The sequence below is a fragment of the Triticum aestivum genome, chromosome 5D (assembly GCF_018294505.1).
Source record: "Triticum aestivum cultivar Chinese Spring chromosome 5D, IWGSC CS RefSeq v2.1, whole genome shotgun sequence".
Lineage (NCBI taxonomy): Eukaryota > Viridiplantae > Streptophyta > Magnoliopsida > Poales > Poaceae > Triticum > Triticum aestivum.
The window spans coordinates 458,890,956-458,962,793 of record NC_057808.1 but is presented as its reverse complement, the minus strand read 5'-3'; the positions used below and the strand labels follow the sequence as shown (position 1 = coordinate 458,962,793).

General features: G+C 49.3%; 1 protein-coding gene and 1 long non-coding RNA gene across 5 annotated transcripts; both read left to right on the top strand.

The window, feature by feature from the left end:
* The first annotated feature begins 20,390 nt into the window (after positions 1-20,390).
* On the top strand, positions 20,391-25,429 carry LOC123122740 (protein Iojap-related, mitochondrial). Its single transcript, XM_044543072.1, has 5 exons — positions 20,391-20,754; positions 21,472-21,559; positions 22,740-22,837; positions 24,915-25,021; positions 25,130-25,429. The coding sequence occupies exons 1-4, from the start codon at positions 20,470-20,472 to the stop codon at positions 24,981-24,983; spliced, it is 540 nt and encodes a 179-aa protein (XP_044399007.1). The 5' UTR covers positions 20,391-20,469; the 3' UTR covers positions 24,984-25,021; positions 25,130-25,429.
* Positions 25,430-51,110: 25,681 nt separating this feature from the next.
* Positions 51,111-55,417, top strand: LOC123122739 (uncharacterized). Of its 4 annotated transcripts, none has more exons than XR_006460355.1 (4): positions 51,116-51,729; positions 51,846-52,159; positions 55,035-55,108; positions 55,189-55,417. It is a non-coding gene; the product is annotated as an uncharacterized lncRNA (long non-coding RNA). The 4 variants fall into 4 exon arrangements; XR_006460353.1 differs by having other exon boundaries at positions 51,117-51,729; positions 55,198-55,417; XR_006460354.1 differs by having other exon boundaries at positions 51,111-51,729; positions 51,846-55,108; positions 55,198-55,417.
* Positions 55,418-71,838: the final 16,421 nt, after the last annotated feature.

Below are 71,838 nucleotides of genomic sequence, written 5' to 3'. Positions count from 1 at the left end.
CATGATAAACATCACATGCAATCAAATAGTGACATGATATGGCCAATATCATTTTGCTCCTTTGATCTCCATCTTCGGGGCGCCATGATCATCCTTGTCACCGGCATGACACCATGATCTCCATCATCAGGATCTCCATCATCGTGTCTTCATGAAGTTGTCACGCCAACGATTACTTCTACTTCTATGGCTAACGTGTTTAGCAATAAAGTAAAGTAATTTACATGGCGTTATTCAATGACACGCAGGTCATACAAAAATAAAGACAACTCCTATGGCTCCTGCCGGTTGTCATACTCATCGACATGCAAGTCGTGATTCCTATTACAAGAACATGATCAATCTCATACATCACATATATCATTCATCACATCTTCTGGTCATATCACATCACAAGGCACATGCTGCAAAAACAAGTTAGACGTCCTCTAATTGTTGTTGCAAGTTTTTACGTGGCTTCTATAGGTTTCTAGCAAGAACGTTTCTTACCTACGTAAAACCACAACGTGATATGCCAATTTCTATTTACCCTTCATAAGGACCCTTTTCATCGAATCCGTTCTGACTAAAGTGGGAGAGACAGACACCCGCTAGCCACCTTATGCAACTAGTGCATGTCAGTCGGTGGAACCTGTCTCACGTAAGCGTACGTGTAAGGTCGGTCCGGGCCGCTTCATCCCACAATACCGCCGAAACAAGATAAGACTAGTAGTGGCAAGAAAAATTGACAACATCTACGCCCACAACTGCTTTGTGTTCTACTCGTGCATAGTAACTATGCATAGGCCTCATGATGCCACTGTTGGGGATCGTAGCAGAAATTTAAAATTTTATACGCATCACCAAGATCCATCTATGGAGTTTACTAGCAACAAGAGGGAAGGAGTGCATCTACATACCCTTGTAGATCGCGAGCGGAAGCGTTCAAGTGAACGGGGTTGATGGAGTCGTACTCGTCGTGATCCAAATCACCGATGACCGAGCGCCGAACGGACGGCACCTCCGCGTTCAACACACGTACGGAGCAGCGACGTCTCCTCCTTCTTGATCCAGCAAGGGGGAAGGAGAGGTTGATGGAGATCCAGCAGAACGACGGCGTGGTGGTGGAAGTAGCGGGGATCCGGCAGGGCTACGCCAAGCGCAAGCGGGAGGGAGAGGTGTTGCAGGGGGAGAGGGAGGCGCCAGGAGCTGTGGTACTGCTTCCCTCCCTCCCCCCACTATATATAGGGGTCCTGGGGGGGCTCTGGCCCCCTGGAGATCCCATCTGAGGGGGGGGCGGCCAAGGGGGTGGCTTGCCCCCCAAGGCAAGTGGGGCGCCCCCACCCCCAGGGTTTCCAACCCTAGGCGCAGGGGGAGGCCCAAGGGGGGCGCCCCAGCCCACTAGGGGATGGTTACCTTCCCACTTCAGCCCACGGGGCCCTCCGGGATAGGTGGCCCCACCCGGTGGACCCCCGGGACCCTTCCGGTGGTCCCGGTACAATACCGATAACCCCCGAAACTTTCCCGGTGGCCGAAACTGGACTTCCTATATATAATTCTTCACCTCCGGACCATTCCGGAACTCCTCGTGACATCCGGGATCTCATCTGGGACTCCGAACAACTTTCGGGTTTCCGCATACTAATATCTCTACAACCCTAGCGTCACTGAACCTTAAGTGTGTAGACCCTACGGGTTCGGGAGACATGCAGACATGACCGAGACGACTCTCCGGTCAATAACCAACAGCGGGATCTGGATAGCCATGTTGGCTCCCACATGTTCCATGATGATTTCATCGGATGAACCACGATGTCGAGGATTCAATCAATCCCGTATACAATTCCCTTTGTCAATCGGTAAGTTACTTGCCCGAGATTCGATCGTCGGTATCCCAATACCTTGTTCAATCTCGTTACCGGCAAGTCTCTTTACTCGTACCGTAATGCATGATCCCGTGGCTAACTCCTTAGTCACATTGAGCTCATTATGATGATGCATTACCGAGTGGGCCCAGAGATACCTCTCCGTCATACGGAGTGACAAATCCCAGTCACGATCCGTGCCAACCCAGCAGACACTTTCGGAGATACCCGTAGTGCACCTTTATAGTCACCCAGTTACGTTGTGACGTTTGGTACACCCAAAGCACTCCTACGGCATCCGGGAGTTGCACGATCTCATGGTCTAAGGAAAAGATACTTGACATTGGAAAAGCTCTAGCAAACGAACTACACGATCTTTGCGCTATGCTTAGGTTTGGGTCTTGTCCATCACATCATTCTCCTAATGATGTGATCCCGTTATCAATGACATCCAATGTCCATAGTCAGGAAACCATGACTATCTGTTGATCAACGAGCTAGTCAACTAGAGGCTCACTAGGGACATGTTGTGGTCTATGTATTCACACATGTATTACGATTTCCGGATAACACAATTATAGCATGAACAATAGACAATTATCATGAACAAGGAAATATAATAATAACCATTTTATTATTGCCTCTAGGGCATATTTCCAAGACGAGGACCCCTTAGTCCAGGACTCCCTCTGTAGCCCCCGAACCAGGCTTCAATGATGAGGTATCCGGCGCGCAGATTGTCTTCGGCATTGCCAGGCGGGTTCTTCCTCCGATGACTTCAACGAGATGTATTCGGCGTTCCATTTAATGTTGCACTCCTCGTCTTATGTGCATCCAAGACTTTGGCTTCCACGTGTCAGGTAAATACAAGAGGTCAGGGCATTTTTGCACATAACACCCCATCCATGAAAAAGAGAATCTATTTAAAGAGATTGGATCTCAGATCCATTCGGCACCACGCGAAAAAATCCTCAGAGATTGCTAGGAGAGACCATTCCAACATGGCCAGCGCTCCTAGCTCCTCCTCCCGTCCCTGCGGCCCAAGAAAAGGCGAGTGGGAGAGATGCTCTGTATCCCATGGTCAGCTGGAGAAGCTGCAAACACAGGCATTTCTTCTTCCTGCGGATTTGGTCCCTGTTTAAGCAGGATTGACCGTCTTCAATGGCGGGGCTGAGGCTGAAGATTTCCCCAACCCATTCGGGGGGAACGAGTGTGCTTCGTCCCCTATCTGCTAGGAGGTGTCGGATTTCCAATTCATCCATTCCTTCGCGGGCTTCTGGAGTATTATGGCCTCCAACTTCATAACTTTACGCCGGCCTCCATCCTGCACATTGTGGGTTATGTCACTTTATGCGAGCTATTTCTGGGTTGTGAGGCCCATTTTGAACTGTGGAGAAATTTATTCTGCCTCGTCTCGTGCAACCATGAGGGATCAATATTTGAAGTGGGCGGAGCCGAAATATGGTGCATCGCCGAGACCGGATACCTATCCGGCACACCAAGGAAGGCATCCGAAGAGTGGCCGTCCGAATGGTTCTATATTGAGCACGTCGCACTTCCAGACCCAGTTCGGAGGGGCCTTCCCGATTTCACAAGCGTTCCGTTAAAGAAACGCCACAGCTGGCGCCCTCGGAGTCTGGAGGAAGACGATAGTGCGGAAGTTCGCCAGCTCATGAGCAAGATAATGACGCTCACGCAGTCTGGATTATCAATAGCCAAGGTAATGGTGACCTCAATAGTGCGGGGAGTTCAGCCACTCCAATATCGAGGGCTTCCCATGTGGCACTATAATGGGGAAGACGACGCCTCCCGCTGCGACAGGAAGGGTCCGGACACCCCCGCCGCTCTGGCCAAAATATTGGCCGAACTGTACAAAGGGGAGGAGGAGGAATTCCTTCATATCAAGCGCAGAGATGGATATTCCATGTACAATCCACCTAGCTGGGTAAGTTTCAACCCCTCTGCTCTACTTACTCCCCTCCTCAAGCCGTCTTTGATGAATTTGTAATCCGCCTGCTTATTATAGCACTGGCGAAAGGTCTCCTAGGGGCTTTACAGCCCCGCCCCGCAGCCCGAGGGCCATAATCGGAACCTTGACCCGGGATTCGAGGAGGATCCGGACATATTCGTGGTGCTCGAGGGTGGGGTGTTTTACCAGGCGAGTTACGACGGCACAGAAGTGGCCATCATCGCCGATTACCCCGGTCTCCTGCCTGCTTCACACGTAAGTAATCAAGAGACATTTCGTCCGAAAGAGTTTTATCATTCCGCCTCACCCACCGCACCATCCTGTGTTCTAAAGGGGAGGCGTACGGCGCGCCATGCCGCGCCAGGGGCGTCTCCAAAGAGAGCGGTCCCCATGCCGGGCGAGCCTTCGAAGAGAAAGGCAGACAAAGATACGGCCGAGCCTTCATCCAAGAGGTATGGATTTGCAAATATGTGCTCCAGCAGTTGCATCCAATTGTGATTTATATGTTTGTCCTATATTAGGAAAAAAGTGAGCCGGACTATATCCGGGGGTTCGGCCGGTCATACTCCCCACAGCCGGGATCTAAATCCTGCCGTAAAGACGGGGGCTGGTACGGGGGTGACACCGGATTGTCCTTCGGCCGAGGATTCGGACAATATGTCTGTCACCAACTCGGAAGTGGAGAGCGCCGTGAATCATCCGCGCCGGAGGGCCGTTCTTCGTGACCCCGACTTTTCAACCGAGGCATTCAATGCCTTCAACTCGACTGATGCATACATCCGGACTGCCCGAGACGGGCTTTCCAGAGCCACAGACCAATATTTGAAAGATGTGCAGGTTAGTTTACTTTGTCCAAATGCAATAGTTGTATACTAGTAGCCCCCGAGACTTGAAGCAGTTGGCACAACTGATTTAAGGATCGCTGTGTACCCAGGTGTTGACAGAGAAAAACAACATGTTGTCTCAAGAGCTGGAAAAATGCCAGACACAGCTAAACGTTGTTACCGCCGAACTGGAGAAATCCAAGAAGGCGTCACCTGGTAATGTTCCCCTCTAGAGAGAAAATATAAGTATATGCCAGTAATGCTAACAATGTTGCATATATCATGGCATGATCGTCAGATGAACTGACGGAGGCACTGGAAGTCGCGCAAGCGAATGAAAAAGAGGCCAAAAGGCTATGTGCTGCGGGCGAATGTGCTGAAACAGGCCATTGATGAGAAAAACCAACTCCAGGATTCCAAGACCCAGCTAGGCGAGGAGCTGAAGGATGTGCGGGCCCAGCTAGCCGACTCCGTGAAGGAAAATAAGTGGCTGCAAGGCGGCATATTTAGTATGTGTTTGAACTTACCACCGTGTAATTCGGCAAGGAAAGGAACTAACGGAGTTATGTCTGTAGGTATGCTGACTGGCCGTCCTGAGGAGGAGGTATCCAGATCGTCAAGCGATCTGCTGCAGGGGCTGTCCCAGATGCACGAGCAAGCTCGGCAGGCAATACGGAGTGTTGCCAAGGCTTTATGGCCGTCCGCCTCCCCTCCAGGAAGTATGGAGGAGCTTGTAGAGCTATACAAGGGAGCACGGCGGCGTATCCGATTATGGAAGATATCGGCCTGCCGAGAGGGTGTGCGAGAAGCCTGGGCCATGGTGAAAACACGGTATACCAAGCTTGATCCAAACCATATGGCCCGGGTCGGGCCTCTAGGGTCAGATGGGAAGGAAATTCCCGTTAGTTTGGTATATAACCAAGTAGAAGTAGCCGCCAACTATACCCAACAGGATTGCAAATTAGATAGCCTGCTGGACGGCATAGAACAGGAAGTTTTTTAGTCTTAAATGACTATGTACTTTCCTTTTCATATGTAACTCTAGCTGAATTGTAAAACGCTTGTCATGGCAGACCTTTTCACTTCGACCTCTGGGCCCAAAGGCGCAGAGTGTTTCCGAATACCCGAGCGGCCGAGTAGACCGGGGTATGCTTGGAAACCAGGCGTAGGGGTCATAGTTGCTTGAACAGACAAGTATCCGGCTAATTATGTTATATTACATTGAAATTGTAAGAAACATCTTCCAGAGAGAATAGTTCCGTTAAGGGTTCCTTTCCCTGGGTGTGCATGCGTAAGAATGCATGTCCAAACTGTGATTGGGACAATCGCAGCATAAGTAACATCTGGTGGTTCATAATGGGATGAATGTAAAAAACATCTTCAATCCACCGACCGAATATTCCCTTAAGAACGCTAGCTTTGGGCTTCACCCAGTCTGAGGTACACATCCGGATGACCCGGCAGTAACAATCGCAGAGGTGCTCCCTTTATGCCCTAGCCGAACTAACGGGAATGTAGGGCATAAGCACAGGAGCCAGGCAACCCAGCTTGGCCAAAACTTAAGTCATATCGATGCATATAATGGTGAAGAAAAGGTTCATATGGGAAAAACGCGCATATGTGGTGAGCTTGACGCTCGAAAAATAACATTAATAAGCTTCTGTTAAAGAAGCCCCCAGGTATGGTGGATGTACATATTTGAGAATGTATACGTCACAAGTGTGCGGTTGTGCCGCACGAAAGCTTTAAAAAGAAGAAAAAAGCAAAAAAGAGAGGAAAATAATGGAAACAAGAGGGAGAAGGAGACGAACAAAGAGTTCGGCGCTAGGCATAGTGTTGGGGAACGTAGTAATTTCAAAAATTTCCTACGCACACGCAAGATCATGGTGATGCATAGCAACGAGAGGGGAGAATGGTGTCCACGTACCCTCGTAGACCGACAGCGGAAGCGTTATCACAACGCGGTTGATGTAGTCGTACGTCTTCACGATCCGACCGATCAAGTACCGAACGTACGGCACCTCCGAGTTCTACACACGTTCAGCTCGATGACGTCCCTCGAACTCCGATCCAGCCGAGTGTTGAGGGAGAGTTTCGTCAGCACGACGGCGTGGTGACGATGATGATGTTCCACCGACGCAGGGCTTCGCCTAAGCTCCGCAACGGTATTATCGAGGTGTAATATGGTGGAGGGGGGCACCGCACACGGTTAAGAGATCTCAAGGATCAATTGTTGTGTCTCTGGGGTGCCCCCCTGCCCCCGTATATAAAGGAGCAAGGGGGAGGCAGCCGGCCAAGGGGAGAGGCGCGCCATAGGGGGGAGTCCTACTCCCACCGGGAGTAGGACTCCTCCTTTCCTTGTGGGAGTAGGAGAAGGGAAGGGGGAAGGAGAAAGAAGGAAGGGTGCGCCCCCCTTCCCTAGTCCAATTCGGACCAGACCATGGGGAGGGGTGCGGCCACCTTTTGAGGCCTTTTTCTCCTTTCCCGTATGGCCTATTAAGGCCCAATACGAATTCCCGTAACTCTTCGGTACTCCGAAAAATACCCGAATCACCCGGAACCTTTCCGAAGTCCGAATATAGTCGTCCAATATATCGATCTTTACGTCTCGACCATTTCGAGACTCCTCGTCATATCCCCGATCTCATCCGGGACTCCGAACTCCTTCAGTACATCAAAACTCCATAAAACTGTCATCGTAACGTTAAGCGTGCGGACCCTACGGGTTCGAGAACTATGTAGACATGACCAAGACACGTCTCCGGTCAATAACCAATAGCGGGACCAGGATGCCCATATTGGCTCCCACATATTCTACGAAGATCTTTATCGGTCAGACCGCATAACAACATACGTTGTTCCCTTTGTCATCGGTATGTTACTTGCCCGAGATTCGATCGTTGGTATCTCGATACCTAGTTCAATCTCGTTACCGGCAAGTCTCTTTACTCGTTCCGTAATACATCATCCCGCAACTAACTCAGTAGTCACAATGCTTGCAAGGCTTATAGTGATGTGCATTACCGAGTGGGCCCAGAGATACCTCTCCGACAATTGGAGTGACAAATCCTAATCTCGAAATACGCCAACCCAACAAGTACCTTTGGAGACACCTGTAGAGCACCTTTATAATCACCCATTTACATTGTGACGTTTGGTAGCACACAAAGTGTTCCTCCGGTAAACGGGAGTTGCATAATCTCATAGTCATAGGAACATGTATAAGTCATGAAGAAAGCAATAGCAACATACTAAACGATCGGGTGCTAAGCTAACGGAATGGGTCAAGTCAATCACGTCATTCTCCTAATGAGGTGATCCCGTTAATCAAATGACAACTCATGTCTATGGCTAGGAAACATAACCATCTTTGATTAACGAGCTAGTCAAGTAGAGGCATACTAGTGACACTCTGTTTGTCTATGTATTCACACATGTATTATGTTTCCGGTTAATACAATTCTAGCATGAATAATAAACATTTATCATGATATAAGGAAATATATAATACTTTATTATTGCCTCTAGGGCATATTTCCTTCACATAGAATCTTCGGAGTCTGGCCGCGTTCCATGGGTTCGGCTCTAAGCGGTTGTCTGAGGCATCGCGCAGGCGGTATGCTCCTCCGGTGAGAACTTCATCAATGATGAAGAGACCCTCCCACTTGGGCTTGAGTTTGTCCTTTTCTTCTCCGGCAAGCGTAGAACTAGTTCGCCAATATTATAAGTCTTGGCCCGTACTTCTCTGCTTTGATATCTTCGGGCCTGCTGTTGATAAAATGTGGCACGGGCCTTTGCGACGTCACGCTCCTCCTCCAGGGCATCTAAGTTGTCCTGCCGATCAAGCTCGGCCTCTCTCTCTTCATACACGCGCACTCGAGGTGAGTCATGAATAATGTCACAGGGTAGCACAGCCTCTGCGCCGTACACCATGAAAAAAGGTGTGTATCCGGTAGTGCGATTAGGCGTGGTCCGCAGCCCCCAGAGCACGGAGTCGAGCTCCTCCACCGAGTGCTTGTCTGACTCTTTCAAAGACCGCACTAGTCTGGGTTTAATGCCGCTCATAATAAGACCATTGGCTCGTTCGACTTGACCATTTGTTTGTGGGTGATAGACGGAGGCGTAATCGAGCTTAATGCCTAGATTGGCGCACCAATTTTTCACCTCGTCGGCTGTAAAGTTGGAGCCGTTACCGGTGATGATGCTGTGTGGAACACCATAACGGTGTACAACGCCAGATATGAAGTCTATCACTGGTCCGGCTTCGGCCGTTTTGACCGGTTTGGCCTCTATCCACTTAGTGAATTTATCTACCATGACGAGCAGATATTTCTTCTTATGGCTTCCACCTTTAAGGGGTCCAACCATATCCAATCCCCAGACCGCAAAAGGCCAGGTGATGGGGATTGTTTGGAGGGCAGTGGGGGCATATGGCTTTGGTTGGCGAAGAGTTGGCATCTGACGCAACGTTGGACAAGGTCCTGTGTGTCTGCTCGGGCCGTGGGCCAATAGAAGCCTGTACGAAAAGCCTTGCTTACAAGGGCCCGAGCCGCGGTGTGGTGGCCACCGAGGCCGGCGTGAATTTCGGCCAAGAGCTGCCGCCCTTCGTGAACCTTTCTTGTAGAGTTCTCCTTCGTGAACCTTGTAGGCTTTAGAGCGCCGGACATTGCGGCGAGCCTTATTCTGGTCCTCAGGGAGCTCCCACCTATTAAGGTAGGCTAATAAGGGTTCAGTCCATGCGGCAATGACTGCCATTATAAGATGGGTCGACGGTGTTATTTCGGTGGATGAGCCTCCGATGATGTCAGTGTGTTCGGGATAGGGATGTGGTCGGATCCGGACTGGTGTTGCCGCTCTCCCCTTGCCACACCACGGAAGGCTTAAAAAGCCTTTCCAGAAAGATATTAGGTGGGACGGGGTCGCGCTTGGCGCCGATGCGAGCGAGGACATCCGCCGCTTGATTGCCTTCTCGAGCCACATGATGGAACTCGAGCCCCTCGAATCGAGCTGACATTTTGAGAACGGCATTACGATAAGCTGCCATCTTTGGATCTTTGGCGTCAAAGTCTCCATTTATTTGAGATATTGCGAGGTTTGAGTCCCCGCGCCCTTCCAGGCGTTGTATGCCCATGGAGACGGCCATTCGAAGTCCATGTAATAAGGCCTCATATTCGGCTGCGTTGTTGGAGTCTGTATATAATATTTGGAGCACGTACTAAATTACGTCTCCGGTGGGGGACGTTAACACGACACCCGCTCCTAACCCTGCTAGCATTTTGGAACCAACAAAATACATGACCCAGTTGGAATACGTGTCGTACTCTTTAGGGAGTTCGGCCTCTGCCCATTCGGCGACGAAGTCAACCAGTACTTGGGATTTAATGGCTCGACGCGGTTTGTATGTTATGTCAAATGGAAGGAGCTCAATGGCCCATTTGGTAATCCGGCCCGTAGCATCGCGGTTGTTTATTATGTCGTTGAGTGGTACTTCGGAAGCCACCGTAATCGAACACTCCTGAAAGTAGTGTCGTAGCTTTCGGGACGCCATGAAGACCGTGTATGCTATCTTTTGGTAATGAGGGTACCGGGATTTGCATGGTGTGAGGACAGTGGACACGTAGTATACTGGCTTCTGAAGCGGGTATTTGTGTCCGTCCTGTTCTCGCTCAACGACGAGCACGGCGCTCACCACCTGGTGTGTTGCTGATATGTATAATAACATGGGTTCGCTGGTGTTCGGCGCGGCCAGGATTGGGTTACTTGCCAAAAGGGCCTTTATTTCCTCCAGTCCGGCCATTGCCGCGTCCGTCCACTCGAAGTGGTCGGTGCGTCGGAGAAGGCGGTAGAGTGGCAAGGCTTTTTCTCCCAATCTGGAGATAAAGCGGCTTAAAGCTGCCACACATCCCGCAAGCTTTTGGACCTGTTTAAGGTCTGTTGGCGTAGCCAATTGTGACAAAGCTCGGATTTTGGCTCGATCTGCCTCAATTCCTCTATTGGAAACAATGAAGCCCAGAAAGTTTTCCGGCAGGAACGCCGAAAACACATTTTTCCGGATTGAGCTTAATGTCGTATGTACGGAGGTTGTCGAATGTAAGACGTAAATCGTCTATCAACGACTCGACGTGCTTGGTTTTGATGACGACGTCATCCACATATGTTTCAACTGTTTTGCCGATCTGTTTCTCCAAGCATGTTTGAATCATGCGTTGGTAAGTGGCGCCGGCGTTTTTGAGCCAGAAGGGCATGGTGTTGAAGTAGAATGGCCCATATGGGGTAATGAATGCCGTTGCGGCTTGGTCAGACTCCTTCATTTTGATTTGATGGTATCCGGAATACGCGTCGAGGAAGCACAATGAGTCGTGTCCTGCGGTAGCATCAATGATCTGGTCGATGCGGGGGAGGGGGAAGGGATCCTTAGGGCAGACCTTATTGAGGTCTTTTAAATCGACGCACAGGCGCCAGGATTTGTCCTTCTTTGGCACCATCACCAGGTTTGCCAGCCAGTCCGGGTGTTTTATTTCTCTAATGAATCTGGCTTCAATTAGCTTGGCTAACTCTTCCCCCATAGCTTGACGTTTGGGTTCGGAAAAACGCCGCAGTGTCTGCTTGACCGGCTTGTATCCCTTCAATATATTGAGGCCGTGTTCGGCCAACTCGCGCGGGATTCCTGGCATATCAGAGGGGTGCCAGGCGAATATATCCCAGTTCTCACGCAGGAACTCTCGTAGCGCGGCGTCGACCGTTGGGTCTAGTTGTGCACCAATGGATGCTGTCTTCTTGGGGTCCCTTGGATGGACTTGGAATTTGACTATTTCTTCTGCCGGTTTGAAGTAGGTGGATTTGGGCGTTTGTCTAGAATCACGTCGTCCCTGTCCATCGTGGAGCGCAGTGCGGTTAATTCTTCGGCCGCGAGGGCCTCAGATAATGCCTCAAGGGCTAGGGATGCGGTTTTGTTTTCGACGCGGAGTGCTATGTCCGGATCACTGGCGAGAGTAATTATGCCGTTGGGCCCGGGCATCTTAAGCCTCATGTACCCGTAATGAGGTATAGCTTGGAAGCGTGTAAATGCATCTCGCCCCAAAAGAGCGTGATATCCGCTGTTAAAAGGGCCACTTGGAAGGTTATTTCTTCGGACCGATAATTCTCCGGCGTGCCGAATACCACGTCAAGTGTGATTTTTCCCGCACACCGCGCCTCCCGACTGGGAATGATTCCTCGAAAGGTCGTGCTGCTTTGCTCGATGCGGCTCCTGTCTATTTCCATTTTGTGGAGTGTATCCTCATAGATGAGGTTTAGTCCGCTGCCGCCGTCCATGAGGACCTTGGTGAGCCGAAAGCCGTCCACGATTGGACTAAGGACCAAGGCAGCTGGTGCTCGGACTGTCTTGTATTTTGGTTCGTCACCGGCGTTAAAAGTTATAGCCGTGTCGTTCCAAGGGTTTATTGCTGCGATTTGGCAGACTTCGGTGAGCTCGCGGAGTGCCCTTTTGCGCCTATTGTTAGAGGCGAATGTCTCGAAGACCGTCAATACTTTGAGGTTGTTGTCTTCTAGGGGTGTTGTTCTGGGGTATTCTTGGTGAGGATATCCTCGCCGCTCTTGGCCACTTGCCGGAGTATCCAACATGCTCTAAGGTTGTGGGTTGGCGTGTTATCCGGTGTTGTGTGTATTTTGCATGGCCCATCGAGCCATCCTTCCAGAACGGTTCCGCGCCCCATAATGGGCTTATATTTCTTTACTATTGGACTGGGCGTGCCACGAGGGTGCGCCCTTTTCGCCTGAACGAGGTGTGGAGTGGGGACCGATGAGTCCCAGTGAGCCGCCTGAGTTTGCCAGGCGCTTTCCATTGCGCTGTACTTTTGTACGATAGTTGCCAAGTCAGCGAAGTGTGATATGCGACGTCGATTGATGGCGTTAAGGACTCCTTCGTCCATGCAGTTGTTGCGGAACGCTGAGATCGCATCTTCGTCGCGGCAATCTTTAATCTTTTTTTTTGACAAGGAGGAATCTGGCCCAGAAGTGATGGACCGTTTCCTGAGACTATTGTTGTATGCTCATGAGAGCGCTTATGTTTGGGTGGGTGGGTGGCTTTAAATCCGAACCCTGGCCCAACTTTGGATCCGGAGTCTGAAGATCTTTCGGACTTAACAGTTCGGGCTCCGCGATATCAACTGATTTTTTGGGCTTGCCATCCGATTCTATGTCCGCAGAACAAGACGTGTCTTTCTGCCGGTGGGTGTCCGGCTCTTTGAGATCGGAGATCCGAACATAGTTCGTCCTCAACATAGAGGAAGAGTTGTCTTGCTCCTCGACTACCGCTATCTGGTGGGTTATCGGCGGAGTTTTAATCTCTCTCTGGTCGGGTTTAAGCCCAATCCGATCATAGTCTATGGCGACTCCCAAGGAGACGATGCGATCTAGGAGCTCGTTTAGAGACGATAAGTCCGTCGAATCCATCCTTTCGGAGCATTTGGGATCAACGCGGAGGCGATTTTCAATGACTCGAGAGGTCATCGTCGGCTTAAGGGCTGAGCAGGCAGTCATGACGAAGCCGCCCAACCAGAGGGTTTGGCCTAGGGCCAGGGCTCCTCCGGAGGTGATATTTTCCTTGACAAGGCGAGCCATCAACCTTTTTGACGACGGCACAGTGGAACTCTCAATGAAAGCACCAATGTCGGTGTCAAAACCGGCGGATCTCGGGTAGGGGGCCCGAATTGTGCGTCTAGGATTGATGGTAACAGGAGACGGGGGACACAATGTTTACCCAGGTTCGGGCCCTCTCTATGGAGGTAATACCCTACTTCCTGCTTGATTGATCTTGATGAATATGAGTATTACAAGAGTTTGATGGTAACAGGAGACGGGGGACACAATGTTTACCCAGGTTCGGGCCCTCTCTATGGAGGTAATACCCTACTTCCTGCTTGATTGATCTTGATGAATATGAGTATTACAAGAGTTGATCTACCACGAGATCGTAATGGCTAAACCCTAGTAGTCTAGCCTGTATGACTATGGTAATGAGTATTTGGTCCTATAGACCTAACCCTCCGGTTTATATAGACACCGGAGGGATCTAGGGTAACATAAAGTCGGTTACAGAGAAAGGAATCCACATATTTGATCGCCAAGCTTGCCTTCCAAGCCAAGGAGAGTCCCATCCGGACACAGGTCGAGTCTTCGGTCTTCGTATCTTCACAGCCCATCAGTCTGGCCCATGGCTAACAGGTCGGACGCCCGAGGACCCCTAGTCCAGGACTCCCTCAATACGGACGATCGAATCTCGGGCAAGTAACACACCGATGACAAAGGGAATAACGTATGTTGTCATTACGGTAGGACCGATAAAGATCTTCGTAGAATATGTGGGAACCAATATGAGCATCCAGGTTCCGCTGTTGGTTATTGACCAGAGAGGTGTCTCGGTCATGTCTACGTAGTTCTCGAACTGTGACACCCAAGTTTTTATTTGGATTTTTCAAAAGATTTTATTTGACTTGAGGGAGGTGATTTAAATTTTCCTTCAAGAGAACTCTCCCTCTCAAACATTTTTTTTCTTTATGGAAAAAGTTTATGTGGATTCACCCAAGATCTGTCTTTGATCTTGGAGGTTCTTGCTTTTCATTTGGACTCAAGGCAAAATACTTTTCACTTGGGAAATTAACTTTTGAAAACCTCCTTGAAATTTTGCACTATGGCTTTTGGAAAGTCCTTTGCCACTTTCAACAATTCCTTCTTGCCATGACCTTAGTGCAAATCCTCTCTCCTAACCCTTCCCTCACCTTTGGATCATGATCTGCATCAAATCCAGCAAGCTGAACCTCCCCATGTGGTTTTTTTTCCATTTAAATTCTATTCAAATAAATTTCTGTCTTCTCTTCTAGCTCTTGGAGATTTTCAAAGGAACTCCATTTTCTGTTTTGATTTTTGCCCCCAAACCAACTCTCCTCCCTGGTCCTTTGTACCCTCAACCTAGAACCATGAAGATCCACTGGTCTTTAGTTCAAAATTTTCAAACTACACTTGCTGCAAGTTTGGACCAGGTTTGCCAAATTTGGTGAAATTCATTCCAAACCTTCTCCAAAAATTCCAAGTAAAATCAGGCAGCCTCTGGGTGCATTGAGTGGTCATCTCACCAAGTTACAGCCCCAGAAAAATTTATCTCATAGCCAAAACCTTCTGTCGAACACCTGCAGTGCACTGTCTTTGTCAAAGTTCAGAAGGTTCAGAGATTCAGTCAGTGGCTGCTGTCGTTTTCTTCAGAGGAGGACGTCGATCTCGCCAGTGCCACCGCGTCGCCTTGCTCCTCGTCCCCGCCCCCTTGTTCCTGCACCGCACGAACGCCTGGCGCCTTGCGGGCGTCGGCGACGAGCAGCAGAAGGTGCGCCGCCCCGTGACCGATGCCGGCGGCGGCTTTGCGGACGCCAGCAGGAGACACGGCGCCGACGACGCCACCCAGCGCCGCCCAAACCACCGGAGCTCGCCGCGTGGCCTTCCACTCCCCCGAACGCGCTGCCGCTCTCGTCGTGAACCGCAGGGCGCGGAGCGCGCTCTCTGCCGCCGTTGAGCCCGTGCGGTCACCTCACCGTGGACCGACGCCATTACGCCAAGACCGACCCCGTTTAGCTGCAAAACGAGTCCAGTAACCTCCACTGATGCTGCCCGGCCGCTCAAACCCCCTACCAATCCACTGCTCCGCCGTAATCGCTCGCCGGAGATTCTCCGTTCGCGGCCACCCCGTCGATCTGCCTATAAATAGAGGCCCCGAGCTTCAACTCGAGCACCCACCAACACTGCACTCCCCCTAGAGCACGCCGAGCCACTGGAAGAGCCCCGAGGAGGTCTCCTTCCTCGACTCCGGCCGCCGCGACCCGCCACGGGATCCAGCCCGATTCGCCCCCGTGTGTGCTCCTCCGCCTCCATTCTCCTGCCAGTAGCTTCACCATGCATCCCTCTTTCTGACCCGCACTCCATTTTGAAGCTTGCAGCCCTCCACCGGAGTTCCCCATCCTCACCCGAGCCGCCGTCCGCCGGAGAAAGTGTCGCCGTCGACGTAGTGCTCCCCGTTGGACGAGTCCACCACCCACCGACGCGGAAGAGGACGCTGAAGCTCTTGGTACCCTCCGTTCCTCCTAACTCGCCGTGGTTCGACGCCGGCGTCCACCGCAGTCTTCGGGCGCCGGCGAGCTTTTCAAACCTGACATGTGGACCCCGCATGTCAGCCTCTGTTCTTTTATTCGCGAACCGTTTTTTGTTGGCGCCTTCGAGCAGAATACATTTTCTCCTTTGCGCTTGCGCATTCCCATCCGAAGCGTTTTCTGTTTTCTCAGTTAAAACCCTGGAACTTTTCTGTTTCATTACAGATAAGTCCCTGGACAGAAACCTTTATAACTTTTTAATAAAAAAGGTATTTTTGAGTGATTCTTTTTCTGACAATCTTCAAATTTTGTCTAGTTTTTTATGGGATTTAATTGAAAAATATTTGGAAAGGTTTCTGTGCATGTGTTGGTTTTCACGTTAGTACCCGTTTCGTGATTGCCGTAGGTTCCGGGGGAGGTGACGGAGCCGCGAACTTCGCCGAGCTAGACTCCGACTTCTCCAAACCAGGCAAGCATGTTTTGAACATTTGATATGACAGATGTTTTACATGTTCACGTGAGAGTTTGTGCGTGGCATATGAGTGTCGGTAAATACCCCGTTGCTTGTAAGGCAACGACCCGGTTGTTCCAAAGTTGCGATGACCTCTGATGAGAGGTGGCCTAATCATGTGGTGACATGAAGGGCAGCAAGGTGGTACTGTCGTAGCATGCCAGCCTTGCGTCATCCGACTCTCTTCGATGTTAACGTGGTTGGAGCCACGTTATCGATCTTTTTCCGCATGTTCCAAAGTTGTGATGATCTCTGATGAGAGATGGCCAAATCATGTGGTGACATGAATGGCAGCAAGGTGGTACTGTTGTAGCATGCCAGCCTTGCGACATCCGACTTTCTCCGACGTTAACGTGGTTGGAGCCGCGTTACCGTTCTTTCCCCTTTCCGTGCTACCACGTGTCTCATTGCCAGGATGCGGTTTAGTAAGTTGGTAACCTCTTTCCGTGTACACACCAAACAGAGAGGCCGGGATGATGGTACCTTGGCCCAGGATTAAAGCCAGTCATTCGGTCAGGGGGCATGGGTGTTTCCGGTTGGGACCGAGAGGGGGGGCACCCCCTTAAAGCGCGCGTATAGAAATTTGATCCCATGCTACGCGAGGTTGTAGCCTCCCCGTCTCAAGGTTTTTCTTGAAAGTTGCCGAGGGTGATCCCTGGCTTCGGATGGTTGAATTGGGTGTGTACTGGTTAGACGTGTTTCTTCCAAAACACCGTAGACGGAACTAGTCCCCGTGACTACTGAAATCCGTTGGCTGTGGTTAAGTACAAACTCTGCAGAGTCAATTCTTTCCAAATCACCGTACCCATGATCAAGCAGTGTAAGAATTATATCCATATCTATCTGTGTGACAAAACTTGCCCCGGTGAACAAGCTCAAGTGGTAAATCCAGATTTATTGTTATTCCTGTGGATGGACTAACTTTATATTTGTCTCATGCCTGTGATAATTTATGTTCCCAAACTATTGTATTAATGAGTTGCGATATAAGCCCTTTATGTGACGTCGCGCAGACGTCCGACTGTGGCGTGTACTTGTCTCTTACTTTAAATATAAGCCCTTTATGTGATGTCGCTCAGACGTCCGACTGTGGCATGCACTGTCTATTATTTTCTGTTATAAGCCCTTTATGTGGTGTCGCCCCGACGCCCGACTGTGGCATTATTGTTCCGCATTTTCCGCTCGAGGAGTCTTTCAGACACTCGTTTGGCACCCGCATTAATATTCCGCATTTTCCGCTCGAGGAGTCTTTCAGACACTCGTTTGGCACCAGTATTACTATTCTGCAGTTTCCGCTCGAGGCGTCATTCAGACCCTCGCTTGGCACCCAGTATTTATTACCGTTATGTCTAATCGCACCAGTTAACTTGTTCATATGCTTCATGTTTACATTTGTTATATCTTATGTCCGAACTGTCTTGCGAGTACTTTCATAGTACTCACCTGGCTTGTTGATTTGGCCAGATGTTGACGAAGGCGATCTCTTGGATGAAGAGTTTGATAGCTCGTCCGATGCCTAGAGGAGTCCCAGTCAGTCCTGCGCGATCCCGGATATTGGTCACTTGTATTGTATACGCTTCCGCCACCCGTAATAAGTCTTCTCGAGCCTCACTCCGACGCTCGAAGAGCTGTAGTCTTCTGGAATCATATCACTCGCTTCGCGGTGATATTTCCACCACCGTTTTTATCGTGAGTTAGTAGTTGCCACCCTATCCGCCGTTTTGTTTTAACGGCGCGCATGTAATAAATTGTTGGGCAATCTCTGCTCAACCTTGTATTATATTTAGTACTCCTGGTATTTTTTCTTCTGTGACCAAGATATTGTCTACCAGTGAGAAGGAATTCTTCCTCGCTGGTCCGTAAAAGGGATTGGTCTTTCAATAATTATTTTATTGAAAAACCGGTCGTGACACGAACCCGTAGGGTCCGCACGCTTAACGTTTGATGACAATTTTGTATTATATGAGTTATGTGATTTGGTGACCGAATGTTGTCCGGAGTCCCGGATGAGATCACCTACATGACGAGGAGTCTCGAAATGGTCGAGAGGCAAAGATTCATATATAGGACGATAGTATTCGGACACCGGAAGTGTTCTAGGGGTACCGGGTACGTATCGGGTCACCAGAAGGGGTTCTGGGCAACCCCCGGCAAACTATATGGGCCTAATGGGCCAAGAGATGGAAAGACCAGCCCCTAAGGGGCTAGTGCGCCCCCTATAGGCCAAAATAAGGGGGAAAGGAAAGGAGGGAAGGGAGAAGGAAAGGGGAGGATTCGGCCTCCCCCTTTCCTTCCCCTCCCCCCTCTCTTTCCTTCCCCCTCCGACACTTATGGAAGGGGGGAGGCCGACTTGTAGGAGGCGCCCAAGTAGGATTACTCCTACTTGGGGAGCCCCTTGCCGCCCCTCTCCCTCTCCCACCTATATATATGTGGGGGGGCACCGCTAGAACACACAACATTGATTCCTAGCCTTGTGCGGCGCCCCCTCCACAGTTTACGCCTCCGGTCATATTGTCGTAGTGCTTAGGCGAAGCCCTGCGCGGATCACTTCACCATCACCGTCACCACGCTGTCGTGCTGACAAAACTCTCCCTCGACAGTTTGCTGGATCAAGAGTTCGAGGGATGTCATCGAGCTGAAAGTGTGCAGAACTCGGAGGTGCCGTACGTTCGGTGCCTGATCGGTCGGAACGAGAAGAAGTTCGACTACATCAACCGCGTTGTCAAACGCTTCCGCTTTCGGTCTACGAGGGTACGTGGACACACTCTCCCCCTCTCGTTGCTATGCATCTCCTAGATAGATCTTGCGTGAGCGTAGGATTTTTTTTGAAATTGCATGCTACGTTCCCCAACACAAGTTCTGCAGGGCAGTGGTGGCAGTGTTTGGACCACAATACTTGCGATCACCCAATGTTGAAGACACTGCTCGGATCCTAGCATAGAATGCAGCAAGAGGATTTCCTGGGATGCTTGGAAGCATCGACTGCATGTATTGGGCAGGGAAAAACTGTCCATTTGCTTGGCAGGGAATGTACAAAGGCGCCAAAGGAGCTTGCAGTGTGGTACTTGAGTCAGTGGCCACACATGACCTTTAGATTTGGCACTCCTTCTTTGGTATGCCAGGAACTCACAATGACATCAACATACTGCAGTGCTCGCAATGTCTTTGCCAAGCTTGTTGAAGGTCATGCTCCTCTGGTGAACTTCGAGGTCAATGGGCGCCACTACAACAAGGGTTACTACCTAGCAGATGGCATCTATCTGAGATGCTCCACATTTGTGAAGACAATCTCAAACCCTGTGCCAGGAGGCAAGAACTCTTACTTTGCCAAGTGTTAGGAGGCTTGCAGGAAGGATGTCGAGCGGGCATTTGGTGTGCTCTAATCTCGATTTGCTGTTGTCCGGTACCCCGCTCTGACCTGGTCGAAAGATCAAATATGGGAAGTCATAACTTGTTGTGTCATCTTGTACAACATGATCATTGAGAGCGAGCAGGAAGAGACAGTGTTTGACACTGAACCATATTATAGGCAAGGTCCTCTTGCCCAAGTTGATCACCAGCTACCGGCAACCTGGGCTGCCTTCCTCAATATGCGTCAGGAGATCCGAGACCCACAGGTGCATCAAGGACTGCAGCACGATCTGGTGGAGCACCTATGGAGGCTTAAGGGCAACGCCTAGCTCGACGTGTGATGAAATATGAGTTTTTATTTGTGTTTGAATTATGAGTTTGATTCATTGCACTATTTGATTTGTATTGATTTATGTGATGAACTATGTGATAAAAAATAGTTTTGTTGAATTTGTGTTGAAACACGCCGAATGTGGGCCGCATTTGGGCCAATTTGCGCCGAAATTGGGCTGAAATCGGCGGCTGGGGGCGAACTTGGGGGGTCGGCTGGGAACCCGAGCCCCCCACATCGATTTTACCGCCGATTGGCCCCCATGCGACGCTATTTCAAGCCCCTGGGGGGCGAACGGCCGGGATGCTCTAAGCCTTCTGAATTTCTTTGAGATCATGGGAGATCAAATTAAATAGGGCCACGTCATCGCATAAACCGATTTACTGTACTGTAGGGGAAAAAAACCTAGGTCTAAGCAAAGCTCTTCTTTTTGGTCGCTCCTCGACCCCGGGTTGGAAATCGTAAAAGCTCTGGCCGTAGAGAACCCCCCTTTCCTCCGCGCCGATGTTCTCCGCTGTTCGATCCCGAGCCCTGGGCCGATGGCGCCCGCCGCCGCAGCTTCTTCCGCGCCTCCTCTCCTCCGCCGGCGCCTCGTCGGCTCGGCCGGCGGAGCTTATCGAGCTCTCGGAGGTGGAGAAGGTGCTGCACGACGTCCGGGCGGGGGACGTGCGTGTGTTCCCCGTCGGTGAGGGCGGGCTCCACGGCGGCGCTTGTGCGGACTACATGGTCGTCGCCACCGGCCGCTCCGACTGGCACGTCCGCAACATCGCACAGGCCATACTCTACAAGGCACCCCCCCCCCCCCCACCCCATCCCTCCACCCTGTTTTTTTTTTAATGTATGATTTGGGCGAATGTTTGCTACTTTGGTGATGTTGTGACTGGAATTCGCGTGGACGCAATATGACTGCTTTGCATTCCATGAATGATCTTGAAGTAGTATTATATAGCTAACTAACGGATTTTAGCTCTAGGAATCCCTAAGGGTCCAATGATTTGTTTCCATAGAACTAACCAATTTTGATTTTAGTGCTTTGGTGGACTCGTCTGCTCATGATTCTTGAGATAATGTGACTAATATGGATGTAACAATATATGGGTGCGCTGCAAAGATGGTTTGGTTCCGAGAGTGCACCGGTTTCATGATGGGTGATTCGGATTGGACTGAAGCAGGTAGTTAACCCCTGAGGCAATTGTATGAACCGTGCTGCCACAGTGTGTAAGGAGATTGTAGAAATTTAATTATCAATGCCCCCCCCCCCCCCCCCCCCCCTCCATCACAAGCTTGGGGGCTGTTAAAGAGGTGGCTTAGTTCTGAGGTTCTCTGCCTTCTCAGTTATTTGTATGGTTTTTAGAATTAATGTGGTTTAATGTATTTTAGGATATATTCTCCTGTGCCATGTGGAGTTTACAAGCCTGCTTCAGTGGCCGTGCCATGTGATTTGAAGTTTGTGATCATGCAGACGGGCTATCCTAATATGGTACTGAAATTGTCCTTTTTCATCAGATAAAGCAGAAACAGAAGGGTTCTAATCGAATATTGATGCCTAGTGTGGAAGGCCAGCAAGCTGGAAAGTGGGTTGTCATTGATTCTGGTAACATCTAAACTTCATATGTATCCCTGCAATTTTCTTTGTAAAATTTGTTTTAGCAATGGATAGACATAGACTACTGTCACGATGAAATTTAATTTGAGCAATTGAAAGAACCTTAACTGTCAAATCTAACATACTAAAGGATCCTGTCTAAAGGATCTTATATAAACTTTAAAGAAAAAGGAAACTTAAGTAGAGGCTTATCTCTAGAGTCTAGAGCAGATTTACTCATTACGGTGTGTGGCTCCCATGCTACTGTCCTTCTTTTGCATGGTTTTGGGCCAGCTCTAGGAAATATTCAGTAACTTCCTCGTACAAGGCTTTATGCCGGGCTTCCACCATGGAAATTTGCTGGAAGTAATTTTGAATTAGCGGCACCTATAAAAGCCAAGTACTTAGCTGGTTAGCTTCCTTGAACTGTTGTTGGACAGATGATCCATTAGAGAGAGGAAGCTCTGTAATGGCTCTTAGAGTGTCCCTTTCCCAACCAAGAGCGAGGGTTTATCTGTCATCCGCTGTGCTCTTGCATGTTCGCGAGAGGAATTTCATGGGTGATTTTGTCTTGGATAAGAGAGCAGCAGCTAATGACACAATTGGATTCCATCTTAAATGATTGATGTTTCTGGGTCATGTTTCAAGCAAACATGTGAAAAGGCTTAGTAACTTTGTTCCCGCAAACTACGTGGTCCATCTGGGAACACTGAAATTACTGCGCTCAACGGTGCTCGACCTTCGGACATCGGTTCAAGGTCTAGCAATCAAAATTAAGGGAAGGGGTAGACTGTGGAGATTGTAGGCTCTAGACAGTCATATTTGTTGCGGGGAATAGCAGCTGGCTTTTTTGTACTTCTTTCTTTTCTGTTTTGATGCTGATGTCAGTTGTGTGTTGAGCCGATTGGCTTCTGTTGTAGAGCTGTTCTCTATGTATGCATGAAAAGATACTCAAGGCCGAGGCACAGTTCTGGCCAAAGAAAATAAAATAAAGAAATGGGGTATCTCTAGTTTGAGGTTTGAAATGGTAGTACCTTATTTCTGACTAAGTTTGTTGAAGCCAGTATCTCATGGTCTGAAGTCTAGTTTCCTGTGTTTTAGAATTTTGTAATCGTGGTGCACCTGTCTTTGAAGTGGTTCCTGTGTTAATCATTTATATTTTGCACTTGTTCTGAACAATTGACCTCAGGAAGTATCATCATCCATGCGCTTGAAGAAAGAGCAAGAGAGTATTATGATTTGGAAAGTATTTGGACAAAGGCGGTGTCCCCTAACATTTCTGTTCAGGTCAGCCAAACATATTACTTCTCTTTGTTGTTCTTTCCCATAAAAGTTGGTATCGGGTGTGTGTAATTACTGATAAGTGCAAACGCATCGTTGATATTTATGATTTGATAAATACCATATTACTGAAGTTACTGCACAACTGCATGTGCCTTTGTGTTGTGAAATTGACGTCTTAATATGGAAAATTTGTTGACTTTGTAATCCTCTATGCTCTTAGCAAATTAATGATGCATTATCTGAAGTGAGTACTTTATCCCAGTATAAGGGAATTGGTATTACCGATTTACCATTATGCTGGGATTGAGTCAAAAATTATATGTCAGAAGAAAACATATGTGAAGAAATTTACCATGGACTTTAGTGACGACGATTCCAAAAGGTAGCCAGAGAATTGATACCCTTTGTGAACGTTTTTTGAAGTAGTGAACTAAGCTCTCTTACGTGTGTATTAGATCTTCCAAAGTAGATTTATCTGTTCAATTAATTCAGTAATTGAACAGTCTAGAATGTAACAGATACTTGAGATAAGCTTTAGGTATTTAAATTAACAGTCAACCTGAAGGGAATTACAATGCTGTGCCATGTGAAATTGCAAATTGCGTGTCTTTTACTCTGTAAGTGTTCAACTCCTAGGAGGCCTTGATCTACCAATCATTTAGGGAGGTTGGTTCTATCTGGTAATTATATGGCTTATAAACCAGCAGCAACTGGACATAAATTCTGATTTTCACTGGGTTTTGGATATATGATGAATTTAGAATCCCATATTGTTTCAAGATCAAAGAAAATTATATTTTATTAAATGAAATACAAAGTGAAAATAAGGCCCCAGCGTTGCTCCCGGTAGGCGACAGTGGTGGCAAAACCCTAGCGCTGTCGCTGCTGGACTTTGCCTGGGCGACGGATGGCGGCAGCAGGTCTTGTCCATGCGGTGACGCTATTCTTGAGCCCTAGCAGGCCCAGGCAGCGCTCCTGGCTAGCCGGCAGGCTCGGCAGATGGGCGGTGGCTGTGCTGCCTGAGCCGCCTGGATCTTGAGCATGGGCATGGTCTTCACTGTTTCTCTTATGCTCGATCCGGCGGCAGCTTGGTGGCGTGCCAGCTGACGGTTCCCTCCTCCAACCTGCGTTCAACCTTTGGTCAGCAATGAGATAGTAAGGTACACAAATATTATCTCATTCCTGACCAGGTGAACCATTGGCTTTACTTTTGACCATTAGGTAAGGGCTCCCAGCCACGGGTTGGTGAATGTGCATCAGTAACTGCAAATTAAAGATGCTTTAAATAATTAGAGGGACCAGGCAATACCTTATGTCGGTGGAAACTAATAGATTGAATAGTTGGGGCATCTCCAACGGCGTACATCAAAACGGACTCACAAAATGTCTCTGAACGCGGACACGTCCGGACATTTTCGCGGACAGTGGATAGGGGGGACTGCCATCCAACCCGGTGCACCAAATGACCACCCCTTGTCCAATGGAGAGAGAAGGGAGGGAGAGAAAAGTGGGTTTGTGGTGGGGTCCAAGGCTTCTCCGTAGTGTGTCCGGACTCCAAACCACTTCTACGTTTGCAACCGATTTGTGGGACTTAGGGCATATGTCCATGTCCGTGGATGTTTGTGTACCCCATTGGATGGCAAAAAGTGCCCTCCGGTCCGGACATTTAGAAGCGATCTGGTGCCCTGTTGGAGATGCCCTTAGAGGTGAGACTATTCACAACGCATCATTTGCTTGTCAACCTCTGCTGTTAGTGAAACAGTCTAATCTTTATTTTTCCAAGGTTATAGTACATATGCAAATAAAAAATATTAAACTATACAGATGGATGTGCTGTGCACATTATGCATTTTTTAGAATTCCCCATTGAAGAACTTGTTTGCAGAGGCCCGGAATAGTTCATGTTGTTTTAATTGGATATAATGAGGGATGAAGACCAATGGTTTCCTTTTTTCTCATGCCTGGTCTGAATTTCGAGATGTGCTAAAATGGTCCTTTTTAAAGCCGCAAGCAGGCGCACATTGTATTTTGTTTTGGTTGTACTTCAACAGTTACTCATCTTACATTCTTTTTCCTGCAGGAGTTGGAGACCTCACTTGTGAAGACACGCCGCAGGGACCTGTCGCAGAAACCCATGAAGAGCATTTGAGTTAAATGTGCTGCGGCCATGATCCATCATCTGTAGTGGTCAGTTTTCCAACCCTGAAATCCTATTTGGATGCATCATCCAACGAACCACAGGGTCACACCACGGACCTCCACTAAGACAAGATGTATTTACGATTTTGTATGCAGGGTTTGTTAGGTTGGCAGCGTCAAGCTTGTTTGTGTCAAGAACCTTGAAGGATGATAGGTTTGCAAGGCTGCTTGTGAATGAGACCGTCTGGATTCGTGACACCATGACGTCTCTGTCAAGTTTGCTCCTGTTATCTTTTATCATTTCGTCGTTTGCAAGTTCAAGCCAAGATTGTGGGCATTTTTTGTTTCTTTCATTTTGTTATTCACCCCTTTCTTGGATAGTAATCATAATACTATACTATGTGGAAGCCAAGGTAACACATTGGCCAATTTAGGGTGTGTTTATTTGGGCTGCAACTTCTAAGTTGCAACGGCTCCGGCTGAAAGGAGCAGCTGTAGTTGTTAGCTGTGGCTGGAAGGCTGGAGCTGAGGTGCAGCTGTTTGGTAGTTTTGTTGTAGTAGCTGTGGCTGGTGCTGAAATGTGCCATCATATTAGCAAATAAATCTACTCCTAAGCTTGATGCACTAAAAATAGTACTCCCTCCGTCCGGGAAAAGTTGTCCCCAGCTCAGTTCATTTCTAATTTTGCAAAAAAAAAACCTTCTGGTTTTAAATCTCGTGCTAATCCCCCCTCACCTCTGCTTCTTCCTCCTTCGACCACGGCTGGACCAAGCGGCCGTCGGCAGCCGCCGTACAAACAGCGGGCGCCCACCTGTGCCGCCACCCACCTGCGCCCCTGCGCCGCCGCCCACCAGCGTCGCTGCCCCGCTGCCCACCTGCGGCTGCTCCTCCAAGGCGACCACTTCGACGGGCGCCTCCTCTCGTCTCCCTGCTCGCATCCCTGACTAGTTCCTCGCACTCGCGGCAACCCCAGCCGCCGCTGCCAACCCCGGCCGTGCTGCTCCTTCTCCTCTGCTCGTGCGCTCGTGCGGCTGCTTCTCCCCTGCCGCTGGTGGAGCTCTGCCCGTGCTGCTGCTGCTCCTCTGCCCGTGCTGCTGATGCTCCTCTTCCGCTGATCCAAGTGACTGTGCTGTGCTGCTGCTGATCAGAACAATTTTGCTCCTCTGCACTCTGAAGAAGGTACTCCGTCAGAGTACTGTACCTGAAAATTAGTGAAGTTGATTTAGTGTTAACTGAATCATGACAATGCCAATCATGGAGTAAATTCAGTTGTTAACTTAAAATTCATGGAGTACATTCATTTTAATACAAAAACTGCTGCTGATCATTGTGAAAATAAACATGGATTGCTGTTAACTGAAAATTAGTGAAAGAAACTGCTGCTGATCATGGATTACTGTTAATTAAAAATAGAGCATCTGGCTTGTCTTATCATGGTGATGAGAACTGCTGCAGATCAGTGATTGTTTATTTTCAATAGATAAAGTTTATTTTCAGTAAACAATGGCAAAGTTTCTTCTCAGTACATCAAGTTTATTTTCAGTAAATGTAGAGCTATTGCTAAAGGAACAACCATTAGAAAGAAGAAATGTAGAGCTATTTTCAGTAAATGATCTGTTTTGTTACTAGGAGTAGTCCTTACCTGAATAATTGTGAGCAAAAATGGGAGCAGAGCAAAAATGGGAGTAGTGCTCTAGATGGACCAGCACCACTATCCTACAGCTTAGTCTATTCAGTCAATATCCAGTGGAGTAGCAACCAACAGAAGATCATGTCACACAAATTCAAGTTTGTACAGTGGAGTAAACAGTAGATGCACAAAATTTAAGTTGCTGTACAGTGAAGTTTAAGTGAACAATCTTGCATGGCATCCTTTGTGGCCATGGCAGCCTTTTTTCAAAATGTACAAACTGGACATTTCTGAACATTTGCATAACTAGATCAACTAGGATTGTCAAGATCAATTATGTCATAACTGCACTAACTGAATTTTCAGTAAGTGCACAACAAAAGAATCTTGGAGTATGTACTGTTGTGCATATCCAAGATAGTCCTTTAAATGATTCAGTAAACAATGGTTTATTTTCAAATTATATGCATGAGGAAATAATGGTTTATTTTCAGTCTTGACAGTTTGGGGATAGATGGAAGTGACATGTTCATGTATTCCTAGTTAATTTACCAAGCAGTTTCCAAACAAAGCAATGGAACTTGAGCTGAAATAGAACTTGACACCTACTGTACATCACAAAATGAAGCAGCTCTTATCATCCTCCTCTGAACATTTCTGAATAGGAGTACTATTTGCAGTAGATTATTTGCAGTAGATCAAATTGTTAAGTTAACTTGTGAGAGATACTATAAAGTTAATTGTTAAGTTAACTTGTCAAATTCAGTTGACAGCAACTGGATTTTCAGTAGTCCCAAATGATCTTGTAGCTGAATTCTTGGGTTGAATCTAAAGGTCCTCATCAATCTATAGTAAACTAGAAGCACTTAATTTATTTGAGTTAAGCAACTATAGCAAACAATCTGTAAGCAACTCATTTTTCAAAATTTGAGTACTCCACTTAAGCATTTACAGCTACTCCTATGCGACAAATCACTGTATTCAGTGATCTTGCTAAAGAAGCTCCCAAGCTCAAGCTCAAGATAGACTAAATTTTACAACTATTGTACTCAAAAGAAGCATTTTGGATTATCACAACAAAAGAAGCATATTCATTTTAAACTTGTGTTTAACAATGAGAAACTAATCCTAAGTGGGTCTTTGATCAAGAATCCTGACATGATGGGTTTATTTGGATTTATTTGAATTTATTCTCATTGAATTTAATCTCCACAGTAGTTGTTCTCATTGAACATGTCTGAACTTCAGCAACCACATCACTCACTCAATCACCTGATCTTGAACTCACCCTTATTCTTCTTACAAGTTGATGTCAGACTTGACACATAAATAAAATTTGACATCAGTGAAATTTAGACAGTGAATACAGTTTGGACAGTACTCCACTGTCGAATTTTCAGTGAGCGAAATTCAGTTGACAATTTGGAGAGAGATGGAGTAAAATTCAGGCTTGACAGTTTGGGAACAAGGAGAATTTAGCCTTCCTTCAACAAAAACAGAAAACACAGAACACATTTTCTAGCCTCAGCATCAGCAGTAGCTACACACTGAAAGAAACCTCCAAGATCAAAATGCACTAAGGTAGCTAGACACTGAAACTACCAAATTGAAGGGAAATCATGCTACCAAACTGAAGGCAGTTTTTTGCTTTCTGTCAGATGGAGACGAGCAAGCGCTGCTGGACATATCTGGAATGTGGGTGTGGCAAAAAGTAACCACTGAACATACTAACAGAACAGAGTATGCATGGTTCCAAAAAAAAAACATTTGATAGTAAGAATAAGAATTTGTTAACTGACATTTAGAGAGCAAAATCTGAAGATTTGTGAACATTTGTTAATTTTGAAAATTTAGAGAGAGCAAAAAACTGAACACTTGTTCTCAACATTTGTTAACTGACATTTGCTTCAATTGAATTCTCTGACTGAAACCCAGCGGAAGGAGAAGGAAAGTCTATACCTCGACGGCCCCGCACGGCTGAAGGAGCAAATGCAACAGAGGGAAGCCTTGCCGACGAACGGGATTCCCCTCCTCATCCTCTACGGACGGGGGCACGACCGAGGCGGCGACCGGCCCGTCGGCCCGCCACTGCCGCTGCCTCCTCCGGCGGCGGGGGCGAGGCACTGCTGCCTGCCCAGCAGCCTCACCCGATGTCGCGTAGGCACAACGCGAGCCACTGATGCCTGCCTTGCGCCTCCTCCGGCGGCGGGGGCGAGGAGGAGGACGTGTCGACGCCGCGCGCGAGTAGGAGACGCGGCGGGAGGAAGAAGAATTGATTTTTGGGGTGAAAGAGGGGAGATTCGGGAGGCAGGCAAGGGAGGCAGGGGAGCTGCGCGAGGCAGAAGGGAGCGGCGGAGGAGGCAGCTGCGGCGGCGGAGGAGGACGGGCGGGAGAGCAGGGGAGCAGCGCGGCGCAGAGGAGCTCCGGCGTCCATGCGCCTGTGCCAGAGCAAGGATACGACGAGGAGACAAGTTTGGAGAGGACGAGGAGTGCGGGTTGTGTCGGGAGTTTTGGGAGGGGTTTTGTGCAAAAACGCCATGGGGACAACTTTTCCCGGACGGAGGGAGTAAGAGATTAGCTTAAGTAGTACTCCCTCCGTCCGGAAATACTTGTCGGAGAAATGTCTAAAAATGGATGTATCTAGAACTAAAACATATCTAGATACATCCATTCCTTCGACGAGTATTTCCGGACGGAGGGAGTACTAAGAAAGGTTCTAAAGACAGTGGGACTCCTGCAGGTAATAAGGGCCTGTTCGGCAGCTCTCCGCTCCTGGAGCAGCCGGAGCGGGAGCGGCCCGCAGCCTATTTTCACGGAGTGGCCAAAGTGGCGCTCCGTATACTCCTGTATTTTGCGGAGCTAGATGAGTGTCGAACAGGCCCTAAGAAGCTAAAAAGATGAAGCCCGTTTCTTTGAAATCAAGAAAGGTGCTACTAGTGGGACTCCTACAGGAAAATGAAGCCCATGTCTTTCAAATCCAACAATTGTAATACCTATATAAAATGAAGTCCATGTCTTTCAAATCCAACAATTGTAATACCTATAAAAAATGGAAAACGAAAGAGCCAAAAGTAATGAGAAAATGACTTTTAACCCGTGCACTTGCACGGCTAGCTATCTCTCTAAACGCATAATATACCACAATAATGGACTGAGTATAAACAACTCAACCTATCAATATACCCAAATGATAAACGCAACACGTGTGATCTCTCAGCTCATCATGTAATAAACAAACAAAAATCCATGAGTTTCGTGACGTTTCAGCTCATATTTTCTATAAGAGTGATTCCAGTGCGACATACATTTTCTCACAACTCAAGATGAAGCTAAAATGTCCCTCCCTATCAGGCAATATTCTACACACCCTCTGTTCCATTATTTACGAACAGAGGTAGTATATAATAATGCTTTCGGCTATATGTCTATGGATACTTTCTCATCCTTCTAACGCTCGCTCCCCTAAGAAAATACATACACATTGCTAAAGACCATGTGAAACGAAGTACAGCAAAATTCCTTTTCATTTAATGTGGAAGTAAGATTATTTCCTTCACTCACAAGAACAAAAAAAAAGATTTTTGTCAACAATATTGTGCATAAAAAGACTTGCAAGATGCAAATGCCATGATGTTCACAAGGGGTATTTCGAGCAATAAGGGCATGTTTGGTTGCCATCCATATTTTGCCACACTTGTTGCCACAAGTGTGACATGCCACATTTTTGGTGGTGGCCAAATTGATTGCCACACTTGTGGTAAAAGTTGGCTACCAATTGAGTCAAAGACAAGTGAGGTATGTGACTAAAAAAGTGTGGCTGTCGGATATGGGGTTCCGGCAAACCCTTAAGGTTCGAACTCTAGGGTGCGCGCGAAGTCTTTTCCTCCTACCGATCCACGCCCTAGCTCACTAAGATCTCGCGGACGAACTCGACGAACTCGCAACACAAAAAGACACGAGATTTATACTGGTTCGGGCCACCGTTGTGGTGTAATACCCTACTCCAGTGTGGTGGTGGTGGATTGCCTCTTGGGCTGATGATGAACAGTACAAGGGGAAGAACAGCCTCCTGAGGTTGAGGTGTTCTTGTGGCTAGGGTAGGCTCTCGATCAGATCAGATCAAGCTGAGATGCCACTATTGTGGTGGCTAGTTCTACTTATATAGGCCCTGGTCTTCTCCCCGAATATTGAGCGGGAAGGGAGCCAACAACGGCGGGCAAATTTAAAGGGGGACAGCTAGTACAAGCTATCCTGACAAAAGTGGTCTTCGCCTGCGAAAGGCTCTAGTGGTGACGCCGTCTTGGGCTCCACGATGACCTCCGTCCTGCCGTCCTTCTGGTCTTGGTCTCGTTGCACCGATATGGCAACCTTTGCCCGATGCCTCGGTACTCCTCGCATGCGCTTGCCTCCTTAGCACCAAAGAGGAAACACGGACGTTGCGCGCGCTGGCGCCCGCCTGGTGCCGATCGTCATGGCTCACGTCACGAGAGCCTCGTGAGGTTTGCCCCGCCTTGATATCTCCGCTCCTCGTGAGCCTGCCTGGCTAGGCCACTCCTGAGGAGGTCTTGCGTCGTCCGCCTCGCGAGGCTTGGCCCCTCGCGAGGGTCTTGGATGCCTTGTTGACGAAGATGGGCCGTACGACCCGCTGACTTAGCCACGCCGTGGGCCGCAGGCAGGCAAGTCTGAGGACCCCCGTTCCCAGAACGCCGACAGTAGCCCCCGGGCCCAAGGTGCGCTCGGGCTTGGCTTTGTGGCGAAGCCAAGGGTCAAGTACGGAGCGCCGCGGGCCCCAAAAGCCTGCGGCCTCGGTTGACGCGTGGCGGTTGATTGGACGTGGGCGTCTCCGCTTCCCAGCCTTTGAATCCGCCTGGCTATGTGGCCCCCACAGCTCACATAGTTATTCCTCCGTCGTCTGCGCCTCGCTTCCCCAATCTCCCTGCTTCCTCGAGACTCTGTTTCTCTTCTCCAATCTGACCTGCCCTCTGCCCGCTTCGCTGCCATGGCGCCGAAACAAGCAGATAAGGGAAAGAAGCCCTTGTCTCCGCTAAGTGCTCCTCCGGCCATCGAGCCGGCGCTAGGTCGATCCCGAGTGCTCAACAACGAGGCCATGGACAAGGTGCGTCCGATGCTTGCTTCTAGCTTCAACGAGTGGGGAGAGACGGTGGCTTGGCTTGCGTCTCGCACTCGCATGGCTCGGACAGCCACTGAAGTCCCAATCTTCATAGATGCCCTCTGGGCTGGCCTGATTCCTCCCTTCTCCGCCTTCTTCAACGCGGTGCTCGAGCATTATCAGATCCACATGCTGCATCTTGACCCTCAATCGGTGACTCTTCTTGCTGTCTCCGCCTTCGTGTGCGAAGCCATGGTGGGTATCGCTCCTTCGGTGGTCCTCCTTCGTCATTTCTTCTCACTACATCTGATCGGCCCCCAGCAATGCTCGGGGTGCGTGAGCTTCCAGGCCGTGGCCGCGACGGCGGGCGCGGGGATCGACTTCGAGCTTCCTCCGTCCGCGAGCGAGTTTCGGACACGGTGGGTGTTCGTCGATGCCGGCGTGCTCAGCCCTCTGCTCCATGCTCCGCCAGGGCCCGCTGTTCCCAACTCTAGTTGGGGCCACGAGAAGCTCGCGAGCCCCCGTCTTGCTCCCGTATGGTTCAGGTTGAGGAGGCTGAAGGACCGCGGCATGACCGCGCCCATGGTGGTGAAGGAATTCATCAAGCGCCGGGTAGCCCCGCTTCAGCGCCATTCTCGCCCGATGTGGACCTTGCTCAGCAGTCAGGACCATATGAGGTTTCAGGAGTCCGGGCTCCCTCTCGAGATGCGGCAAACAGTGCTCAAGGTCCTGACGGGTGTCCCTTTGCCGGATGAGTTGCCTGGGAAGAACTGCCTGCTGTACCGTTGCAAGAACAAGGATGAATTTGCCGAGAGCATGCCCTCCTTTGATGAGTGGGGGCTGCGGCCGATCGGCCTGGTGGGGCCCCGCGAGAACCCCGTCGGCGTGGTTTCCTTCCTTGCTGCCGGTGCCGAGCTCGCCCCAAGTGAGGGTGCAGGAGGGCGAGCCCCGGCGGAGGCTGGTGGCTCAAGTGCTGAGGAGCACATGTCGTGTAGTGATCCTGGGGCGTCGTCCTCGGGAGCTTGCGTCCCCTCTCCCGAGACGTTGGACGTTGTGGAGGCGCGGCCCGCGGTTCCTGAGGCCAAGGCTCCGGAAGCCTCGGGAGGTTGTGGTGAGGCGGCGCCCGACTGTTCGCCGCAGCCGGGCACCCCTGAAGTAGGCCCTCCGAGCTCCTCCTCGGCCTCGCCCTGCGCAGGCCGCCACGTCCAGCGCTTCGGTCGGCTCTGCGTGGACTTCGAGGAGCTCCGCAAGAGGAAAGGATCCTCGAGCGGCAACAACATCTTCGGGCCGCTGAAGCGGAGGAAGTACATCGCCGTCGACGTGTAAGTACCGTATCGCTGTGACTCCTTGTGTGCTGCTTCCATTTCCTGACGTTAGTTCTTCAGGACTCCTTCCGTCGAGGCAGCTGCGCCTTCTGAGAAACGACCTCCTCCTTCCTCGACTCCCCCGTCGGCCTTGAGCGCTCCTAGTCCGCTTGCTGCCCCTGGAGCAGGGTCGGTTGAAGGAGCACTCTTGCCTTCATGGCACGCTGAACCCGCGGCTTTGTCGCCCCTCCCCCACGGTCTGGCGTGGAGCTTGGCGGGCGTGCCCAAGACCCCTCCTTTGGTCATGGACGGTAGCTGGTTGGCTTCGATATTCGGTTCCTCTTCAAGCAGCGAGCCCCGATTGGCTTGGGCTCCTCGCGAGGACTGGTTGACGTCAGGTGCAGCGCCAGCCCCCAGCCCCCTGCCGAGAGGTGATGCGCCGCTCGATACCCCATCCGCAGCCCCCGAGGCGATGGACGAGGTGGGCCGTACGTTCGAGTTCGAGCGCGGGTGGAGCGTCGTTCGTCATGAGCTTTTCCAGGAGGCGATGGGCGCGATGAGCCGGCTTGGTGAAGGGCTCGCAGGTGTCGACTCGCGCCTTGAGGCTGAAGGTCTCCGGTTGGCGGAGGAACGGCGCAAGCTGACGGTGGCTATCAACCTTGGCCGCTACCAGCGTGATCTTGACAATGCGAAGGCTGAGGCGTCCCTCAAGGTTTCCCGCGAGGCTTGCTCCCGAGCCTTGGAGGAGGCTCGTGAGGCCGACCGCCTTCGCGAGGCTGCGGATAAGCGCGCGTGGGAGCTCCACGCCTGGAGCGCGTTGATGTCTACTACACAACCTTCTTCTTGTAGACGTTGTTGGGCCTCCAAGTGCAGAGGTTTGTAGGACAGTAGCAAATTTCCCTCAAGTGGATGACCTAAGGTTTATCAATCCGTGGGAGGCGTAGGATGAAGATGGTCTCTCTCAAACAACCCTACAACCAAATAACAAAGAGTCTCTTGTGTCCCCAACACACCCAATACAATGGTAAATTGTATAGGTGCACTAGTTCGGCGAAGAGATGGTGATACAAGTGCAATATGGATGGTAGATATAGGTTTTTGTAATCTGAAAATATAAAAACAGCAAGGTAACTAATAATAAAATGAGCACAAACGGTATTGCAATGCTAGGAAACAAGTCCTAGGGTTCATACTTTCACTAGTGCAAGTTCTCTCAACAATAATAACATAATTGGATCATATAACTATCCCTCAACATGCAACAAAGAGTCACTCCAAAGTCACTAATAGCGGAGAACAAACGAAGAGATTATGGTAGGGTACGAAACCACCTCAAAGTTATTCTTTCAGATCGATCTATTCAAGAGTTCGTACTAGAATAACACCTTAAGACACAAATCAACCAAAACCCTAATGTCACCTAGATACTCCAATGTCACCTCAAGTATCCGTGGGCATGATTATACGATATGCATCACACAATCTCAGATTCATCTATTCAACCAACACAAAGTACTTCAAAAAGTGCCCCAAAGTTTCTACCGGAGAGTCAAGACGAAAACGTGTGCCAACCCCTATGCATAGGTTCATGGACGGAACCCGCAAGTTGATCACCAAAACATACATCAAGTGGATCAATAGAATACCCCATTGTCACCACGAGTATCCCACGCAAGACATACATCAAGTGTTCTCAAATCATTAAAGACTCAATCCGATAAGATAACTTCAAAGGGAAAACTCAATCCATTACAAGAGAGTAGAGGGGGAGAAACATCATAAGATCCAACTATAATAGCAAAGCTCGCGATACATCAAGATCGTATCATCTCAAGAACACAAGAGAGAGAGAGAGAGAGAGATGAAACACATAGCTACTGGTACATACCCTCAGCCCCGAGGGTGAACTACTCCCTCCTCGTCATGGAGAGCGCCGGGATGATGAAGATGGCCACCGGTGAGGGTTCCCCCCTCCGACAGGGTGCCGGAACAGGGTCCCGATTGGTTTTTGGTGGCTACAGAGGCTTGCGGTGGCGGAACTCCCGATCTATCATGTTCCCCGAAGGTTTTAGGGTATATGGGAATATATAGGCGAAAGAAGTCGGTAAGGGGAGCCACGAGGGGCCCACGCGGGTGGAGGGCGCGCCCAGGGGGGTGGGCGCGCCCCCCTGCCTCGTGCCTTCCTCGTTGATCTCCCGACGTGCACTCCAAGTCTCCTGTATTGCTTTCTTTCCAAAAATAACTTTTCCGAAGGTTTCATTCCGTTTGGACTCCGTTTGATATTCCTTCTCCGCAAAACACTGAAACAAGGGAAAAAACAGAAACTGGCACTGGGCTCTGGGTCAATAGGTTAGTCCCAAAAGTAATATAAAAGTGCATAGTAAAGCCCATAAAACATCCAAGATGGATAATATAATAGCATGAATACTTCATAAATTATAGATACGTTGGAGACGTATCAGCATCCCCAAGCTTAATTCCTGCTCGTCCTCGAGTAGGTAAATGATAAAAGAAAGAATTTATGAAGTGTGAATGCTACTTGGCATAATTTCAATGTAATTCTTCTTAATTGTCGTATGAATATTCAGATCCGAAAGATTCAAGATAAAAGTTCATATTGACAAAAAAGTAATAATACTTCAAGCATACTAACTAAGCAAGTATGTCCTCTCAAAATAACATGGCCAAAGAAAGTTCATCCCTACAAAATCATATAGTTTAGTCATGCTCCATTTTCGTCACACAAGAATGCTCTCATCATGCACAACCCCGATGACAAGCCAAGCAATTGTTTCATACTTTAGTAATCTCAAACTTTTTCAACCTTCACGCAATACATGAGCGTGAGCCATGGCTATAGCACTATGGGTGGAATAGAATATAATGATGGGGGTTATGTGGAGAAGACAAAAAAGGAGAAAGTCTCACATCAACGAGGCTAATCAATGAGCTATGGAGATGCCCATCGATTGATGTTAATGCAAGGAGTAGGGATTGCCATGCAACGGATGCACTAGAGCTATAAATATATGAAAGCTCAACAAAAGAAACTAAGTGGGTGTGCATCCAACTTGCTTGCTCACGAAGACCTAGGGCACTTGAGGAGGCCCATTGTTGGAATATACAAGCCAAGTTCTATAATGAAAAATTCCCACTAGTATATAAAAGTGACAAAACAAGAGACTCTCTATCATGAAGATTATGGTGCTACTTTGAAGCACAAGTGTGGTAAAAGGATAGTAACATTGTCCCTTCTCTCTTTTTCTCTCTCTCTCTCTCTCTTTTTTGGGCCTTCTCCTTTTTATGGCCTTTCTCTTTTTTTATTCCTCACTTGGGACAATGCTCTAGAAAATGATGATCATCACACTTCTATTTATTTACAACTCAATGATTACAACTCGATACTAGAAAAGAGTATGACTCTATATGAATGCCTCCGGCGGTGTACCGGGATAGGCAATGAACCAAGAGTGACATGTATGAAAGAATTATGAACGGTGGCTTTGCCACAAATACTATGTCAACTACATGATCATGCAAAGCAATATGACAATGATGAACGTGTCATGATAAACGGAATGGTGGAAAGTTGCATGGCAATATATCTCGGAATGGCTATGGAAATGCCATAATAGGTAGGTATGGTGGCTGTTTTGAGGAAGATATAAGGAGGTTTATGTGTGAAAGAGAGTATCATATCACGGGGTTTGGATGCACCGGCGAAGTTTGCACCAACTCTCAATGTGAGAAAGGGCAATGCACGGTACCGAAGAGGCTAGCAATGATGGGAAGGTGAGAGTGCGTATAATCCATGGACTCAACATTAATCATAAAGAACTCACATACTTATTGCAAAAATCTACAAGTCATCAAAAACCAAGCACTACGCGCATGCTCCTAGGGGGATAGATTGGTAGGAAAATACCATCGCTCGTCCCCGACCGCCACTCATAAAGAGGACAATCAAAAAACACCTCATGTTTCAAATTTGTTACATAACATTTACCATACGTGCATGCTACGGGACTTGCAAACTTCAACACAAGTATTTCTCAAATTCACAACTACTCAACTAGCACAACTTTAATATCACTACCTCCATGTCTCAAAACAATCATCAAGCATCAAACTTCTCTTAGTATTCAACACACTCATAAGAAGTTTTTACTAGTCTTGAATACCTAGCATATTAGGATTAAGAAAATTACCATGCTATTTAAGACTCTCAAAATAATATAAGTGAAGCATGAGAGTTCATCTGTTTCTTCAAAATAAAACCACCATTGTGCTCTAAAAGATATAAGTGAAGCACTAGAGCAAAAGACAGACTACCCCGAAAGATATAATTGAAGATCAATGAGTAGTTGAATAATTATGCAATTATGTGAAGAATCTCTAACATTTAAGGATTTCAGATCTTGGTACTTTATTCAAACAACAAGCAAAGCTAAAGAAAATAAAATGACGCTCCAAGCAAAACACATATCATGTGGTGAATAAAAATATAGCTCCAAGTAAAGTTACCGATGAATGAAGACGAAAGAGGGGATGCCTTCCGGGGCATCCCCAAGCTTAGGCTCTTGGTTATCCTTGAATATTACCTTGGGGTGCCTTGGGCATCCCCAAGCTTAGGCTCTTGCCACTCCTTATTCCATAGTCCATCGAATCTTTACCCAAAACTTGAAAACTTCACAACACAAAACTTAACAGAAAACTCGTAAGCTCCGTTAGCGAAAGAAAACAAAACACCACTTCAAGGTACTATAATGAACTCATTCTTTATTTATATTGGTGTTAAACCTACTGTATTCCAACTTCTCTATGGTTTATAAATTATTTTACTAGCCATATATTCATCAAAATAAGCAAACAACACACGAAAAACAGAATCTGTCAAAAACAGAACAGTCTGTAGTAATCTGTAACTAACGCAAACTTCTGGAACTCAGAAAAATCTACCAAAATAGGAAGACCTAGATAATTTGTTTATTGATCTGCTGCAATTGGAATCAGTATTTTATCACGTTCTGGTGATTTTAAACAATTATTTTCGTGAACAGAAAGTTTCTGGAATTTTCAGCAAGATCAAATAACTATCATCCAAGAAGATCCTATAGGTCTTAATTGGCACAAACACTAATTAAAAAACACAAAACCACATCTAAATAGAAGCTAGATGGATTATTTATTCCTAAACAGAACCAAAAAGCAAGAAACTAAAATAAAATTGGGTCGCCTCCCAACAAGCGCTAACGTTTAACGCCCCTAGCTAGGCATGATGATTTCAATGATGCTCGCATAAAAGATAAGAATTGAAACATAAAGAGAGCATCATGAAGAATATGACTAGCACATTTAAGTCTAACCCAATTCCTATGCATAGGGATTTTATGAGCAAACAACTTATTGGAGCAATAATCAACTAGCATAGGAAGGCAAAACAAGCATAACTTCAAAACTTTAAGCAGATAGAGAGGAAACGTGATATTATTGCAATTCTTACAAGCATATATTCCTCCCTCATAATAATTTTCAGTAGCATCATGAATGAATTCAACAATATAACCAGCACCTAAAACATCCTTTTCATGATCTACAAGCAAAGAAATTTCCCTACTCTCCACGTAAGCAAATTTATTCTCATCAATAGTAGTGGGAGCAAACTCAACAAAATAACTATCATGTGATTGAAAATTAAGATCAAGATGACAAGTTTCATGGTTATCATTATTCTTTAAAGAATACGTGTCATCACAATAATCATCATAAATAGGAGGCATGCTTTCATCATAATAAATTTGCTCATCAAAACTTGCGGGACAAAAAATATCATCTTCATGAAACATAGCTTCCCCAAGCTTGTGGCTTTGCATATCATTAGCATCATGGGTATTCAAGGAATTCATACTAACAACATTGAAATCATGCTCATCATTCAAAAATTTAGTGCCAAACATTTTAATGCATTCTTCCTTTAGCAATTGAGCACAATTATCGGAATCCTTATTTTCACGGAAGACATTAAAAAGATGAAGCATATGAGGCACCCTCAATTCCATTTTTTGTAGTTTCATTTTATAAACTAACTAGTGATAAAACAAGAAACTAAAAGATTCGATTGCAAGATCTAAAGATATACCTTCAAGCACTCACCTCCCCGGCAACGGCGCCAGAAAAGAGCTTAGTTGACGGGGTGTGAGTGCCGCTTACCTAGCCTCCCCGGCAACGGTGCCAGAAAAGAGCTTGATGTCTACTAGATAACCTTCTTCTTGTAGACGTTGTTGGGCCTCCAAGTGCAGAGGTTTGTAGGACAGTAGCAAATTTCCCTCAAGTGGATGACCTAAGGTTTATCAATCCATGGGAGGCATAGGATGAAGATGGTCTCTCTCAAACAACCCTACAACCAAATAACAAAGAGTCTCTTGTGTCCCCAACACACCCAATACAATGGTAAATTGTATAGGTGCACTAGTTCGGCGAAGAGATGGTGATACAAGTGCAATATGGATGGTAGATATAGGTTTTTGTAATCTGAAAATATAAAAACAGCAAGGTAACTAATAATAAAAGTGAGCACAAACGGTATTGCAATGCTAGGAAACAAGTCCTAGGGTTCATACTTTCACTAGTGCAAGTTCTCTCAACAATAATAACATAATTGGATCATATAACTATCCCTCAACATGCAACAAAGAGTCACTCCAAAGTCACTAATAGCGGAGAACAAACGAAGAGATTATGGTAGGGTACGAAACCACCTCAAAGTTATTCTTTCGGATCGATCTACTCAAGAGTTCGTACTAGAATAACACCTTAAGACACAAATCAACCAAAACCCTAATGTCACCTAGATACTCCAATGTCACCTCAAGTATCCATGGGCATGATTATACGATATGCATCACACAATCTCAGATTCATCTATTCAACCAACAAAGTACTTCAAAAAGTGCCCCAAAGTTTCTACCGGAGAGTCAAGACGAAAACGTTTGCCAACCCCTATGCATAGGTTCATGGGCGGAACCCGCAAGTTGATCACCAAAACATACATCAAGTGGATCAATAGAATACCCCATTGTCACCACGAGTATCCCACGCAAGACATACATCAAGTGTTCTCAAATCATTAAAGACTCAATCCGATAAGATAACTTCAAAGGGAAAACTCAATCCATTACAAGAGAGTAGAGGGGGAGAAACATCATAAGATCCAACTATAATAGCAAAGCTCGCGATACATCAAGATCGTATCATCTCAAGAACACGAGAGAGAGAGATCAAACACATAGCTACTGGTACATACCCTCAGCCCCGAGGGTGAACTACTCCCTCCTCGTCATGGAGAGCGCCGGGATGATGAAGATGGCCACCGGTGAGGGTTCCCCCCCTCCGGCAGGGTGCCGGAACAGGGTCCCGATTGGTTTTTGGTGGCTACAGAGGCTTGCGGCGGCGGAACTCCCGATCTATCCTGTTCCCCGAAGGTTTTAGGGTATATGGGAATATATAGGCGAAAGAAGTCGGTAAGGGGAGCCACGAGGGGCCCACGAGGGTGGAGGGCGCGCCCAGGGGGGCGCGCCCCCTGCCTCGTGCCTTCCTCGTTGATCTCCTGACATGCACTCCAAGTCTCCTGTATTGCTTTCTTTCCAAAAATAACTTTTCCGAAGGTTTCATTCTGTTTGGACTCCGTTTGATATTCCTTTTCCGCGAAACACTGAAACAAGGAAAAAAACAGAAACTGGCACTGGGCTCTGGGTCAATAGGTTAGTCCCAAAAGTAATATAAAAATGCATAGTAAAGCCCATAAAACATCCAAGATGGATAATGTAATAGCATGAATACTTCATAAATTATAGATACGTTGGAGACGTATCACGCGTCCCTAGAGCAGCAGGCGGAGGCGCGCAGAGCTGCCCTTGCGTCGCTGAGGGGGACGCCCGCCGAGGAGGAAGAGGTCCAGAAGCGCAAGGAGGCGTTGGCGCTGGAGGCCGTGGAACGCAGCCTCGAGCTTGAGCAATTGGAGACAAGGGAGCGTCAAGTTACCCAAGCAGAAGATGCCGTCGGGATTCGCGAGGCCAGGCTCCAGGAGGAGGTGGATCGCTAGGTGGCCGAGGTTCACGCAGACCTGGAGGGAAGGTATGACTTGAAGTTGAAGCTCGCAGGTACGGAGGGTGCGGGTAGGGCTGCTGCCCTCAGGCCCAGGTTGGACGAGGCTGAGAGGCGTGCGGAGGCCACGGCTGCCGCCCTGGTCATGGCGCAGGCGGACTTGGCCTCCGCCCGTGCCGAGCTGCTTTCTCTTCGGGAGCGGGTCGATGATGCCGAGGCCGTCGCACGACAAAACAGGGAGGAAGTGCTCCAACGTCGGACGCTGAAGCGCGAGCATGCCCCTATGCTTCAGGATCTCCGGAAGAGGGCCAATACCGCCCTGGGCTACATCTGCGACGAGAATGCACCTGCCCCCCACTCGAATGACTATGCCAGCCACCTGACCTTCTTCACCGACGTGGTGACGCGCCTGGAAACCCGGCCTGACAGGGCTCGCCGGCTCGTGGAGGAGAGAAGTCGGGGCCTGCTCGGGCGCGCGTTCTCCCGTGTCTTCAGCCACCTCAGGAACACCTTCCCCGACTTCGACTTCGACGCCGCCATTGCCCCCGTACCGCAGGCCGTCCGGGGCGATCTGGCGCGGTGGGTGGAGGACAACGTGGACGCGCTGGTCAGAGCCTTTGCCTCTGACGACGACGCGGTGGTGGTCGCCACAGACGAAGGCGACGTGGTTGACGACGGCGACGGAGGCGTCGCCGAAGGCGGCGACGGTGCCGGCGAAGATGACGACGACGCGAGTGATGCGTCCGAGGGCGATGTAGCGAGTGACATATCTGATTGATCCCATGTTCTCCTGTCGTTTTATCCTGTATGCAAAAACTCGGGCGTGGCCCTTGGAAAACTTGTAAGAGCATTTTGAGAGGGGGAGCCCCTCATGTAAGCAAGCCGCAGCCTTTACCTTCCTATGCGGTATTGAATTTGTGCCCTCGTGGACTCATGAGTTCAGGGGCGAGTTTCCCGTTGTGGTTTACCTTAGTCAGCGCCAGCCTCGAGCTGGGTCACGAGGCTATGAGTTTCTGAGAATCCTGCGGAGCTTGTCGACCTGTCAGACGGGGCCCCGCAAGAGGCAAGCGCCAGTTGCAGCGTTAGTGCGCGCTCGGCGCGCGTGTGCTTCGCGCAGTCCTGCTCGCGAGGGGCTCGTGAGGGGAAGGCGTCGGACATGAGTCCCAGACAAAACAAAATCCAGAAAGCAAGAAACTGCTCGAACGAGAAGAGGCACCCCCCACGCGCATCGACAAAAACTTGGCTTCAACTTAAATACAGATCCAGAAAGCAAAGCTACAGAAAGAGAGATCCAAAGCAAATGGCCGCGTCCGGCACCTAGTCTAGTCTTCTGGTCTTCAAGTCTTCTCACCAGCGCGGAGCTAAGTGCTGCCACTAGGCGTGAGAGGGAGCCCCAGGGCCTGAGGCCGGCACCCCTGAGACTCAGGGGCGTGTACAGCCCCAACTCATTATTACGTGAAAGTGTCACGGGCGGCGAGCTTCACAGGCACTGGGCCTTCTTCACAGGTACCGGCCTTGCTTCATATCGCCAGACGAGGGCCCCGCCTTGCGCCACCCTCGACCACCTTTGAGCCGACCGGCTACCAGGACAACACAAAGGGGGAAAAGGGGACGCCAGCGGTGCCCTCAGCGACCACGGGTCCTCTGCCGGGGGAAGGCTCGCCGGCACCTCCCCAGCAGAGGGCCTACCTCCGGGTGTCCTCTGGCTTCGCACGCCGTGGGGAGGGGCCTGGGTCCCGACCCCTCTCCTACAGCCCCCAACGCGATCCCCCTGCTGGCAGGGAGGCCGCCGAGCTGGGGCCGTCAGCCGTCATGGTGATCTGTTCCTCCTGCGACTCATGGTTAGCGTAAGCTTGCTCCTGTGGGATTAGGGGTACCCTGTAGTTGTCGTTGCACACGCGGTCGTGGTGGTTCCCCGGCGGCTCCTGGAAGGCCTCAACTCCCAGCGCCTCTTCTTCCCAACCTTCTCCGATGAACGAGCCAGGATCGTCCTCCTGTGCGTAATCCTGGTCCATCATGCGGGGCACGTAGGCTTCCGGGGCCGTCACCCCGAACACCTCGCCGTAGTGCCCCACACTCCATGTCGCCCGACCCAGTGTGGCGTCTTGAGGATGATAGCGCGGCATCCCACTTGGGCCATGGGAGGCGACGCTTGTGCTCATGCTTGTCGCGGGCGGCATGGGGGCGGCAGAGCCCCCGGCGCCGCCGGCCGTGCTGGTGTTGACGAAGCCCCCTGGCACACCTGATGGCGCGTGGTCGCGGCGGGGCCCGCCGTGAGACCCTGTAGTGGCCTGAGGAGGAAGCTGATGACAGAAGGGCGGTGCTCCCGACGCTGCTGCATCCAGCAGCTCGGCAACGCGCTCCAGCAGTGCATCCCGGCCGCTCTCCATCAGCCGGCACCGCACCAGCTCTCGCGCCACCGTGAGCTCTGCTCGCATGTTTGCCTGCTCCCGCCGTGAATGCGGCGCCGTCGCTGCGGCGTGGCTTGCCGCCCTTGCAGCGGCTCGCACTTGCCGCGGGGTGAGGGTGGACGATGCTTGGCCGTGCCGCCCGCGCCCCGCAACATTGGACGGCGCTCGCGCCGCCTGGAGCGCGGGGTCGAGGGCTTCGTGGGCAGGTGGCGCCGCCCGGGCCGGCCAGGCTGCCCAGCGGTCGGAGTCAGCCCTTGGGTCGCCGAACATCGTGGCCGCGGAGCGTCGGCAGGTCGATTGGCGGAGAAGAAGCTCCGGCGCACCCCTACCTGGCGCGCCAAATGTCGGATATGGGGTTCCGGCAAACCCTTAAGGTTCGAACTCTGGGGTGCGCGCGAAGTCTTTTCCTCCTACCGATCCATGCCCTAGCTCACTAAGATCTCGCGGACGAACTCGACGAACTCGCAACACAGAAAGACACGAGATTTATACTGGTTCGGGCCATCGTTGTGGTGTAATACCCTACTCCAGTGTGGTGGTGGTGGATTGCCTCTTGGGCTGATGATGAACAATACAAGGGGAAGAACAGCCTCCTGAGGTTGAGGTGTTCTTGTGGCTAGGGTAGGCTCTCGATCAGATCAGGTCAAGCTGAGATGCCCCTACTGTGGTGGCTAGTTCTACTTATATAGGCCCTGGTCCTCTCCCCGAATATTGAGCGGGAAGGGAGCCAACAACGGTGGGCAAATTTAAAGGGGGACAACTAGTACAAGCTATCCTGACAAAAGTGGTCTTCGCCTGCGAAAGGCTCTGGTGGTGACGCCGTCTTGGGCTCCACGATGACCTCCGTCCTGCCGTCCTTCTGGTCTTGGTCTCGTTGCACCGATATGGCAACCTTTGCCCGATGCCTCGGTACTCCTCGCCTGCGCTTGCCTCCTTAGCACCAAAGAGGAAACAAGGACATTGCGCGCGCTGGCGCCCGCCTGGTGCCGATCGTCATGGCTCACGTCACGAGAGCCTCGTGAGGTTTGCCCCGCCTTGATATCTCCGCTCCTCGTGAGCCTGCCTGGCTAGGCCACTCCTGAGGAGGTCTTGCGTCGTCCGCCTCGCGAGGCTTGGCCCCTCGCGAGGGTCTTGGATGCCTTGTTGATGAAGATGGGCCGTACGGCCCGCTGACTTAGCCACGCCGTGGGCCACAGGCAGGCAAGTCTGGGGACCCCCGTTCCCAGAACGCCGAAAATGGCATATGCCATAACTGTGGCTGCAACCAGATATTTGCCTCAATTTTCTACACTTGTGACACAAAAATATAACAGTGTGGATGGATATCAAACATACCCTAACATAGGTAAAAACACTAGGCAGGAGAGGTAGCCCATAGCTTCTGATAATGGCTAGTGTGATGTGAAGATACGGGGAAAAGAAAATAAAGGCTTTGAAGAAAAGCTGCGCTGACAAATTCAGTACCAGCATACACCGGCAACTGGCTTGCCTTTTGCCTTCTGTTTTTCGAAACTGCTGCTGATGTTGGTGAGGGCAACTCCAACACGGCATCCATTTCGTCGGCGCGGGTTTGTTTGAATCGAAACGGACCAAAGCACCGGCCCAACGCGCGGACTCAAACCCAAATTGTATCTGTTTGGTGTTCGTCTAGATGCATTTCAGGTTTAAATTTATGTCTGGTCCTTTGTGGCCCATCTGTCAGCCGCCCAACCATCGCCCGCGGTCATCTTAAATGTGACCACCTAACTCGGGCCCGCTTGGCGGTGGGTGGCAGCATCACGTGGACGCCCTTTTATTGCAAGCGTGTGTGTGTGGGTGGGGGTGGGGGGGGGGGGGCTGTCCACTTTCACCTCTCATCCACATCTGGCTACGTTTGCTCCCTCGTTGGCGACCAAAAAACCCCAGCACGCCATGCCATGGGCTTCTTCAGTGGGAAGGGCAAGGGCAAGTTCTGCCCCGATGCGAGCTCATCCCGTGTGCCTCCTCTTCCGCCACCGCCGGCTCGACGCGACGGGTCGCAACGGGAGCGCGAGAGGCTGTACATCCCAGTCTACCAGGCGCGGTGGCATTGGCAGTACCGCTAGCCTATGCAATGTCCAGATGTCAGCTTGCCTCACGGCTGGCATCTCGACCCGCAACGCATCCCCATTCCGGTGGTGCCACGCTCGTCGCAGGCGCACGCCGAGGAGGTTCGCCGGCACGGCGAGCTCCTCATGCCGGAGCAGCGTGCGTACGCCCCGGACTCTCCCAACAGGGAGCGCTGGTTCACATTGGAGCATGAGGAGGAGCGCCGCCGCGGCTTCAGGTCAACCACGACGTGCCCCCACTGCCCGCTCGAGGAGGACACGCAGTGGGACGGCCTAGAGCAAGCCCTCACATTGCCGGCAGTGGGGGACTCCGTCCACGCTCCCCTCCCCCCGCTGCCTACCCTCGAGACCAAGGTTGAGGCCGGGCCCGAGCCCACGCCCATGTGTAAGCGCTCACCGCCGCCCCCCGCTTGGCCCGAGGAGTTCTACTCGTGGACTGGTGGGCTCCGCGAGTGGGTGAGCGTGCCTCCCGTCCACTAAGCCGCAACGTCGGAGGAGGAGGTGACCCACCAAGAGCACTGGAAGGCGCACTGGCTCGCGGAGGAGCAGGCCGACCTCCTCCTCGGTGAAGGCGCCACGACGAGGTAGTTGAGCTACCTCATCGGCGAAGCCCTGCCTTGTGCGGCAGCGTGGTCCAGTTGCCAGCGTTGGCGAACCCTACGACGGAGGTGGCGAGGATGGCGTCCTCCACCCACGACCATGCCCCCCGCTTCACCCTCGCCTTGTCGCAGCACGCCGACTTCCCCATCCATCCAAATCCAATCCTCCACCGCCGGAGCAGCGAATGTATGCTGTATGTGTTGATCTCCTGTCTCCATGCTAGGAAGGGAAATTGTATACATGAAAACCATTATATCAGAGAACATTGTACTCCCTTCGTCTTTTAATATAAGATTATTTTTGACACTAGTACCAGGTAACTATTGCTCCTAGCGAAAGAAACGGCCTACTAGGATACTACGAATTACTAGTATTTCAGTAGGGGCAGCGGCACGCTGCATGCGCGCGGCCCAGTTGTTTTTCTCTTCTCTTTTCACTCACTTGGATTAATTTACGTGACAATGAACTTGGTTTTTTCTTGGTTATAAATTTGTTGTACGCGGCATCATCCACAAGTTAAGTGACGCGGCATCATCCACAAGTCCTGGTACAAGGACGTCTTGGTAATTGTTGTTCTGCGTCGCCTCGTTGACGTGTCTACAAGGATGACGGCGGCGTCAAGACCGTGGGGCACGGTATGTTGCCCCACGTTCGTGCTCTGCATGACCAAAGTTTGGCATCGAGTACGGCGAGAAGGAGGCGGCACCGCGGATCCGGTCATTGCACCAATCTCACTGCCGCGGATCAAGACAAATTCATGGATCTCACCGTGACCAGAAGACGTCGCTGGGTCGCGTGCCAAAGCTACACATGGTGAGTCAAGCTACTCAATGTACTCATGGTAGACCGACGTTCACCGGCGTCTCGCGCCTTGGGCACCCATGGTCGTACGAAAAGTGGCATTCAAAACACATACCCTCCTGGTCCTCTGAATCACCAAGCCCGAGAGAGCTCAAGGTGGGGTTCCCTAGCAGTGTGTTGGACTCTTCTCTTCTCATTTCTACGCGCCCTCTGAGCTCTTTCTAAATTGAAATGTGTTTAGCCTAGTTTTGAAAAAAAAAACATGGAGCCCAAGACGCTGCAGGCGGCGCCCAGCCACAGTGTCAAGGGGGCAATATCGAGCGCAAGGCCATGCCGGTCTGCAGTGCGTTGATCCAGAGCCCTTGTCATTGTTGCTCCCAACACTTATGTCGTTACGGAAAAAAAAATGATTTGCGTCTCTTTTGCCATGAGAAAAATGAGGATGCGAACAGGCTCTATTGATATATCTCAATACTCAATTTTAACACAAAGCTTTTGCTGGGACCAAGAAAAAAACATCTACTATACGATTTATAGCTCCCATATCCAACCACAAATAGGAAAACAAATTTTGCGGGAAAAATGAAAACCATTTAATTTCATACGACTATTTTTTGCGGGAAAAACCATGTTGGTTTACCCACCCATGGAAGATACCGTTGAGATTTCAGGTCGACGGCCATGTCGTGCTCATCTACAAAGTGACACTTAAATCCTTTCCTTGCCTCTTCGGACGCAGAAACATGTTTTGAGCAACGACTGCTCACGAAGAACATGCCTGATACATCCGCACTTATCGGAGTCCACACCCCCGCGCCCATGTCCGCCTCTAGGACCTCAACCTGACGAGTATAGTCAGGGGAGTGGCCGGGGTGGCATTGTTGCCGTTTTACTAGAAGCAGTTTGCCATTAGACTTAAAGAGATGCCTGCTGGTCTCAGTGCCATCCCCAGGTTTCCCTTGGTCGTCGCAATGGAAACCGACCAGCTCCATACCATCAGGTACCTTCTCATCACCATCGTGACGCTTGCCCTTAAGCTCCAATCTGCTTAGTATTCTCTTGTCATCTTCAGACTTGTCTATAATACCCATCGTGACATCATCTACCTCTCCTTTGTCCTTATTGCTTGGCACTTGTTTGTGGTCACAATTGTGTAGGTTGTTTTCCTGATTCTCCATATTATCATTAAATGCATCATTGCCACAAAACACCTCTTCAAAGTCTTCATTCTCCTCATCGACGCTTGAAGCCGCGTTGTACTCCACCTCTTCATCGTAGATATTGATGGGCACTTCTGCATCTTCATCGTACTCTTCTTCTTCATTGTTGATGTACACTTCTTCGTCTTCATCGTACTCTTCTTCTTCTTCATAGTTGATGTACACTTCTCCGTCTTCATCGTACTCTTCCATCTCCTCCTCCTCCTCATCAGACGGATGCTTAATAACATACCTCACATCTTTAACAATGGGGATGCCGTTGTCATCCTCATTAAGATCCATCACGACGAGGTCATTGCGCTCAGTGATCCCGTAGAGACCGTCTTTATGAAACACGATATCAAAAACAGATGCATATGGCTTCTCCCTCCGTCCAGGCACCCACGCACCGGGTCTCCCAGGATGACACAAGATGACCGGGCAGTTCCAGTTGTTGGTCGCGACGGCAACGATATCGTCCTCGGTGGACCGCATGAGTACCACTGTTGGGAATCGTAGCATAATTTTAAAATTTTCCTACGCTCACCAAGATGCATCTATGGAGTGTACTAGCAACGAGGGGAAAGGAGTGCATCTACATACCCTTGTAGATCGCGAGCGGAAGCGTTCCAATGAACGTGGATGACGGAGTCGTACTCGCCGTGATCCAAATCACCGATCACCGAGTGCCGAACGGACGGCACCTCCGCGTTCAACACACGTACGGTGCAGCGACGTCTCCTCTTTCTTGATCCAGCAAGGGGGGAAGGAGAGGTTGATGGAGATCCAGCAGCACGACGGCGTGGTGGTGGATGTAGCGGGTCTCGGCAGGGCTTCGCCGAGCTTCTGCGAGACGGAGAGGTGTAACAGGGGAGGAGGGAGGCGCCCAAGGCTGTAGGTTGCTGCCCTCCCTCCCCCCTTTATATAGGCCCCCTGGGGGGCGCCGGCCCTAGAGATGGGATCTCATGGGGGGGCGGCCAAAGGGGGGAAGGGGTTGCTTTGCCCCCCAAGGCAAGGGGGAAGCCCCCCACCCTAGGGTTCCCAACCCTAGGCGCATGTGGGGAGGCCCAAGGGGGGCGCCCCAGCCCACTAAGGGCTGGTTCCCTTCCACTTTCAGCCCACGGGGCCCTCCGGGATAGGTGGCCCCACCCGGTGGACCCCCGGGACCCTTCCGGTGGTCCCGGTACAATACCGGCAACCCCCGAAATTTCCCGGTGGCCGAAACTTGACTTCCTATATATAATTCTTCACCTCCGGACCATTCCGGAACCTCTCGTGACGTCCAGATCTCATCCGGGACTCCGAACAACTTTCGGGTTTCCGCATACACATATCTCTACAACCCTAGCGTCACCGAACCTTAAGTGTGTAGACCCTACGGGTTCGGGAGACATGCAGACATGACCGAGACGCCTCTCCGGTCAATAACCAACAGCGGGATCTGGATACCCATGTTGGCTCCCACATGTTCCACGATGATCTCATCGGATGAACCACGGTGTCGAGGATTCAATCAATCCCATATGCAATTCCCTTTGTCAATCGGTATGTTACTTGCCCGAGATTCGATCGTCGGTATCCCAATACCTTGTTCAATCTCGTTACCGGCAAGTCTCTTTACTCGTACCGCAATGCATGATCCCGTGACTAACGCCTTAGTCACATTGAGCTCATTATGATGATGCATTACCGAGTGGGCCCAGAGATACCTCTCCGTCACACGGAGTGACAAATCCCAGTCTCGATCCGTGCCAACCCAACAGACACTTTCGGAGATACCCGTAGTGCACCTTTATAGTCACCCAGTTACGTTGTGACGTTTGGCACACCCAAAGCACTCCTACGGTATCCGGGAGTTGCACGATCTCATGGTCTAAGGAAAAGATACTTGGCATTGGAAAAGCTCTAGCAAACGAAACTACACGATCTTTTATGCTATGCTTAGGATTGGGTCTTGTCCATCACATCATTCTCCTAATGATGTGATCCCGTTATCAACGACATCCAATGTCCATAGTCAGGAAACCATGACTATCTGTTGATCAACGAGCTAGTCAACTAGAGGCTTACTAGGAACACGTTGTGGTCTATGCATTCACACATGTATTACGATTTCCGGACAATACAATTATAGCATGAATAATAGACGATTATCATGAACAAAGAAATATAATAATAACCATTTATTATTGCCTCTAGGGCATATTTCCAACATACCTTTCGGATCTCGAAGAAATAAGAGACATCACCAATGATGGAGTCCAGCCCGAGGAGCGGCACTGTTGTCCCGGTGAACGGATTATGCAAGAGGTAGCTACGTCGTCCGTCCTTGGTGTTGGTGCGGTAGAAGGCGAGCCATGTGTTATCAGTAGCGCAGATGAAGGTTGTGTTCCCAGAGAAGGGTAGCCCACGATGCATAACATGATCAGGAAAGGTGAGGAAGGTGCCGTCCGAGTATACGATCCACGGCAGCCGTGGGGGATCGTGCCGCCGCACGGCCAGGTGCCATGGGCGGCACACGGCACGGAAGCGGGCACGGTCGTCGGGGCACGGGAGGCCGACGATGATCCGTCCTAGGAGCTCCGGCAGGAGGTCGGCCCATGATGAAGGACTCGACTCCATGGATGAACGAACTCGGCCGATCTGCTGCTTTCCTATAGCACGGAGCGGCGGCGGTATCTTCTTCTGGTGCACAGATGTGATGATCTAGGGTTTTCGTGGTGTAGGTAGTAATATACTCGACGCTTGGACCCGGCCGTGTCGGAAAGGAGACGACGGCCCGGAAATCCAAAGTCTACGCGGAGACGGTCTAGTGTCTGCAGACGAGTTATCGCCGTGCACGTATCGAGGAACCCGTAGGAGTTCTAAAAATACTAGCATGGCAGAGAATTTGTCAGATGTGACCACGTAGGTGCACCTCGTACGTTACGTAGGCTGACCATGACCAGTAAAAAGGTGCTTACGCAACTTGTGCCGTGCGCGTCTCTTCCCCTCTCCTATCTCTTCCCCGAGCTCTCGCCCCCCACCCCAACCCCAAACCGTAGCCGCCATGCCTCCTCCGTCGACGCCGCGGCAACCGTCGGTCTACCGATACATCTGGAGGCCGTGCCCATCTCCTGGTCGATCGATCTACTACCAGCCCATGGGCGCACGCACCTCGCTGTACTCCAACTAAGGGTAAGACTCGGACGGCCGCGGCTTTGGAGGGTGGTGCGGCCAACCGCTCTCTATCGCGGGCCAGATCTGGGGTGGTGGCGCCCAGGATGGCGCGCGCCGGGGACTTGGGCTGCTGGATCCGGTGAGGCATCGCCTGCACGCGAGGAGCCGCTCTGCCTCTCGCGGGAGGCTCCGTCCGGCGTCGCCGGAAGCTGCTGTTCGATCTGCTTCCACTGATCTGCTCTCACTGACAGCAGGGCGTCCAACCATCCTCTTGGTGGATCTGGTTGGGCTGCAAATCATTGCAGATTCAGATCTGGCCATATCCTTCAACGTTGATGGTTTTTTTCGTCAGGTGATGACTTTATGCCTGATGGCTACGCCCTTAGCTTTCTTCCTCCATCTTTGCTTTCTCTGATTCTTGGTATAATCGATTCTGATTTTTTTTGCCTCTTCTCTCTACCTTTTTAGGTGTTCTCTACTGTGGTCCTTGTAGCAAATTCTTGCCAATCGGTGCTGCCCAGTCAGTGTTGATCCTAAAGTTTGGATTTTTATTTCATTCGTTCTTCCATCTCATTAGTTGGCGTTTGGTATTTTTAGTTATTTGTGGTTATGATCCAATAAGAGTCAGCACTAGTTATTTGGATTTGCATTCACCTGGTATCCTGCTCCTTTCTTGATGACAACCAGGGATGGATGGCAGATCATCAACAGCCTAGTCTACATCTGCGTTGGAGGTGAATGTATACCTCTATAGGGAGAGCATGAATCCTCTTTGAAAACAAGTAATTATTTCTACCCGTCAGCTGTAAAAAGGTTGCGAAATAATCTTGGATGTAGATAATGGGTAATCTAGTCACTGGGAATTTTGGTTAAAAATATAGCATTGGCATCAGGATACAGTACACATACACATGGCCTATTCATTATGTCCTTCAGTGATGCTTTTCTTTCATGAGAATCTTAGTAAGAAAAGTATGCATTTCTTAATAAGCCACCTACATTTTTCTTCTTCTCTCCAGATCAGATCAGTACAGTATTATGGTCCACTTTCCCGTTGTGTCTAGTTTGCTCCCAAATCTTCATACTTGCACAGAAGCCTTGCCGTTTTGACACACTGTATTTTGCAGTGTGTGTATATGTATACTTAGCCTGACCGCATTTGAGTTCAGCTCAGCCACTTTTTTCTGATGCCTGCTCGTAATAACAATCTGTAGTCTGTCTGTGGACCGAACAAAGTCAAGGGCAGCCTCACCCTTTACCACTCCACTGCAGTAGCCTGTAGAGGCCGCCTCTAAAGCCTTCTTGTCTGTTGAGGATTTTTTTCCCACTGTTGCTAAAACAATCACTTGCCTCATGGCATGTATTTTGTGTGCAGCTCCTATGGATCTCCTACTCTCTCCGTATATGACGGGAGTACAATTTGAAAGCCCATTAGATATCTAAAGGCCATGCTTCCGTTATACGATGGGAGTATGATTTTAAAGCCTATTTGAATAGAAAAATTCGGGTAAGAGCAAAATAATAATATATATGCCTAAAAGACAACTATAGATACCTGCAGGTCAACTAATAGGTCTTGCAAAAATATGCTGGATTTAAAACCTATTAAAATGTTTTTTTTGTTTCATTTGAGTCATTGCAAAATATATAAGAGCATCTGACTCTTAGGGCCTATTTGATTCAACAGGATTTTTCTAGTAAATTCGGAGGATTAGAACCCTTGGGTATATTTTTTTGTAGGTTGTTCGATTTGCATGATTTAATCTCATAGATAGTTTCAGAAAGATTACTTTGCACGCGTTATCACCATTTTTCTGTCAACTCTATTCTTTGCTCTTGTCTTAATGATGCGCGGAACAAACTCTGGTGCAAAAAACATCCTATAGGTTTAGATTGAACATGAGATCACAATCATGTGTTTCTTCAGAAGATCATTGTAGGATTTTAATCATTTTTGAAATTTACCCATGGCAAGTTTGATTCGCAATACTAAACCATATTATTTTCCCCTCAAGGACTGTTTGAATGTGTGTAAAATTTGTATGGTCATTAGCAAACCATACTAAATTTTACGCACATTCCAAACTGGGCCATAGGATTTATTTGTAGTACTAGATTTTAGGAAAATTTCCATCGGCCTCATCTCTTGGAAAGAATATTTCGTTTTTCTTACACATAAGCAAACACCTTTTCAGTTCCATATACTCCCTCTGTCCCTAAATATAAGACGTTCTTGCAGTTCAAATTGAACTGCAAAAACGTCTTATATTTAGGGACAGAGGTAGTGGTACTCAATATTTAGGGACAGAGGTAGTAGTACTCAATATTTAGGGATAGAGGTCGTTCCATAGTACCTGTTGAGAATCTTGTGAATCGAAGAGGCTCTAAGAGCAAGTATATACATGTTTTTTTGAACAATTATTCTATCGATGACTACACGATGACCATTGTGTGGTACTTTGCTGAAAGCCTGGTAATGCAATGGAATCTCTGTTTTACACTTTATTAGTATTCCTTTTGTTACAAGCAACAGGTTTGCGTACATAAACCAATGGAACAGACTTCTGGTGGGTAAATAGGTCCCTTGACTGTTGGGGTGTTAGCTACCTCAATAGTAAGTATCCCAACCTACACGGTATCCATTGTGCATATAATTCTTCTTAATTTTCACTTCAAGCACTGCAAGTGGGAATACTCGCGCTAACTCAGCACATACTGGACAATCACTAGTGCCAATCCAGACCTATCACATGTTTTTTTCATGCTCCTCAGAACTACTTCTATGAACTGTTGGCATTATTTCATGCATTTCAAACAACAGAAAATAAATTCAGCCATGCCTATATGGATATTTTCCAGTAGACAAGATAAGTTGGGTCAAATTATTGAATCAGAGTTTTGCAGCAAGATCAGAAAATTGACTACTACATGGTCATGCACTTTGTAAACATGTTTTTGACCATTCACTTTGACTGAAACATGGTTATGCACAATCAGCAACATTAGTCATTCACACTATCTAGCCTCACAGATTCTTTATTGTCATTCACACTTTTACTGAAACACGGTATCCATTGTGCATATAGTTCTTATTCATTTTCACTTCAAGCACTGCAAGTGGGAATACTCGCGCTAACTTAGCACATACTGGACAATCACTAGAGTGCCAATCCAGACCCATCACATGATTTTTTCATGCTCCTCAGAACTACTTCTATGAACTGTTTACATTTCTTCATGCATTTTAAACAACAGAAAATAAATTCAGCCATGCCTATATGGATATTTTCCAGTAGACAAGATGTTGGGTTAAATTATTGAATCAGAGTTTTGCAGCAAGATCAGAAAATTGACTGCTACATGGTCATGTACTTTGTAAACATGTTTTTGACCATTCACTTTGACTGAAGCATGGTTATGCACAATCAGCAACATTAGTCATTCACACTATCTAGCCTCACAGATTCTTTATAGTTTTTTTACCTCATCAGATGAACAAAGTTTTACCATAACAAAAAAAAAAAAAAACAGGCTGATAACTAGGTAGACAAGCTTCATTTTGAGTGGGAAAAGCACATCCTACAGAGCATCCATGAGCACATCTTACTTTTGACATATTGTTCATGCATTTGAAATGACAAAATCACATACTTGCAGGCCTGTACAGCAAGAAGAGCTTGCCCAGCTCTCTCGTTGATGAAATCACATATAGATCTAGTCAATGCTGCACGGTAAAGATGCTCATGCTCAAACACATTATTTATCAGGTGCTCATGCTTATTGCATCTTCTGACGCTAGCTAATTATTCAGAGCCACCAGATTCTAATGCAGGGAAATCACAGCAGAAGAAGCTCAAAGATGCCAATTAGAAGAAAGATCGGGCACCGATGTGCACCTGAGATTGTAGTAATATATACTCTAAGTAGTAGCAGCAGTCAAGCATTTAGTAACATGTAAAAGTATCGCCGCATCCCCATATAGTCTCATGCGCTACTAGTTTATCTACAGAACAGAAGAGACGAACTTTTGACGACAGGTCTGACGCAGGCGGTCAAAATCTTGGAACCAAAATCGCGGTCACGGGAAGCAAGCAAGCCCATAAGGCTGGGCCATACCTAGGGGTTCTTCTTGCCCCCCTTCCCCTTCCCCTGCGATGGCGCGCCCCCCTTCCCCTTCCCCTGCGATGGCGCGCTCCCCTTGGAACTTGACGCGCCCTTGGACTCCTTGCGGTCCTTGCGGTCCTTGCGGCTCTGCTCCTGCTGCTTCTTGGCGCGCTCAGCGGCGGCCCCCGTCCCGCAGAATCCTGAGGCGCGTCTGCTCCAACCCGCGGCACGTGCGGCGGTGCTGCTGCATCCACCTAGGGTAGCAGTCGAACCACTCGTGACAGGTCTCGCACTGTAGAAGCATCTTGACGCTGCCAGCAGCTGGACCCCCGCCGCCCGCTCCCTCGCCAGCGCCGCCGCCTGCCATTGTCTCCGGTCACTAACCCTCTCGTCGTCAGATCTGATCTGATGAGATCGAAGGGGAGAAGCAAAGCGTAACGGCTCGTTGGTTCTCTGACTCTCTCCGTCGCGTCGCCTAAATGTAGATCAGATTTTCGGTGGTGGGCCGCCGGGAGAGGCCTCGTGTCGCATGGCTTGGCCCAATAAGCTGTAAAGAAAATGTAATATTTGCTCCCGCACGGGAAAACCAATAAGCTGCTTTGTCTCAAAAAAAAACCCAATAAGCTGCTGTTGCTCCTTCTTTTGCTAAAAAAAACTGCTGTTGCTCTTGCGCCTCACCAGGGTTAAAAATAAAACTAGTCTTGAATCATACCTATTATATAATCTCTTTAGGAATTAATTTTTTCTTCATCTAGAAATTCCCCCAATTTGCTTGGAGGCTGCGCACCCGGGCTGGTTGCCTCGGGAGTGCATGACGGGTGGTCCGCGGGTGCGACTGGGGCCATCATCATGTGGTGGTTTCAGTCATGCCCGCGTGCGTCGTTTTGCGTTGGCCCGCACACAAATGACGGGTCGGGACCGTTTGTTAGCGTCCTTCCCTCATGCCGGTCTGGGTGCAACTTGTTGTGATTATAAGTACAACATATGTAATTAGGGAGGAATCTCCCCATGCCCAAACCGTTGTGCGGTTTGTCCCGCACAGACGCCTCTCGCTTGTGCCCTCTGGAACTGACGCCTTCCTTCGCTCGTGTCTCTCTAGATGGTATAAGTAGCGCCTGTAACCATCAATCAAGACAGAGATTTTCACTTTTCTCAAACACGCCGTCTCCTCTTTGAATGAGGAGGGCTCGTGGGTGACGCACTGGTGACTGTCGGAGAGGAGCAGGGATGCGCCGGCGGCTTCCCCTCCTGTCGGCTGGGGTGGCCTCGGCCTACCCCTATGGCTGTTTTTTTATTTTTCTCTCTGTTTTATTAATAATTAGTATTGCTTATTGTATTTGTGCAGTTTTAGACTATGTTTAGTACTATTTAGTACCTAGTTTGACTGCTACTTACATTCTAGTCCAGTTCTAGATTTAATCTAGGTTAGGACTTGTGTAATTATTAGTGTGTTTATATTATGCAATGGATTGATAATATAAATAAAGTACCAGATTTCATGTGCGAAGAATGACATGTTCCGTGTGTTTACCACATACCAAGTTCTCTTGAACATGTTTTTTTGCGATTGAGATCATCTTCTCTCGCATATTGTAACATCCACGATGCGGCTATATCTCCCACGTGTCGAGGCACGACTTAGAGGCATAATCGCATTGTAGGTATTGTCGCAAGAAGGGTCATCTTCACACAATCCCATGTAATGAACAAGAATGGGATAACGAGAGTTGGCTTACAATCGCCACTTCACACAATACATAAATTAATTCATACATCATCCAAAATCCACACATAGACCGACTACGGTCAAATCCAAATGAAAATAAGATAACCCCAAATGCTAGATCCCCGATCGTCCCAACTGGGCTCCACTACTGATCATCAGGAAAAGAAACATAGTAACGACCACGTTCCTCGTTGAACTCCCACTTGAGCTCGGTTGCATCATCTGCACTGGTATCGTCGACACCTGCAACTGTTTTGGTAGAATCTGTGAGTCACGAGGACTCAGCAATCTCACACCCGCGAGATCAAGAATATTTAAGCTTATAGAAAAGGATGGTGTAAAGAGGTGGAGCTGCAGCAGGCACTAAGCATATATGGTGGCTAACATACGCAAATGAGAGCGAGAAGAGAAGCAACGCAACGGTCGCGAAGCTAGAATATGATCAAGAAGTGATCCTGAAACTACTTACATTCATGCATAACTCAAACCGTGTTCACTTCCCGGACTCCGCCGAGAAGAGACCATCACGGCTACACACACGGTTGATGTATTTTAATTAAGTCAAGTGACAAGTTCTCTACAACCGGACATTAACAAATTCCCATCTGCCTCATAACCGCGGGCACGGCTTTCGAAAGATAATACCCTGCAGGGGTGTCCCAACTTAGCCCATTATAAGCTCTCACGGTCAACGAAGGATAAACCTTCTCCCAGGAAGACCCGATCAGTCTCGGAATCCCGGTTTACAAGACATTTCGACAATGGTAAAACAAGACCAGCAAAGCCGCCCGAATGTGCCGACAAATCCCGATAGGAGCTGCACATATCTCGTTCTCAGGGCACACCGGATGAGCCAGACGTCGGGTTGGCATAGACCCTGGTTGCCGGGGCGCCGGACATCGCTCGGTTTGGGCCAGCACTCGAAGGAGCACTGGTCCGGGGGTTTAAAATAAAGATGACCCTCGGGCTCGCGAAAACCCAAGGGAAAAAGGCTTAGGTAGGCAAATGGTAAAACCAAGGTTGGGCCTTGCTGGAGGAGTTTTATTCAAGGCGAACTGTCAAGGGGGTCCCATAAATCACCCAACCGCGTAAGGAACGCAAACTCAAGGAACATCATACCGGTATTGTTGAGGATATAGCCACTGGTGTAACCCGCCGTAGATGGGCCGGGTTACGTTGCGACAGCTCTTCGTTCAAGAAGCCCAAGGACAGGTTAAGGATGGCGGTTTAGTAATAGGTTTAAGGCCCAGAGGCGGCTTAAGGCCCGTAGTGGTAAACCGCCGTTGTGGCATGACTTGTAGTGTAAGGCAAGAATAGTTAAGAGTCCGAGCCGGACGCTGTTTATAAGCCGGCCGGGACTCTGAGAGCCGCTGGGCATTAACCTCTCTATATAAAGGGACGACCCGGCGGCGGTTCAGGACAAGTAAGATCAGATCGATAACCAGGCAGAGCGGTTTAGCTCCTGGTCATCGAAACCCTAAGCAATACCACCTCAACTGGAAGTAGGCTATTACCTTCAACGTAAGGGGCCGAACCAGTATAATCTTCGTGTCCCTTGTCCCGTTTAACCCCTTTAAGCTTCCTAGCGGCGATGGCTCCACGACTAAGTCCTTGCTCGAGGACGTCTGCCGTGACAATTCCACGACAGTTGGCGCCCACCGTGGGGCCAGCGCACGGTGTATTTGAGTTCTTGAAGGGCAGCTTCGAAGGGCTCAAGGGATACGCCGTGGGCCGGATGACCAAGAGTCGTCGCGGCAAGCTCTACATCGACGATACAAGCTGGGGCCCCGACGCCGGCTCAATCGAGTACGGGTACCGGGTCCCCTTCGGCGGAATCCACGTTTTCATTGGCAAGGTTGGCGAGCCGGGCCCTGAGCCGGACCTCTGCGCCGACCTCATCGAGACGGCTCAGCGTGCAAGACCCGCCCGGACTCTGCCTGCCTTGAAGTGTGCTTTCGTGGGATGCGTCCATGGAGGACTCTCTGAAGGATCTGGATCTGGCAATGAGACGGCCGCTCGCTCTGACGGCGAGTCGTCCACAGACGAGACCAACTCGTTATATCAACTTCAAGATGGCAGGCTCAGGGGTTGTTCCGATGGCAATAGTATTTCGGATGCCTTTGAGCCGCCCAGCCGGGTTGGAATCTTCATGGCCGGCGCACAACCTGTTCAAAACCCCGCCGCTTGGGCAGGGGGCCTTGTGCACTCGCCGGCTCAAGTGCTAATGCATCTCACAGATAAGATGACGGCCCTGTTAACCGCTACGGTCGTCCCAGCGGATTAAACTCAGCATGATGCGGAGGTGGCACGGTTAAAGCTGGATATAGCAAGAGCCAAGGAAGATCTGGCAGCGGAAGGGATCAGGATGGCTGCGGAGCGGGCGGCTCTCGACGCCCAGACTCAGCTGATTCTGGCGCAGTCTTTCCGGCTCACGATGGATCAGAACGCATCCAATGATATCATGAGAAGGAGGCATCAGAAGGCTCAATCTCGACTTCCTCCGGTTTACGATCCTCGAAACCTTTTCAACACGCCTGGTGCAGGGCCCAGTAACCCGCCAGAGATCACGGCACCCGGGGCTGGAACGCCGATTCAGCCGCAAGTGATGGGGCCTCCCCGTGTGAACACTACCCCGCCTCAGTACGTGCCAATACCACCGGGTCATTATGCCAACCCGTTGGAAAACATGGTCGCCGCGGCGGCGCGACTGGCGGCTCTCCCAATCGAGGGCGACTCTCCAACGGCGGTCAAAACCCGCCGGGTCAGAGAACTTCTTCAGACGGCTCTGGCGCAACAGGAGGCATATTCATATAGCCAGGACAGGATTCATTCAACCCCTCGTCCAGGCCGGAGCCCAAGTTATAGCAGACACATGGTTTCAGCGACCGGGTCAAGCAACGTCTGGCGCCGTGACTTGCCAGCTGGCCACGGCCCGGCTCATAATGGAGCCTTTAACGCGGCAGACCCAGACAGAGCACGACAAGAGGCGGAGCAGATGCCTCAGTTGACGGCTTACCAGCCCCTCCCGGTTTATCCGACGGCTTCTATCGAGGCGGGTATACCTGCGAGGACCGGAGGTGTCCCTTGTCTGGTGCCGGCTCTCCGTAATGAACGTCTGCCCAAGGATTTCAAAGGACCTAGGAAGGTACCTAATTATACGGCTGATTTACAACCCGGAGCATGGATCGAGAGCTACGAGATGGCTATGGAGTTGCTAGAGGTCAGCGAAGCGGCAATGGCCAAATACTTCACCATGATGTTGGATGGGACCGCCCGCACTTGGTTGAAAGGACTGCCGCCTAATTCTATCGGGTCATGGGCAGAGCTAAAAGCCTGGTTCATCCAAAACTTCAAAGATACATGTAGGCAATCTATGTCAATTGTGGATTTGACTAACTGCAAGCAGCAGGAGGGCGAGTCTACAACCCATTGGGTTCGCTGGGTCAAAGAGATAATACATTCGTCCGATAAGATGGATGCCGGCTCTGCAGTTTTAATGTTGGAGCAAAATTGTCGTTTTGCGCCCCTGAAAATGAAGCTCGGGCGGCTCAAGCGCGATTGCAATGATATGGGTACGCTGATGGCGGCTCTGGTCAAGTACGCCGACTCTGATAGTACCAAGGATCCCGCGTCGGATGATGAAAGGACAGGGAAGGGAAAGAAGAATGGCAATGGCAAGGGCCCTCAGCATAACCCGACGAACCAGGGAGGTAACAAACGTAAGGCTGATGGCAGTATGGAGTTTGTGGCCAACGCCAATGCATAGGGTAACAACCACCGACGTAAGGGGAGACCACCTCCCCGAGCCGGCGGGTCAGGCCCGACGCTTGAGTAGTTGTTGAATGAGCCTTGTCCAAGGCATGGCTCTAGGGAGAAGCCGGCCACTCATCTATGGAAAGACTGCGCAATCATGAAAGCCTTCAAAAATTCCAACGCTTTTAATGGCAACAATGGGCAGGGCGGCGGCTCAGGCGCCGGCGGCTTTCATGGCCCGGGCGGCGGCTCAAATCCCAATTCTCAGAATTTTTAAGGGGGTTTTTATCAGCAATCTGGCCAGGGTAATCAGCAGCAGCAGCAGGGGGATACCAGACCAATCCAGAGCAGCTCAATGGGGGACAGTATCATGTGTTCACCACCAGTCTGTGCAAGCGAGACTAGAAGCTTCACAAAAGGGCTGTGAATGCTGTTGAGCCGGCGGTTCCACGCTATTTAAGATGGTCTGAGCAGCCTATTGTATGGAGTAGGGAAGATCATCCTCCCCGGGTTGATAATCCGGGTCACCTGGCCTTGGTGGTGGCTCCTCAGGTTGGGGGGTATAAATTCACTAAAGTGCTCATGGACGGAGGCAGCAGCATCAACATCCTCTATTATGAGACCTTCCGTCATATGGGATTAACTGATAAAAACCTCAGCCAGTCCAACATTGTTTTCCATGGGGTGGTGCCCGGTAAGTCGGCATATCCAGTCGGTAAGATCGAGCTGGAAGTAACCTTCGGAGATGAGTACAACTACAGGGCGGAAAAACTAACCTTTGAGGTGGTTAAAATAAGAAGCCCGTACCATGCTTTATTTGGGCGGCCGGCTTACGCCAAGTTCATGGCACGGCCGTGTTACGTGTATTTGCAGCTCAAGATGCCGGGTCACAATGGGACCATTACGGTTCATGGCAGCCGGAAGATAGCCTTGGAGTGTGAGGAAGGTGACGCTGCTTACGCTGAATATGTTTGTGCGACAGAGGAATTGAAGTTTTACAAGGATAATGTTGACCCGGCAGATATGACGTCTTTGAAAAAGCCAACCACGGAGCATGAGCCGGTAATGAAATTTAAGTCAGCTGATGAGACTAAACTTGTTGACTTTGTTCCAGGTGACTCATCTAAGCAGTTCAGCATCAGTGCCAATCTGGATCCGAAATAGGAAGGCGCGCTCATCGAGTTCATCCGTGAGAACAGGGACATCTTTGCATGGAAACCTTCTGACATGCCAGGTGTACCAAGAGAACTCACTGAGCACACTCTCAATATTGATCCGAAATTTAAGCCAGTCAGGCAATTTCTCCGGCGGTTTAATGAGGAGAGACGGAAAGCCATTGGTGAGGAAGTAGCCCGGCTCTTGGCGGCCGGGTTTATCGTTGAAGTCTTTCATCCGGAATGGTTAGCTAACCCGGTGCTCGTGCTCAAGAAGAACGGCACCTGGCGTATGTGCGTGGATTATACGGATTTAAACAAGGCTTGTCCGGCTCATCCTTTTGCTCTCCCTCGTATTGATCAAATTATTGATGCTACGGCGGGTTGTGAACGTTTGAGTTTTTTGGATGCGTATTCTGGTTACCATCAGATCAAAATGGCTGTTAAGGACCAAGAGAAGACGGCGTTCATTACTCCTTTTGGAGCCTTCTGTTATGTGTGTATGCCTTTTGGGCTCAAGAGTGCACAGGCGACTTACCAGCGTTGCGTGCAGAATTGTCTTCGTAATCAGATTGGGCGCAACGTTCATGCCTATGTGGATGATATCGTGGTCAAATCCAGAAAGAAGGAGACCTTGATAGATGATCTGAGAGAGACCTTTGATAATCTCCGGGTCTACAAGATGATGCTTAACCCGGCCAAGTGTGTCTTTGGTGTTCCTGCAGGCAAGCTCTTGGGTTTTCTGGTTTCTCACAGAGGAATTGAGGCTAACCCGGAGAAGATCAAGGCAATCACCTCTCTGGCTAAGCCGGCGTGCATAAATGACGTCCAGCGTCTGGCGGGTCGCGTCGCTGCTTTGAGTCGGTTTATAAGCCGGTTGGGTGAAAAGGCCATGCCACTGTATCAGATGATGAAGAAAACAGATGACTTTGTCTGGAATGATGCTGCCAATACTGCTTTTGAGGATTTGAAAAAACAACTAGCTGAGCCGCCAGTCCTTGCTGCTCCTGTCGACAAGGAGCCTTTATTGCTGTATGTCGCCGCTAACGCACGAGCCGTCGGTGCAGCTGTGGTGGTGGAGCGTAAGGAAGCGGGTAAGGAGCATCCGGTTCAGCGGCCGGTTTACTACGTCAGCAAAGTACTCATTGAGTCCAAACAACGGTATCCACATTGTTAGAAGCTTGTTTATGGGGTGTTCATGGCAAGCCGGAAGCTTAAGCATTATTTCCAGGGCCACCCTATCACTGTGGTCAGTTCTGCTCCCCTAGGAGATATCATCCAAAACAGAGAAGCCACAGGAAGAGTTGCTAAGTGGGCTATAGAACTTGGGCCTCATGGTCTAAAGTATGTGCCACGCACTGCTATCAAATCTCAAGCATTGGTGGATTTCATCAACGATTGGACAGAGCTGCAGGTGCCTGAAGAGAAAACTAGATAATACATACTGGACTATTCACTTTGACGGGTCCAGGCAATTGGAGGGCTCGGGGGCTGGAGTTGTGTTAGCTTCCCCTCGAGGTGACAAGTTTTGTTATGTACTACGGTTGATGTTTCCCTGTACTAACAATGCAGCTGAGTACGAGGCCTTGCTCCATGGACTTCGAATGGCTAAGGAGATGAGCTTAAGCCGGGTAAGGTGCTTTGGCGACTCAGATTTAGTGGCCCAACAAGTATCAGGCAAATGGGACTCCAAGGACCCCATCATGGCGGCTTATCGCCGCGAAGTTGATGCCATTGCTGGACATTTTCAGGGTTACCAAGTAGAGCACATCGATCGTAGAAAGAACGAGGCGGTTGATGCATTAAGCCGGTTAGGCTCTCAGCGAAAGCCGGTGCCGCCTAATACTTTCTTGGATATTCTGCATAACCCTTCTGTCAAGTTGCCTACAGAGGAAGACTTGGCTATTCCTGACCCAGAAGCATAGTTGGTGGCGGCTCTCCATGATATCCCAGGTTGGACAGTGCCATACTTGGCTTACATGACCCGGGGAGAATTGCCTGAGGATGAAACTTTGGCCAGACAAATAACCAGGCGATCCAAGTCAATGATAATTATCAATGGTGAGCTGCATCATCGCAGTGTCACTGGAGCTTTTCAGCGTTGTGTTTCCTCTGAGGAAGGTCAAGAAATTTTACGTGAGATTCACGAGGGGGATTGTGGCCATCATGCCAGCTCAAAGTCCCTTGTGGCCAAGGCTTTTCGTCATGGTTTTTATTGGCTGACGGCTCATGCTGACGCAGAAGACTTAGTCAGTAAATGTGATGGTTGTCAGAAGTTCTCAAGACGTGCTCACGTGCCGGCTCAAGAGTTGAGGATGATTCCAATCACTTGGCCGTTTGCAGTCTGGGGGCTTGATATGGTTGGGCCTTTCAAAAGGTCTAAAGATAAGAAGACCCACCTCTTGGTGGCGGTTGACAAGTTCACAAAGTGGGTTGATGCAGAGCCCGTTAGTAAGTGTGACGCAGCCACGGCGGTTCAGTTCATGAAAAAGGTGATATTTCGCTTTGGTTTTCCACACAGCATTATAACTGACAATGGTACCAATCTGTCTAAAGGCGCCATGGAGGAGTTTTGTCAACGAGAGCATATTCGGCTTGATGTTTCATCAGTGGCTCACCCTCAATCCAATGGTCAAGCTGAGAGAGCCAATCAGGAAATCTTGAAGGGCATCAAGCCCCGACTTTTGGTCCCTTTGCAACGGACGTCGGGTTGTTGGGTGGAGGAGTTACCCTCCGTGTTATGGAGCATCAATACTACTCCTAACAGGTCTACGGGTTACACGCCTTTCTTCATGGTTTATGGAGCGGAGGCGGTCCTCCCTAGCGACATCCGTCATGACTCGCCTCGAGTGGCGGCTTATGTCAAGGCGGATAATAAGCAGGCGCGTCAAGATGCTCTTGACTTGTTGGACGAACAACGTGACGTAGCAGCAGCTCGCTCGGCGATTTACCAACAAGACCTGCGCCGCTATCACAGCCGCCGGGTTAAGTCCAGGGTCTTTCAGGAAGGTGATCTGGTGCTCCGGCTCATCCAGGATCAAACAGACGCACACAAGTTATCCCCGCCTTGGGAAGGGCCCTTTGTGGTCAGCAAGAACTTGCACAACGGGTCATACTACCTTATCGATGTTCGGGAGCACAAAGATTCACGTAAGTCGGAGGAGGAGACCCGCCGGCCGTGGAACATAGCTCAGCTTCGGCCTTATTACACTTGAGCCACCGGCTCTCATAATGTACATATTTCTATAGCCATGTATATATTGTGATAAATAATAAAGCAGGACCTCTGTCCTTGTTTCCTCCAAAGGTAAATGTATCATTGTAATATTACATGGTCACTTGGAGGTTGATCTGGCTTATGATCGTATTCGAATCTAGCCGTTAAAAATATGATCATTTGGGGGCTTCCTGTTCAAACATAGGTCGTATTCGAACCAAAGAGAACATAGCTGTCGATACCCACTTGATTGGCATATTGCCGAGCTCATTGGGGAGTTTTTCTTGATCATATTTGAATCATAGCTTAACCCCCTTTGGGAACCGACGTGGATCGTATTCGAATCAGCGTCGTTGAACAACTCTCAAGGTCATTTGGGGGCTTCCTGTTCAAACATAGGTCGTATTCAAACCAAAGAGAACATAGCTGTCGGTACCCTCTTGATCGGCAACGCCAAAGCCACTGGGGGCTATATGATCGTATTCGAATCTTAGCTTAACCCCTTTGGGACGGTTCTCTGGTCGTATTCGAATCAGAAGCCTCCAAATTTTTGACATCTTTTTGTTGCAAACAAGTTCTTTTGATCATATCAAAAGTATTCAAGGGTGGTTCTAATTCCACCGGCTTAACCTTGATTAATAATGTTGATGGCACATAATAAGTATTATAAGTGCTGGTGAGCCGGAGTTCTCAACCTCATTATTCGGGTTATATAAACCGGAAGTATATTTGAAGGCCCGCAGGTATGCTGTTATGGTTGTCTCGAAGATATAATTGAGGACTAGTTTATTATGACTTTGATTCATATTCCGGGTTATATGTGAAATAGGTGACTCTCCATGTAGTAAGCTGCCTAGAGACTTGTGATTTGTTTTTCTATGCAGGACAATTGAGGACAGCTCTTTAAACATAAGGAAAACAGAGGATCAAGCATAACCCGGAAGAATATAAAAAGGGCAGCTTAAACAATGTTGAGCGTTACGCACATGCGCGATGGCACGACAAAATTAGGTGTTTGTCCTACTCAATTACATGACTCCCCGAGTCCGAAAGGCAAGGCATCGTCTTTTAAGACATCATATGAGCCGCCTGCGAGATCAAGGGCATTGTTGGCCTGAGGTTTCCGGGTCATCCCTCTCCGCTCCTCCGGCTGTGTCCATGACCTGGAAGGTTGATGATTTCCAGTCAATGCCACTCAAGGCTTCAAATTGAGCCTCATCATCAATTAACCCGGCCGGGTCAACTTCAGGGGCGAAGGTATGCTTACGAGTCGGAGGAATCAGGCTGACTGCTTCATAGCGTGGTGTTGGGATTCTCTGATTCTCCGCGTCATAGCCCGGTTGATACTTGGTAAGGTCTGTGTCATTACCAATCAAGGTGGCCACCGGGCGCACGCTCTTCACACAGGCGGCGAAGTCTTTCTAGTCAAAGGGGGTGCCGTCTTCCTTCAAGCTGGGGTATCCAAGAGCGATGTCGGCCGGGTCTAGCTCCGGTAGAAACGCCTTGGCCCGGCTCAGAGCGGCTATAGCTCCGGCTCTTGCAGAATCCCGTCTCAACTCTTGGAAGCGTTGAGGAAGTACGGCAAGCCGCCTCAGTACATCTGCCAGGTGAGTGGGAACCTCATTTGACAGACCCACAACGGCTAAGGCACGCTGTGACCCGGTGTAAAGTTGTTCTACCAAGGTATAAACCGCCTTCAGCTTGGTCAGCACGTTCTGATTGAGATTGGAACTTCTGGGACCTGCATTACAAAGTCAGGTGAGCTGATGGCAATGGTGATACTTATGGGAAATGAACGATGTAAACTAGTTCGAAACTTACAGAGTAACTTACCAAAGATTGCGGAGACCATCTGAGATACATGGCGTTTTAAGCCGGAAAGTTCGGCGGTTCTTTCAGTAAGAGCGGCCTCCGCTTGTTCGGCCCGGCTGAGCAAGGCAGTTTTCTCATCCGCCCAGGCTTTTCTTTCTGCTTCAAACTTTTTCTTCAGTTTCTCTTGTGCAGATACACTGAATTCAAATTTGGAATTGGCCTTTTGAGTCTCACTTTCCTGAGTCTTCAGGCGGTTCTTTAGATCAGAGATTTCCGATTCAAATTTCTTACAGGCGGCTTGTACAAATTCCGGGTTACAGTTAGGGTGATTATAATGTAACATTAAGTCCCAAGCACTTTGCAAGCAAAGACACTTGGCACTTGGGGGCTAATGTATGCTGAAAAGCTCTATTTACAGTGCCAGTTCATGAAAATAAGTCCCAAGCACTTTGCAGGCAAAGGTACTTGGCACTTGGGGGCTAATGTGTAAAGTTGCTCAATTACTTGATTAATGTAAGGAAAGAACCGGGTCAACTATGCTGTTTAAGCCGGCCCTTGAGTGTTACCAGGTAAGCCGGTTTTTCTTGCAGTGATTATTAAGCCGGTATTAAGTCTACAACATATTTTATCATAAGTCATAGACTTGGGGGCTGGCATGGTAAGGATAACTATGGAGTAAGCAAGAGAGTCAGACCTCAGATTTTTGCTGTATTTGCTTCACCATGTCAATTTCCAGGTCCCGGCTGTTGTGCACTTGATTAACATAGCCAGAGACAATATCTCCAATGCTCAGATTGGCATAGTCAGTGATGTCCAGCCTGGCCCTGCGGCGTTCCAGAAGCTCTTCCTTGGCAGAGCATCTAGCTAACACGATGGGCCTTCCTGGTTCGACAAACTCTGTCCGGGTGATTACAACGTCCGGATCATCTGGATGAGCCAGGCTGGGGATCTCCGGGTTATCCGAACCTTCCATAATTTGTTCATCAGATGGAGCAGTGGTGGTTTCAGGAGCTGGTGCAGACGGCGGCTCATGAGCAGAAGCTTCAGGCTCAGTCAGGACCGGCTCTTCGGCCGGCTTATTTTTCTTCGCCCTCTTGCTGGGATTTTACTTGTACACTGAAAGTCAAAGAGTTAGTGCAAAAACATGAGTAAGATAAGCACAAGGTAAGCTGATCATCATTACCCGGGTGCGGTCTTGAAGGCCGGCAAGCTAGACTGCATTGAGTCGCCGGAGGAAGGTGAAGTTCCCTGGTAGTTTGAATCAGAAGAATTGAGTGGTTGACGAGTGACGCCCGCCAAAGGATGAAAAGGATATAAGTCGGAGATAACCTCAGTCCGACGCTTCCTTGTTGCTTCGGGTAAGCCGGAGGAGAGGTCTGCGTCTTTGCTAGTCCGGGTCTGCCTCCGGCTCTCATAAATCTGTTGCTTCAAAAGAAATTGAGGATCTCGATAAGCTAAAGGATGTGAAAATCTTACTTTCCGGGTTACTCTTCGAACTTTCCGTCTCGGCAAAGGCTCGGAGTCGGATGAGATTATAGTTACCTCTTCATTCACTTTGTGACTTGTTCCAGTATCCTCCCGCTGATAATCCGTGTCAATAAGATGGTTAAAAAGGAGCCTAAAGAGTCAAGAACTACCTCTGACTCGGAGGTGTTTTCCAGACGAAGCAGGTCCGAGGCGCTAGGTTTACTCCCCTTCTTACGGGGAGCGGCTTTCCTGGCGGCTTTTTTAACTTTCCTGGCTTTTTTGGCAGCTTCATGGTCATACTTGACCTTCCAGAATTTATCATTAGCCTGTAAAATACAACAAAGATTAGTAAGTTAAGAAAAAATCGTTAAAATGGAAGGAGAAGCATTCAGGTCAATGGTTTACCGCAGGAGCCGGGTTAGTCTTGCAGAAAGGGCTTAAGCCCACTCTCCCGCAATCTGCCAGGCTCTCGTTCAGAAGCGACTTGGTTGTATCATCAATGACGTCCTCAGGTAAGTCGTCTGGACTGTGTCGTAGAGGATCATCTTTCCGGCCTGTGTAATCACACATCAAGCCGGGGCGGCGGCTTAAAGGAATCACCCGCCAGGCAACCCAGACCCGGACCAGATCAATACCATTCAAGCCGTTCCCCAGAAGAGCTTTGATTTTGTTGATGGTGGGTGTAAGTGGTTGACGTTCAGCTTGAGATAATTTGTCTGGCAAGGGGTGATTTGATTCCAGACGCAGGGCGCGAAAGCCGGGCAGAGGGTTCTCGTCAGCCGGAGAAGTGTCCTGGCAGTAGAACCATGTCTGGTTCCAATCTTTCGGGTGGCTTGGTGGCTCAGCATAAGGAAAGAGACAATCTCTCCGTCGTTGGATTGAAATTCCGCCAAGTTCCAAGCTAGGCCCGTTGGCACATTCATTCTGGCGGTTCAGGTAAAACAACTCCCTAAAGAGCAGCAAGCTGGGTTCTTCTCCGAGGTACACCTCACAGAACACTTGGAAGTTGCAGATGTTTGACACAGAATTGGGTCCGATGTCTTGAGGTCGCAGGTCAAAGAAGTGCAGAACATCTCTGAAGAATTTTGAGCCGGGAGGAGCAAAGCCCCGGTTCATGTGATCAGTAAATATGACAACTTCCCCATCCTTGGGTTGAGGCCTCTCTTCTGACGGGTCAGGAGCACGATAGGACATGACCTCATTCTTTGGCAGATAACCCGTTTTCACGAAGTCAGCTAAGATGCTGTCGGTGACGTTGGATCTAACCCAGTTGCAGGTGATGGGTGCTTTGGGAGCCTTAGGTGGCATTGTGAAAGATGGAAGCCTATGACAAAATAAAGTTTCCGGTTCAAATTTAAGCCGGAGGAAAATTTCAGTTCAGTATTCAAGATGGCGGCTTATGAAAGGGCCTAATGATATATGGTTAATTGTGTCAGGTTAGTTAAGCCGCCGTGGATATCATCAGCAATTAAGTTATTTAACTCTATTATGAATGATCCAGAAATTTCGCAAAGCATGGCTTCTTTTAAGCCGGCGATATGACCCGCCATGATTAACAGATGCAGATTTTTCCTAAGTGTTGCACAAACAAGTTTCATAGATTACATTGATTATTTTGGATCAAAACGGTCGTACAGAAAAGAAAAATTTCTAGACCTAAAAACTGATACGGAGAAGTTCATAAGCTCTAAATGAGGTCTTTTTGCAAGCAAAGGGGTCTGCTAATATTGAAAATGGGCGTGAAACGACTACCGCCGGAGTTGTGCATTACTCTTGGATCAAAGGGAGCCGTTCTGGAAGAACTGCGAAGGAATCGCGAGGAACCACGAAGAACACAGAAGAACTTGCGAACCCTAATGTGGATCTAGTATACGGGACGGCGAGGACTTTCTGGTGCTGACGAGCGGCAGAGATACGTCGCGGTTCTCTGGTCAAGACAGGTCGATGCAGCGGCCTTGGTTGGTGCAGACGGGATGCGCGGCGGCGGCGGCGGAGCTCGGGCTCTGGGGTGTCAAGAGGAGGAAGACGATGGAAAGGGAAGAGTGACGAAGACCTGAGGGCCGGGCCTATTTATAAGGGACGGCTGATGAGTGGGCGCGAGAAACGAGGAGGCTGAAGACATGATTATCCAGCTGCAGAGGCGCCTCGATTTTCGGGATAGTTATTAAGATAAGGATCCGTTGAGATACGTTGGATGGAACGAGCATTAATGGCGGATGACGTCACGGCGGGTTACCAAGAATCCAGAAGATGACGTCATGGTGGGTTATAGCCTTCGCGCAAACAGAAGCCGGAGGATTTTTCTCTTAAGATACTGAAGATTGACATGAACCGGTTCAAATCAATCTGGGGCCTAATGTTGAGGATATAGCCACTGGTGTAACCCACCGTAGATGGGCCGGGTTACGTTGCGACAGCTCTTCGTTCAAGAAGCCCAAGGACAGGTTAAGGATGGCGGTTTAGTAATAGGTTTAAGGCCCAGAGGCGGCTTAAGGCCCGTAGTGGTAAACCGCCGTTGTGGCATGACTTGTAGTGTAAGGCAAGAATAGTTAAGAGTCCGAGCCGGATGCTGTTTTAAGCCGGCCGGGACTCTGAGAGCCGCTGGGCGTTAACCTCTCTATATAAAGGGACGACCCGGCGGCGGTTCAGGACAAGTAAGATCAGATCGATAGCCAGGCAGAGCGGTTTAGCTCCTGGTCATCGAAACCCTAAGCAATACTACCTCAACTGGAAGTAGGGTATTACCTTCAACGTAAGGGGCCGAACCAGTATAATCTTCGTGTCCCTTGTCCCGTTTAACCCCTTTAAGCTTCCTAGCGGCGATGGCTCCACAAGTAAGTCCTTGCTCGAGGACATCTGCCGTGACAATTCCACGACAGGTATGACGGAAACTAGGGCGGCAAGAGTGGAACAAAACACCAGGCATAAGGCCGAGCCTTCCACCCTTTACCAAATATATAGATGCATTAATTAAATAAGAGATATTGCGATATTCCAAAATATCCATGTTCCAACATGGAACCAACTTCAACTTCACCTGCAACTAGCAACGCTATAAGAAGGGCTGAGCAAAAGCGGTAACTTAGCCAAACAACGGTTTGCTAGGAAAGGATGGTTAGAGGCTTGACATGGCAATATGGGAGGCATGATATAGCAAGTGGTAGGTAGCGCAGCATGGCAATAGAACGAACAACTAGCAAAGCAAAGATAGAAGTGATTTCGAGGGTA

Coding starts and splice junctions, on each gene's coding strand:
- LOC123122740 (XM_044543072.1), top strand. CDS start 20,470: ATGTTCTCCGCTGTTCGATCCCGAGCCCTGGGCCGATGGCGCCCGCCG. Junction 20,755..21,471: donor CACAGGCCATACTCTACAAG/GCACCCCCCCCC, acceptor CTTTTTCATCAG/ATAAAGCAGAAACAGAAGGG. Junction 22,838..24,914: donor CCCCTAACATTTCTGTTCAG/GTCAGCCAAACA, acceptor TTTTTCCTGCAG/GAGTTGGAGACCTCACTTGT.